This window comes from Chroicocephalus ridibundus, chromosome 5 (assembly GCF_963924245.1).
Source record: "Chroicocephalus ridibundus chromosome 5, bChrRid1.1, whole genome shotgun sequence".
In the NCBI taxonomy this organism is placed as follows: domain Eukaryota; kingdom Metazoa; phylum Chordata; class Aves; order Charadriiformes; family Laridae; genus Chroicocephalus; species Chroicocephalus ridibundus.
In genome coordinates this window covers 13,474,153-13,546,241 of record NC_086288.1, presented here as the reverse complement: position 1 = coordinate 13,546,241, position 72,089 = coordinate 13,474,153, and positions in this window count along the sequence as shown.

Here is a 72,089-nt window from a genome sequence, read left to right as displayed (position 1 = left end):
GTCCGACTTCCTATTTCAATTTCATGAAATTTCCGTTTCACCCTCATGCTCCAGGCTGTACCCCCTCACTGCAACACATCCACCCCATTTCCTCCCTCCTGAAATAGGAGGATGTGTATATCTAATCTTAGCACATTAAATCTTCCAGCTATTTTATCGTCACCAGGACTTGACTCTATTTTCAGTCATTCAAAACACGTTTTTCCTAATGACAACCCAGCCCTCTGGGAAATAAGGCCGAAATTTGCCCATCACAGCTGTCATTCATTCAGGTACTCTAAACATACCACCACCTGAGACAGGTCCAGGTCATGAATGAGAAGTACGGAGAGCAGCCTATGAGTGCCAATTAGTGTTCGGATTCAAGCTGACTCAGCTTCAGTGGCGAGACACTCCAAATTTTTTGTGTACCAGTAATTTTCTGCTTTCTTGTGCCTATCCTCTAGCTATTACCGTGCTTCACCATTAAGATCTTTTTTCTTCCTCAACTCCAAATATAGCTACTGCTTCCTTAGGCTCCAGCCTTTTCTTACTTTTTGTATTACAGGCTAATGATCTGTCAACTAATATTAAATTACTTGCTCTCTTAATTGCCTATTTTCAAGTAATAGATCGTGGAGCAAGGTGGCTACCTTAGCATTTTCCCTGTATATTACAAAAGAAGAAAGAATTGATACATTAGAAATGAAAGGCTCAAACCCCAAGAGAACCCTAGTCCTACTTACTACTCACAAAAATATTTCATACACAGATTTAGAATTATTTTAGAAAATTTCTGTAGTATTTGTTTTTTTCAACCCCATTCAGTATCAGTTACTTTCACTCTGAAGCCTATGAGGTTTTCTCATTGTCAGATCAAATATTCAAAGCATCCTGAAAATTTAATACCTCCATAATGCTGTATTTCAAAACAAACAGAAAAAAGTATGATTGAATCCACTGATATTTTTTCCACCTTGTAAGAATTCTGCCTGTATGCCAATAAAAAAAAAAAATAAAATCCAAACCCCAGACAGCTGACCAGGTTACCAGTTTGAGATCAGTTTTTCTATATGACACAGGGGCTAAACAGATAATATACTCAAGAACTCAAACTTTCCAGAAGTCAGAAAGCCTCGGCTGATAAGGGGCTCTCTTTATAGCAGGGAAAATACAGAAAGCAGAGGTGTCAACGGGACGCACACACATACAGGAAACAAGGTCCCCTACCTGTCTCCTCCAAATCCTGTAATTATTTTTCTTGGATGGATTTTTGCTCATATTTTCTTCAACTCTTCCTGGACTCCACAATAAATCAATTACAACAGTGGAGAACTCTGATTATGCAGAACTTCCGAACAGACTGAAGGTGGAAAAAACATGGAAAAACATAGACTGAAGACCTGCTGGCAACTCAATAGACACATTGGAGGAAGCCAAATAAATCTCCTCTCTTTCAAGACCTTTCAGATTCACAGAACAAATTTTCTCCAATGCTCCACTGAGAGCTTTGTCCTCATTTCATGAACGTGTTGCAGTCTGACAAAAAAGAATGTTGGGGTTGAAGAATAGAAAAATGAGACCTTGCATCATCATAGGGCCCTTGCAGAGGCAACGAGAAAATGATATAACATCAGTTATAGTAAAGTTGTGGCATTAAAACCATTCACAACAGTATTGCTTCCTTTTTGCTCAACCTTTATCTCTGAACTCATGTGTTTTATCAAAGTAAGTTATCTCAACAGAGAAGAAAAATCAAGATTTCACAATGCTGAGTTAAACCTAGTAACATCAAGTATTTACGATTTCCTTAAGGAGATAACAAAACTTTGTAAAAAGTTTTCGCAAATTATTAGTACAGACTAATAGTTCTACAAAAATTATCTTCCTGGTAAAAAATAAAACACACTTTAAAGGCTAATTGACAGATGGATTAATGCAGAACATTGCTTAGCTTTCAACCATTTGTTTTAGTTATTATACTCTAAAAAACTCAGTAAAGAATCAAAGGATCCTCAAAGTCCTTAGCAATGTATGACATTAAATGCAGAAAGCCTAAGAAGTTTTCAGCTATGCCTAATATTTGTTTCTCAAGTTAGGCAGAAAAATAAAATACAAAATAACCAGCTAGACCTTAAGCCAATATAGGTAACCTAAAACCTTTAATAACTAAAAAAAAAGTAATATCCTAAAATAAATTTCAGATTTAAAAAATTACATAACTTTAAGATAACTTTGTTTCCTTTTGAATTACAGTTTATTACTAACAAAAATACCCACATCTGTCAACAATTAACAGTAACTGAATATAATGTCTCAAAAACTTAACAACAAGACACTTTATCTCCAACCTAATGACATAACCAGGAGGTGTTAGAGAAACACTTGCGTAAACCATCTGTTTTGTCCCTGAAGCCGTAAGTGTGACAGATGAAAGTGTGACAGATGACCATCCCTACAGCCCACACAACTGGCCAAAGATACTTTGATAGTACAGGCGCAATGTTACAATGAGAAGCATAGAACAATCTCATTGGTGTGACATCTGATGCCAGGTCGGGGTTTGTCATCTGCAAAGAAAGGGAACGCCTCTGTTGCTCTTTCATAAACATTTAATTTTCACGGTTTTTCTCCCTTTTTTTTTTTTCACTGTTTTTTTTTGTTTTGTGGGTTTTTTTTTTTTTTGTTTTTTTTTTTTTAATCACTTATAATTGAGAACATTAAGATCAGACTGTAGTTCTAACAGCACTGTCTGCCTTTTTGCATCAAGTTTGTGGGAGGACAAGTCACACAAATATCCATCCCTATTACGCATGCATTCCCAGCAGCATATAGTACTTTCCTAATCAAGGACAGTGACCTATGGTCACACCTCATGACTTCAGTCCAACTCATGGACTTATGGCTCTTCCACAGTACCTAGTGTGAGTGAAACTGTAGACAATAATAAGCTCATATTAGACAATGCCTTGCTCACATGTTCAGACTCACATTTTCTAAGTGACTAACAATGAAACCAGATAGACCTTAATGTTAAGATTTAAATGTTGCCTATTAAACTGAGAAAAGCACTTCCCATTTTGCTGGAAACTCCAAGTTTGCTATAGTTACAGGGAGGTCACAAAATCAGAGGTGCCAATGGGAAAATAGGTTCCCTGTCCATCTCCTTCCACAAAAGTATTCCATATTCTACACAGTTTTGGGGGATCACCTTTTAAACCACATTTCCTTTTAAGAAGGAAAGGGCTTAAAAATACAGTTCTTCAAAACACAGTTCTTCAAAACAGAGGCACGTACAGCACAAAGGCAATGGCTAAAAGTGATTTTAAAAATTAATTCCAGTCCAGCCTCAGTAAATGGAGTTAGAATTTCACTAGGAATTAAGTGGCTCTGATACAGAATCGGGTTTTTGTGTTATCTGCAAAACAGGATGTCCATTCCGCTTGTGCGTGTCATTTAAAATAAATAAATAAATAAATAATTTCATTTTCTTTTCCTTCTCAAATATGGGAATAGGGGAGAAAACTTCCCCCGTGGTTCACTATAGGTGACTGCAACTACTAGCCATACCTTCAGGAATTTCAAACAGCTCTGAGAGGTCTGACTACATGCACGACTCCCCTTGCCAAAGGAGACCAGCCATGCTGCGAGGCCACTGGCCACCGGGCAGGGTCAGGATCCGGCCGAGCGGATCAGCTGCCTTCTTACCGAGAGTGCTGGGCAGAGCGTCAGGTAATCATGAAAAGGAGGAAGCCACCACTCTCTGTCCCTGTATTTTTGCAACAGTTTTTCAAATCGCTTCATCCTTTCCCTGCCAGCTAAAGCCAGATGTAATACTGTGTTTTTACTGCCATGGAGAATAATAAAAGAGATGCCATTAGTCTTTAATTTAAGGTTTACGACACAGAAAATTTTAATGGGAGTTAAATTAACTATTGACATTTATCACAATAATTTGTTCTGTAGCCTCTGACCCGCAAGACAATAGCAGGATAATAAAGGCTGCAGGACATGACTGAGCTGGGAGAAGAAACTGTCAGTTATCAGATGCAAGCAAGCAGCCTGTCAAATGTGAGACTTCTTGTTTTACGGAGAAAAAATATCCAGTGGTGACTATTTTACCTTTGAGATATGTTCACACACAAGCAATTGCATCAACTTTCACATCCATTAATTTCACAAGCATATGCAAAATGAGGTCCTGAAAAGTCTTTTTAGAGAAAGAAAGCTAAATTGCTACCGACCATCATGGCATACAAAACAGCCAGCGTGACATCCTCACAAGAGGAACGCTTAAAAACTTTAAAGGTGATTTACAGATGTAAGCTTAGCTTCAAAAATACCTACCATATGAAGCAATTATGTTTTAAACAAATTTTAGGCAGGATAATGCAAAGGAGATCTGAGAGAATAAGAGACAGTCTTTTTGACTTAATGGTTTATTCCAAGAATATTGTGAAAAACTGGAATGTTGCAGCTTTCCTTTCAAAATCGTTTTTAACACTAGCTATTAATAACACATTACAAGCAGGCAGGTCTATATTCATCTGATATAATTTCAGTGGATTTCTCATCATGGGTAGATAATTGTAAATGCATTCTTTTATATTAATAACAGGATATAACCACAGCAAATCACTGCTAAAAAGCCTCCATTTTGGAATTTTCTAATTAAAATGTTGGTATCATATCAACATGACAGAGCTTGTGCAGCCCAGGAGCAAAAATATGCTAATAAATATTCTTCTCTTACCATACAATCCCTGTGGCTTTGCATTCCTGCAGGAAGCCTCATCTATTAGCATGACTCTAGACAGGACTTTATACCCAGATCCTTGCCCAAAACTGTTCTGTAAAAGCATGGCCCTGTCAGAGCTCCTGGCGCAAACTGGCTTTAACATCACAGGGCAGGATAATGACCGAGTATCAAGCCAATCATTAGCTGACTTTTTCACAAGAACATTTTCCCAAAGAATGGAAGCAAGAGAGACAAATCGTAGCACTAAATCCTGTGTTTAGGCACCAAGCGGTGTTTATTTAAATATACTTTTTCCTAATTATACAATCATGTGGAGAGGGCAGAATGATGAAGCCAGTCACACAGGCCTTAATTAGACCAAATTTCACTGAATTTAAGAGAAGTTTTGTCTCTTTAAGAACTCAAGGCTCAGATATTTCTTCCTGCACCCAGCAGTTGATCATTATTTTTCCCTTGAAGCCTGATTAATTGCTCATATAATGTAACTTTTTTCCTGGCTTGTGTAACTGAACTCCTTTTCATGTGTGTCTCGTCATTTTTATTACCTAACCGAGCTATTGGCAACAGCATCATCCTGCCTCAGCAATTTCTATAGATTAAATAAATGTTGCATGAAAGCGTGTTTCTCTTTATCTGTTTTAAACTTGTTGCCTTTTAATTTCAATATCCTTTTGTTCTTTTGTTATGAGAAAGAGTAAAAGCTTAGCATTTGATTGAGCTTCTCCATACCAGTTCATATTTCATACACCGCTAACATTTTTTACTGCGTCCTCCTTCCTTAACTAGGTCAGGCAAGCCTTATAAATATCTCTTGAGTTTGGTAGTCCCTCTGCCTCTAATAATTTCCATTGCCCTCTGAATCTCTTCTATTTCTGCCGTAATGCAACTAGAACTGAATGCAGCACTCAAGGTTAGGAGAAAGAGGTGATTCTGTTTAGATAACGCCAATGAAATACTTCCTGTGTTATTTTGTGTCACGGTCTAATATATCCCACTACTTCACTTACTCCAATTTACATTGCAAACCCTGTCCCCACCCCTACTGAACTGACCCCGGGTGCCTCATAACCCGACGTCACACTTCCATAAGTCAACATATTTCAGGGAATTCGGTGAAGAGATGAAAACTTTGAAACAAAACACTCCAGCTTGGACTGTCTTCTGCACCTTATGTTTTACCACCCCACCCCCAGAGAAGCTATGGCTCTGGCTGCGGTCCCTAGGCATCGCCATGCAAAGAACGGCAATTACTTCGCCCTGGAGGCACTGCAAAGCCAGACCCTGCCCAGGCAAGCGCATATACACATACATGTTCACAAGAATTAAGGTACACCTGTGTCCAGAAGCCTGTTAGGGGTGAGAGTCGTATTTATTTCTGCTTCGCAATTTTGAACTACCTATTGTTATGCTCGGTATGTGACATTAGGTCTATTTGCATTACTTCCTAAAGTATTGGTTATTTCTATTATGTAGTTGCTCATTTCTCTTAACATATAAGTTACCTTTTTTTACACCAACGAGGCAAAAACGTTACCTACATTACAGCTTCTCTGCCATAAATTATTCACCGCTCTCAAGAGCATGTTTGCTTTGGGGGTAGGGAAAAAGGGTTGTTTACCTAATGAGGGAGCAGCCTGTCACCATGTCAGAAGTTTTCAACACAGATTTATATAAAAAAACAATCCAATACTCTTATGCTATTAGAAAATGCAGAAGTATTTATCGTTTTATTTAGGAGTGTTTACTTTTCGATTCCAATACTGGTTTTTCCACAGTGCTTGAATTTTTTATTTGTTTTTGATTCATATCTTGTTTCCCAGTGTGGTATATTAATGCAGAAATACATATAGTATGCTACCTACATTTAATTCCTTTGCTGCCCTCTGCTAAACATATATGATATAGTACTTACATTCAGCACACCACTGCCCTTAAACCTGCTCCAGAGGGTTAGGCTGGTATTTTTGCTCATCAATAACAGAAAAGCAGCTAAGCCACTGGATTTCAGACACACCATCCCACATCTCAGGCATCACACAGCTGGAGATGGTCAGATGTTCATCACCTGATGACAGATCATTTGCAAAAGCAGGACATTAGTTATGGAGCAATCTGCCAAAAGAGATCACACTTGGCTCTATTGCACTTCATTCTCTGAGACCAAAAATCCACACATTGTTTTTGAGGAAACCTTCCCTAGAAATAGCAAGCTGAATATAACAAGGAAAAAAAAAAAAAAAAGAGAAAAGGAAGTGCAAAGTTATTGACCTCGTTCTATTATTACCTCTCATGTCCCTTCCTCACATCTAGCTTTTTAAGGCATTTCAAATGCTTCAGTGAGAAATTCTTTTGAAATATCATGGACTGGATTAGATTTGTAATACATGATGAAAAATGAAAGGTAGATACCTAAAAGAGAAGAAAATCCAATTAGACACAGGTGCCCAGCAGCTGTCTGAGGAGTGAGGGGATATATAATTGGGACAGCAGACAGCAAGGCAACATCAAAACCCCTCCATCAGGATGAGATGTGGATGCCTTGCTGAACCAAACAGATACTTTTCTTCTCTCCTATGCCTTCACTTTGCTCAGGTTTCAGGGACAGGAAATCAAGGCACTTGGATTAGGAATGAGCAGTGGCACTCCCTGGCTGGATCAGCAATGCACACGGTCAAGAAAGAGATTTCAGAGTGCACTGGGGATCCACAATTTATGGGGTTTTTTTCCTCCTCCCTTAGATTACCTCCGATTTTGTTTTAGCCTAAAGGTATTTGGAGGGTACAGTTAGGTACATGTCTAAGGCTATAGGTCTCCAGCAGCAAAAGGATGAACAATTCTTTTCGAAGCAGCTCAGTGAGTAAGCACCAGAGTAAAGAGGAACCTAGAAAACAGCAGGCAGGAGTCTATAGCGCCACTGTCTTTATAGAAAAAGAAGGCATTGAAATGCAGCATTTTTGGCCTTCTCCAAAAATGCAGAAAGAACGAAGCTAAACCATTAATAAAGGAATTGGTGGAATGCTTGAGTTTTTTGTTTGTGTCACTAACTTTTACTGTTTTTATGCAGAACTCTTCCAAAACCTGTTGCAGAAAAATCTTCAGATTATTTTAACAGTTTTTATATCTTAACAATGATTCAAAATACAAGAGAAACTTTTTGAAATCACAGAATCCTTTTTCTTTTGGAAAAAAAGAAATAAGTGCATTGACCAGACATGAATAAAACAGAAATCTTTTTGTGGTTCTCTACCTGCTGACTGTTGCTGGTTTTCTTTCATAAATATTCACAATGCACTAAAGTCCTCTTTGTACATCTAAGAGAGGAATTCCGGGGTTTGTGTATGAAAAAAAATAGATTTGGGTATTACTGAGAACAGACATCCTATCAGAGGTGCTGCCTATGACAGCTGTCATCTTCATTTTTGTTTCTGGAAAAGAGGGGAAAAAAAAAAAAGACATTTGCCTTGTGTGGAAATAAACATACATTTGCCATCCAGAAACAAACAGGTATCAAAGTGATGAAATCTAGCTTTCTGGGGCAAATTCACACTGTATTGCATTACAGACATCCAGGCAAGTACCAAGTAACTTGGTGCACCAAATGCCACAGCAAGAGATGTATAGAGGTTTCCTTAGAATCATATGAGCTAAGTGAAATGGTGTTGATGAGCTGAACTAATTAGCTCTGGTTGAGCACTAGGCATACACGAGGCAGGAACTTCCTAGAAAAGTGTTTGTGGGAGAAGCTGCAGCAGCATGATTTACCAGGCAGCGTTAACTGTTCCCACCGGTGCCACTGTGGGAGCTCCATCGCGGTTCTCAGTGGGAGCCCAGCCCACCCTACAGACACAAACATTTAGGACCAAATACTCTCAGCATGAGCAAATAAAAATATAAAAAGAAATAGAAAATGGAAAAAAGACAGCTCCGACTCAGCCACACAGCAACAACCAGGCAGGACGTTTTTTTGAACAAACAATTGCAGTTATTTGGAAGACGAGATTTCATGTTGGCTGTCAGGAAGGTAATCCCCTCTATACAGCAGGCATGGGAATACCCTCCTCATTGCTTTATTGACCATCAAGAAGAGAATGTTCACAGCCTGTTCCCGGGCTGGTTGCCATGTAAGAGGTGCCGAGCAGGATGACTAGAAACTAGAAGTCAAGATACACAGATGAATAAGAAAGCGAAAGCAAGAGAGAAAGCCAGCCCAGGAACCCAGAAGAGAAAGTCCACTAAATTTTCTCTGATCCTTGAATGCCACAAAAACATGCAACTTAAAGAGATAAGATAATAATATATTTCTTAACACAGCCTTATGGAGGAGGTAAGCCTGATTTGCTGAATGACACAGTGGAAATGTAGAATCTTAGGTCCTCTACCTTTACAAACTCAAATTAGTCAGTCTATTTCATAGCCCAAAGAGAATACGAATAGTAATGGTGCAGTAATCGCTTCTGCACAAACACCCCCATAACAAAATGGATAAATCTATATTATTCATTTGAACTAACAGAAATGAAGAGTATCGCACAACTTCATTGTAAGAAAACACTGTTATACAATCAATCTCTCCCTGCTTTGCAATCAATAACTTTGCTCTGCTTTGGTTTTTCTGAACTGGCAGGAGACCATTACCTTGTGACAACATTCTTCTATTTACATCTCACCTCTTTAGAAACTGTAGAAACACTCCATTGGCCAGATTTAACCAGTAAATATTGATTTAAGATTAAAAAAAAAAAATTCCCAATAGCCATCATCATTTAAGCCATCTAACTTGAGCAGAAGCATACTTCTTGAAAGAGACTTATTTTAATGAAGAACAGTATGACAGAGAAGAAAATCTTTTGTAGAGTTAAAGCATGCTTGCTGCTAAATAGCCTCTTTGTATAATTAGGATTTGCAAAGTGGCAAAGCAAAATCCAATTAAGTGAGTTAGGTTCATGTGATTAACATCAGACTGGCAGCATTGCTCTCGTAGTTCATCAGTAGCTTTACTAATTAGGACATTGCTAAGCAGAGACATCTGACCTTGCCTCAGCCAGTTCAGATTATGGTTTACCCTTCTGAACCTTACATCAGCCTTGCTGCTTGCTTCTTTCCTTTCTTTCCCTACTGATAGACGCTTTCCTGTGATATTCTGTTCCTTTTGAAAGTCATCCTACCAGTTATCAACCATCATCAAATAATTAGTGCCTCTTCGCTCACTGACTGGAGAACAAAAAACAACAACAACAACAACAAAAAGAGATAAAAGAGCTTTCAACAGGGATATTTTTCCACTCATACTCTGAATTTTCTACAATATTAAAATCAGTGCAGGCTGAGTAGAAAAGCAGCCAGGAAGCAATTTTAAGTTTCAAATCACAAAAAAATGAAAATTATCTTTACTTGCCAAATAGTAACCACAAGTGGAAATGGTGTCGAGTGGAAATGGTGTCACAAATGTTGCTCAACAGCAGCTCAGTAATCAGAACAGAAAGGTTACCCGCAGGGGAAACAGGATCTGTGATTCCAGTCTTGGCAGCATCCCTGACCCATGACAAAAGGACAAACCATGGTCACCGATTGCTTTGCTTCATCTTCTGCTGCAGGCAGCTTCCTTTCCTGTGCTGCTATGGGTGTGACCGCAGCACTTGTTATCAAGGACCAATTATTTCTGCTAAGTAGAAAATCAGAAAGGAGATTTTCCAGGCACTGTCTTACACATGACAGCTTTGTGGTTAAGGGCCCTTAAAACGACAGCCAACAGAATAAAAGCGTTTGGAAAGTACACTCACAACTTTGTGACTGTGATGAAGCAGTAACTGATAAACATAATATAGAAGCCCTAAACATCAAGACAAAATATTATAAATCTAAATTCTCTCTAAAGCAATTCAGCACATCACATGGTAGGTATCATAAACAGAATGGCTTCACAATATATTGAACTTACAACTTACAGAGCACAAAGAACTGCTATTTGAATCAATTTTTCTATTTGACATCATAATTCTTCTCTATATACTTCTTAGCAATGACTGCCGTGATACAGAAATAAAAATACTGACAAAAATTAACTGTAGATCTTCAAGGATAAAACCCAGTAGCCCAATGCCAGTTACAACCAAAATGTACCTATGATATTAAAAAGACAGTAATAAATGTGTTAGGGACAAGGAGACAAACAAAGAATTAAGCAAATTAGAGGAAAAATTACATCTCCAAATACAAAAGAAAACTAATTATGGGATTAGAAAGGATTAAGTGACAGAGCCTGTGATGACAGGGAACTTTACTCGATAGTATTTGAGATCTCTTTTTGTCCTGCATTTCCAATCTTTCCAGGAAAGAATCTAGCAAATTTCACTGCTGCGTAGATCTCTCAACAGTATGATTAGTTTCTCATCTAACCAAACTGTTTTACAGCCAACGCAAATAATTTTGCAAAGAAAGCACAAGCAGCATACCATGCTCTCTGCTCCATTCCTTCCTCTGCTTTACCCTGCTTTGTTTCCTCTGCTCCTTAATTTAAATCACTTCATTCATTAGAAACTCAAACGCCAACGATGCTAAACCTTGCACGGAGCTTGCAGCTTAGCTCCTGACCAACTTCATGCCAGTGAGTTAATCTTCACCTGTTTCCTAGACCGAGGCATGTTTTCAGATACTATGGCAGTGCCTCAGTAGCTGCTGCAGTAGCAAAGATTGTTAGAAAGCCTCTGTGTACATCTCCGCAGGAAAAACAGGTATTGAAAAAAAATAGATAAATCCATCACCTCTGCTCCCCAGTAATATCAAAATAGCACCATAAAAGCTAATTCCAATTCTAGTTAATACCTGAATGCAGAATTGAAGTGCAACGAGTTGTTCTTCGTTCACATTTCAGTGATAAACTGCTTAAGCTAAAATGCTTCACTTGCACTCTATCAATTTCTCTAATAAATAAGTCAAAACAAAGCACTCTGCTTTTCAGATGCTTGACTATACATTTTGAAAGTATACAATAGTTTAATTTCCAGTGGGGGAAACATTTTTTTTAAACTGTGTGCCCATATACACAAATATATACCCACAAAAGAAATCTTGGGATGACATTGAAAAAAAAATTAATCTCAGGCTGGAGAACAGATGAAGAGAGACATAGGTAACATGATATACAAAACAACTTACTATGTAATGTGGGGATTTTTTAAACACGCTCAGTGCTGCACATACCAGTTCATGCTTACGGTCCTGAATGCTGGCAGATGATGCTGTTTGAATGAGTGATCCCAGAAGCTTCTCTTTCCACAGAGACCTGTGCACAGGGATTACAGGGTGACTGTTTTACTGTGCACTTCTTGCTTCCAAGTTCTTTAAAGGATCACAGCACTTGCTGTATGACAAGCACATTGTGGCTATTTCTGTTGCCACCAACAGAAATTAAGGCTATGTGAATCCATTTACAGTGTGCTTTAATCTCAAATTTCATTTGAGTTAAATCTTAAGTCAGTTCATTTAACCTTATATCTATATAATTTATAATGGATTGTATTTGGGATAATTAAACCTAAATACACAACTTTGTTTTAAATCATAGAGTTACAGTTAGGAGACAAGCCAATCTAAGAGGTTTTGAACTGATATTTCTAGGATACTGATCCCAAGTCTATTGACCCACATCATTTGCAAGAGGCTTCAGGTCAGGCTTACAGTTGTCAGGATTTCAATAACTTCACCACAGACAACTCAGGAGAGAAGGGATTTGAAGGCTGCCAGGCTGAGGTAACCGCATACACAAATGCAGGACAGCTACTATCACGTGGACCTTCATAAAAGAGAGGGTGGAAACATCAGTAGGAAAAGAGGGACTCACTCTTTGAGCTACCTTTCAAGAAAGACTGCTTGCTTGGGTCTGAAAATATGAATCTAAGTCAACTAGACATAATACAACCAATTCTTACACTATCAAGACAAATCACCCCTTAATTGGTATCCAGATAGATCAGTCCTTCCTGTAGTGTCTCTGTGGTGTTCCTCTGTTTCTGATCTGAGCACAGTGGTGACTCCTAGCCTTCTGCTTCTTTCCCCTGTGTGCACATCATCTGTGATTTTCTGCTTTAGATCACACTCTTGTAACTTTTTCTCCCCCTTCTATAAAGAACAGGATTTTGAAAGTTTGGTGGAAACAGTCTAGCCCCTCTTTGTTCCCTACTGTTCCACTGCCACCTGTGACAATTGCCAAAACTAACCACCTTACACCACCACCTTCCCCCTTTCACCAGATCCCTGGTGAGTTCTGGTAGATGGAGAGCGATGGGTGGCTTGGTATCCAGCACAGCCTGGGAATGCTGGTCAGAATTACGGTTTCCAAGAATGGGTGTATGAAACCCAGCATTGATCCACCTGAGATGGGAAGCTTAAAGAACTGAAGGAACAATACGTAGGGGCTAGGCTTCACAAAGGTAAAAAGAAAAGGTTGGAAAATTGAAACATCACTGTCAGGCTACAACGCACAGTTTACCCAGTCCTCAACATAGGGCGCTCTTACTCCTGCCCTTGTTCCCCACCATGCCTCTCAAACCAGACTTCCCAGGAGTACTTTCTGCCCAGCTCTGTATCGCTGCTCCATGTATACAACAGCAGCCTTCTGCTGACCCTCTCATCCTCCCATTAGCACCACAGCCCCACAAGCCGGGCAGCTTTCTGGCTATCTCCACAGAAGCTGTAGTTTGGCTCCTTCCTTTGACCAGAATTGTAAAACACCCAAATGCACCAAATCTCCCACAAATCTACTTGAACAAAGCTCAAGATAAAAGACGGCATGGCTAGGAGAAAAAAAAAAAAAAGAAAAAAAGAATTGATAGCAGCCCTAACCAGGTACAATGCCCTGTGCAGACACCACTCACCACTGACCTTTCACCTGGATATTAACTTCATGGAGAAATATTCCTTTGACACCACATCTGGAGATAACCAAGAAAATCTCATATTTTCTTGTTATGTTTCCACTTGAAATTTTCTGCCCACAAATGCAACTCATATCTATAGATCTTGTGGGAAATGAACGAATGTGCCTTTATTGCATTGTTGGAAAACAGCCGTATAAAGGTGTGCTAAAAGTTAAGTGGTTTATAAGGATGACAAGAAATAATGTATTGTGTTCCTCAAATTCAGAAGACCTAGCCAAAAGTCTTACCTTAATGAAAACCAGCTCACCGAAAACACTGTAAGAGAAGATGATGGCCTAGAATAAATCTTTACCTTAATTTTATATAGTGGCACTGCATTACTTCATATGTCCTACTGCATGCATGTAAATTTAATCTATGCTACTTGACACTATGTGCACATGATGCACTTCAGAATTATCTTAAGGCATGTTCTGTGTTATTACGGAATTCACATCGCACTGTAATTGATGGTATATAAACCAATAGTTATAGAGTAAGGCTCTAAGAATTTTGGGGAGACATTTGTTTTAACATTTTCCCAGTGAAAAGGATATATAAACAGATTGATTTTACAAACAGCATTTAGTAGCAGAAATCTTCAATATTTTGTAAGTTAAAAATACAGTTCTTCAGAGGAAATATGATTCTGTACAGTGTTTAGAATTAACTACAACGACCAGCGTGTATGATTCGACATCAGTTCATAGCACACAAACCTCACATTCTTCTCTTTTTGGCCCAAATGGGGGCACAATTTTTACCTTTCTATAGGGCTTGATGTCTCAAAAAGCCTAAAACATTTGCAGCAAAAAGGAATTGAAGAGATCAGGGTCTTCTCCTTCCTTCCTTCCCCCTTTCTTTCATCATTTTATAGACAATTCCGATGAAATCTCAAAAAAAGTCAAGACTCACCTAAAACATATTATTTGTAGTGAAGCCCAGGACAGAACACATTCATGTTTTCAGCTTTGTGATAACTATTTCACACAGCATTCATAATAAGTTTAACATGTGTTTGGCTTATACTGATCTTTCTGAAACTACTGCTTGCTTCTTTTCTTTTTTTTTTTTTTTCATTCCACAATAGCAAATAATAATTATGAATGAGGTTAAATACGATGATCATAATGGTCCCTTTTGGCCTGAAATTACGTCCCAGCTATGAATAAAACATTCCTATATTTGATTACAGTTTGAAAGGACATTTTAATATGAGATAAAACAGTCTGCTTTAGATATTCAACTGAAAAGCAAAAATAGTCTCCTCCCTCTACCTATCCAATACAATCTTGAATCCTTCACAAGAAAAAGAAGAAGACATGCAGGAGGGCACCATATCAGCACTATACGAGTCTGTCCTCACAAGTTCTCCATCTTGCCAAGATAATTCATTTGCATCTAGAGCTTCAGCCCTTGTAAAGAACAAGTACAGCAAAAGCCTTCAAAGTGGTTGTGGGGGGGAATCAGTTCTGAGTTACACCCTCATTTTTTCAAAATGAGATAATTAGCTTTACCAAACAGAAATGACATCTCCTCAGGTCACAGTATTCTGTTAAAAAAAAACCATCTTTTTTATTTGAAACATACACATTCAAGCTGGTTTAATAGATGTTCTTCCTGTTCTCTGCTCCTCCAAAGAAGTAGTTAATCCTAGTATATAGAAAATCTAATGTGTACTTACACTACTCCTTAACAAAAATAAAGTCCCAGATTATAAAGAGGACCGAGGAATCTGAAACAGGACTTAAGAACCAGAACACCAAAACTGCAAATTGGCACAATCACAAGTCATCTGGCAGCTATCTGTGAGAGAGTAAACTCCCACCACTGCCTCAAATTCACCTTCTCTGCATGTTTCCGCTAACGCCCGCATCTCAGCACTTTCTCCTGGTCGATGCCAAAGTCCCTTGGAGTAGGGGAATCTCACATTGTGTTTGTACAACACCTAGAAGAATGCCTTCCTAATCTTTATTAGAGGCTCTGCTGTGCAATTAGAAGTGATACACCTATATATATACACACACACCTCCCACTAGATTTTTCTGTGTATCCGTATATATACATATCTCCCACTATATATTATTATGTATATAAAATTAATTCAAGTTAAGCTCCCTGTATTTAAGCAACCGTGATATAAAGTGCATCTTGTGCTTTATTCTTCCACTTGCAGAATAATGCAACATAAGAGAGCGTAATGTAATGGATTAGTGAACCGAATCTCTGAAATGTGCCAGAGGTAGATCACATCTGTTATTAATAGTAGCAATCTGGCTTTTATAATGCCTTTCATAAAGAAGAAACCTAAATGCTAGTCAGTTTTAAACCAATAACAGCAACTATGTCAAATATGTTGGACTCGCTCTGTGCACAGTTGAAATGTGAGAATGCAAAGGCACTAGCAGTGCAAAACGACCTCATACAACCAGAGCATACCTTAACCAACTGGGAGAATGTACACAGTACTGTCCAAGCAGTAAGAACAAATCATTCTTTTGCCTCTGAATAATTTTTCTGCAACAGCAGGGTTAGCTTTAATCAAGGAGGTTTTGCTTACAATGCACTTGAAAAGGCAGGAGCAGCTAATGCAGTGACCCAAACTAAATGCCAGCTCCATCATCACGAGTTGATGTTTAGCCCCTCTATTGGCAAAGTTTTTGTAATAAGTAGGTTTGCTCTCCATAAAAAATGAGACTCTCCACACAAAAGATTCAGGATGCGCCCACGTAGAAGGGTTGAAATACCTCATCCTGAGTACATTTAAGTGAACGATCAATTCTAGAAAACATGCGTGCTACAGATCCCTGTCCTATGTCTGTGAGCAAGTACAAAACCTCAAAGCAGCTCAGCGGGAAAGGAAAAATATTAGCTCTACAGCTGGGACTTCTATTATGGGCACAACCTGGTACGAAGGGTATCCAGTGAGTCTCAGAAGGATGTGCCAGCCAATATGACAGGGTTTTTTTTTCCAGTCTTGCTTGCTCTCATCACTCCATTGAAATTATGTCTGGAACAGTTTCCCCAAGTCAAATACTCAGAAGGCTCCTTCTAATTTCCTAACCTTATCACGGTAAGACTTTGTGCCAAGGAGTCAGTTTTATCCCATATCCAGCATAGCAGATCTCCCACATCTTTAGTAATTACTTCAACTGTTAACCCCCACTGTTCGGGTGAGGCAGTATTCCCACCGCACCCTTGGCCGTGTACTAAAATAGCCACGGCTATCAGGTTTGGGTAGGCGCTGATGCGTTTGATCTGCCTAACAGATCAAACCGAACAGATGAAATATCTCCAAGGAGACAGGTCTTAGACATGAGCTGCCAAAAAGCGATAGGAATAAAGTGCTTTTACGTATATACACAAACAGATTGTAGCCAGATGGGAAATTGTAGCGTGGTCATAAACCGTGTGATCTACAGGGATCCAGCCCAGACAGGCATAGGTTGGAGCTGCACACAGGTTTTTCAGGTTCATAGTTCTGGAGGTATCTGACCTGTAATTAGGATCACCTTAACCAACCCCATCTCCAAGCCCCATCTTTATGAATATCTGCCCATGATACTACAAGCATTCCTATGGACTTTTTCATACCAATTCTGATTCCTGACTTACCCCTTTAGCACCCAGAGTGGGGAGCTTATCTAGACTAGAAGAAAAGTAACGCAAAGTTCAAAAATAGGCATGTGGACTACAGGATTAGCCAGGGGAACTCAAGACAATGTGAATTACCGTTCTGAAATTTTCCCTAATTCCACTGATGGCCAGAGCATCTTCAGGTATCACATCAGCATAATCCTAGCCTTGCAAAGACTGAGCTCAACCAGTTGAAAAATATCATAGGTTTTCTGTGTGCATTCATCACTTTTGTTAAATCATCAGGGATACAATACTAATCCCCCAGAAAATAATAAACTGAGCTGTCCTGTCAAATTTTTATTTAGGTGGCCAGCAGTACCGTGCCATAAGATCTTAATGGGACTTGAAAATGTCCTCTCAGCAGGCTGCCATAAACATTTTGCTTCACTTTGAAAAAGCTGACTAGTATAGTTTATACTAGGTAAGTCACATCAGCCCATTCAAGGACACTTCTTCCGTGGACTGGATGCCAGAGAGGAGTATAGACTCTGGCCATGAGAGCTTTGCCAATTTGAATACTATTTAAAAAAAAAAAAAAAACAAAACCAAAAAACAACCCACAACTTACCACTTTGCCTTCTTCTTTCAAGTGTTGATTTAGTACTTTCAACGATTCTTTTGATCAGTGACCCAAAACATACACTAAAAAGCAAGTGGTAGTTAGAAAGTGTAGTAAAGGGATAGAGGCCTTGGAAGTATTACACAAATATCTTTCCATACAAAACACATTTTTCCATAGAAATGAAGGGCTGTGATCTGAAGAGAAATGCTACAGTCAGCACGACACATCAGTCTATTTGCTAAGTCTCAAAGAACAGCATCAGCACTCCAACCCAAAAGAGTAAAATGAAAACACTGCCATCCAGTTCTACAGAAAAAGATCAAGTTGAGGGGGGTGGGAGGAGAAGGGAAGATACAACATCTTTCACAAATAACAGAAAAGATTAATAGCCATCTTCAGCTTTCCAAGCTCTCTAGCTTCTAAGAACAAGCACCAGATAGGAAAAAAACAATTCCAGTGACACTGTCACCCAGCAATTAAGCAGCAAAATATTTTTCTAATTAACAACAAGAAAAAGAGAGGTTCTTGTAAGGCAACATTCGCATCTTGATATATACGACAAAACAAGAGACATACTTGTTCCCTGAAATAAGGAAACTTGATAATTATTACAACGAGCATGGGAAAGAGAGACTGTCACGCACTGAAGCTTTTTTTGTGAAAGAGTTGACAATACCAACAAACATTTTTTCCTGTGATCTTTCAGCAGCCTAATTTTCACAGCTTGACCCTGAGCAAGCTCCAGTTTCCAAGCATGTTCAATGGAGAAGTGGGATTTTCCTCGGAGAAAGGTTGGGCTGTGTCCCTCAGCACCCAGCACCCTCCTCTGGAGTCTGCCTTTGCACAACACAATAGCCACATCCCTGAACCACTTTGGGTTGGCTCCTAGGCTGGGACCTATGTGACTTGGGGTAATGGGAAACAACCAGCCAAGCACGAGCAGGTTAGCGGGGGTGCCAATGTGCCAGAATGGCCGATATCATCTTAAGCACATGAATTTGGGAATACTAAAGAGTATAGAGGAACGATGATGCATTTCCAGAGAACGTTTGCTCCTGAGTTGGTATGCATGTTGGTAACATCAATCTACAGAGCCAGTTTCCAGACTAAAGAGGATAATAATTTTATCATCTCATAATAAAAGCAAACTTGAACTTACTTTCACTATCAATATTGAAAGTTTCAGATTTTACCACTTTACATTAATGTAACTTTGTTACTCTAACAGTGAAGTGACAGTTTTGTTTAGAAAAAGTATCTGATTTATAAGATAGAAAACAACCTGGTTTTGTTCAAGAAGTGAAGTTTTAATAGTAATACTGGAACAGTATGTAAAATACAATAAGAAGTCCCAGTTTCGATACCTACTATCCTTTCATTGTATTTTCCATCACGCTCCATGTGTATAGGATTCACTTGAATAGGAAAGCAGTACTGAGCAGGAAAGGGTGTAAGTGAAAGGACCCATATCAAAAGCCCCAACTTCTGCCCTTCCCAAGGCCACCGACCTTATGTGATTCTGTGTGCCTGAGCATTTAACCTTTTAACACCTGTGAAAGAATTTACTACCATTAATGGGTTCCTAAACATCTCTCATACATTTTATTCAGTGCACAGGCATTGCCAACAGCCTGGTTTGTAGCTTGTTTTCATTTTTAGCATGAAAAAACATCATGAAGAAATTGAATGTATTGGACGTGATAGCAGCAACAATCACTTAAATTAATAAGGGGGTTTTTAAGTTCCACATTGCATCACTTATATCCTTCAGTTTAGTACTCCACTTACACCCACTAAGGCTTTTCTTCATTCTATTTCATTTATTTTGAGGAGAATAAAGAAGTATTGAATCTTCCAGCAAGCTCTTAATTTTGAGCACCTCTACAAATGTACCTTTTTAAGCAACTTTGTCCCTTGAAGTTTGCTCTTTAAAGTCAGAAAGACCATACAGTCTATTAGAATATAAAGTGGGGAATAAACTGAATAGAGTAACTGCCAGCTAGTGTATTCCAGGAATTAAATAAGATGAAAATGTTTCTTTCTGAATGCCTTTCAAGTTAATTCCACACAGCAGAAAAAATTCAAAATAGAATGCATTTGTTGAAAATTCTGCTAGCTGTCATCTAACAAGTTTGTAAATCTTTATAAATTTGCCAGTTAAAGGAATGTGTAGTTTATATTTGACGTTGGCAGAGTTCCAGGCACTATTAACCAGGCAATCCATAAAACTCGGGGAGGGAAAAAAAAACAACAAAAACAAACAAGAAACAAAAAACCGCAACCAACCCAGAATAAGTTATGCCCAGGTTTGCAGTGTTTAAAAGAAGATTTCACCAGGGCTTTATATGCACAAGTATAATCTGATCTCTTTTTCCCAGTGTAATATAGTATTCATGTAAAATACAATCTAAATAACAGTTACTATACAAAACCTACTAAATCTGTTCCCTTCCCCTACATTTCAGCCTCTACATCGGAACCAGTGTTTTCTAAGCCTTACTCTAAAAGATATAAATTGTAGTAAACAATACATATGGAAAAATTTTGGAGTAGCCAGTTTGGTTGCTCTCAGTGGATTTGGTAATAATCGGTATTCTGCTCGCCCAGGTCAGCCACCAACACATATCTGCCAGGCAGATCCCACATAATTAGCGTCCAGCCTTTCCTTTGGTGCTTACGCTGTTCCCAAGACAACCCAAAGAAGGCACTCATCATGTAGCGTGGCTGGCAGCACCCACCACGCAAAATACTAAAGACGACGACAACCAGATACATCTCTGGATTGCAGAAGTTTCTAAACATGTTCCCAGCGTGCTGCAAAAATGCTCCATGTAGAAGTCTGATACAGTGTCAAATGCCGTCAAACAGCTGTTTCAGATGCTGCTGTCAAGCTGATAGGAAGCTGCCGTTGTCAAGCTATGCTAGAGGAGCATCCAAACCCCCAGAAACAGGGGCTGGTTAGCTTCACAACATCCCCGTTCTTAGCATCCTTCTTTTTTGCTGATATGGCAGCTTCAAAAATGCACCAAAAGATCAAATAGGAATTTTCAAAAACTTCTGTCATCAAAAAGAGTTAATCTACCCTTTGAAGATTTACCCTTCCAAAAGAACCGCAGGATATGTTTATGGCAAGATCCTTCTCCTTCGTCTTTCCTTCTCTTTCTAAAACACCCATGACTCTGAATCACTGTGCATTTTGTAAATTCCTCATGATTCCACACCGTTACTGTACAACCATGTGAATTACCAAGCGTGTTTGTACATATTTCAGGCAGAACCCTGAGTTATTACACCACACTAAAGAGAACCTTGACCTGGGAGGCAGAAACGATTTGGCAGGAGGCAGAGGAGGGAGGGTTGTGAACATTTTCTCCCACTGCCCCTCACTGCATATTAAGACTGTGTCTGACCCTGTGATGTGTATGAAAATATGGCATCTACTCACAAACTGGTTTTGCCTTATGATTTTACTCTATCTGGTCTGAAAACAGAAGTTTCTTTTTTATAGTCTGTAATATATATATTCTGGAATAAACAACCACTGTCTTCAAGATGACAAAAATATTTCAGGTATTTGTGGGGTGGAGGGGAGAATCTTAGGAAAACCCAGCTAAATTTTAAGGGAAGACATTTAAAAGGAAAGTGACTGCATACTACTAATCATGGCTGTTAGCTTTAATAATCATTTCCCTACTAATTTACATGGGGGGGTGATGTCTGTGCACATGTGCGTGTGTGGTCATAATTCTTCATTAAAAAGTGATAATAGTCTAGAAAAACTTTATGTTCTTTTTTAGTGCATGGCTTTTTCCATCATTAACTCTGAATGTCAGTGGGGCACGTTTCCAATATTTTTCCCCTTCAAAATACTGTAATTACAACAGATCTCAAATGTTTCTGAATTTAAGGCAAGTGGATGATTGAAACCCATCTCAGCTTTTGGGTTTCTCCCGCTGAATAACAGTTTGGGGAACACACAGCCTTTTCTTACGTGCTCCCAGCAATAAAAAAATGAAATAAGTGACTGTTATTTGCTACAGACAAGTTGCGTTTCTTGAAAGCGATACTAAGCTCAGGGAGCTGAAAGTGCATTTACAGGAGTCAGTGGAGCTCTCAAGCGATGGATCTCAAGGTCATTTGGCCCTGTGCCTCAGAAGGCGACCCAAGAAAGGCTGCGAAGATTGCCTTAGAAGTATATAATTAAGTGATAACATCAGTGCCCCTGTGTTCTGCAAAGCGGTAGTCCAATTCACTTGTGATAAACTACTTGTTCTCCAGCCTCATAACTCAGCCACCAAACTTCCAATTATTCTATCGTAAAACAAACGGGCAATGATATTATTGTTATAATTCCTAGACCCCAAAAAATAAAGTTAAACTTGCTAAGTGAAAACAATGCATTACCCCTAAATTCATGTTAAAACGGTAGCAGGTAAGCAGATGAATATTTCAGTCAAGTACCTTGGAAAGATATGGCAGTGGTAGTGATATATACTTCGATACAGTCTTGTGTAAATCACAGAAGATAATAAAAATCGACACTTTTCAAAGCTTTCTTGACCTTTCTTCCAACAGAAATTGGTCCATTCGAACGACAACACTCCCACACCAACTTTCCTGCATCCCTAGGAGCACCTCATTTAACTGGGCCTGAGCAAAACCGCAGAGCTGGTGCTTGAGACTGTGGCTATATGGCCTCAACTTTGCCCTTCTAGATAAAATACAACATATCCTGACAGAACTTACAGCGGGGTCACCACAACAAGATTTTAATTGGAACAGAGGGAAAAGGCAAATCTCCTTCAAGACAGCACCATCTGATCTTTGTCCCCATATTGTCTTCCTAAGGTCCTCCTTTTGTAAGGAGGACACGCACGCTTCCCATGCATACGTGGGATGTCATTTCTTTACTACTTCCGGATATTTATCTGGCAGTCTGGTGGTACTGAAATTCTCAACATATGAAACATAGAATGATGCACAAACTAGTGACGCTGGTGGTTCAGCAGTCTCATTTCAGTGTCCCAAGCTGTGTGACATGCATAAATTACATGTGACCTGAGAGAAGGAGGGATCGCATTTGGGTGGTCTCCTACGAGAGCTAAGAAAAAGGATGGTAATCCACGGTCAAGTTTCATTCTCAGCCCCTACTTGTGAGATTGGGTTATTCAGTGAGTAAGAGGTGAAAGCAGAGCACAGAGAAATCCCCAGTCCCACCCCAAACACCACACTGGATATTACTGCTGAAGCTTTTATAGTCTCATTGTGCCACCTGCTAGTACCATAGCTTGCTTTCTGTAACAGAACCATGAAAAAGCACCCCCAGAGTCCTAGAAGAGCTGATCTCATCGCCTCGAGTTCAACATGTGAGCCAACCTAAGTTACCACAGGTCCAAAATGATATGCAGATATTGAATTTTCTCTCATAAGTCCAAAATTGCTCTGACCAATAGCAATATGAGTCTGTGGTATGAAATTTTCCTTACATGAGGCAACATAGTTTGCAGCCTATAAAATCCCACAGGAATCTTAATGACAAAACCTGATGTGGTCCTCTATTCCCTATGTAAAGCAAGGAGAACAATTTCCACAGTAGGTTCGCCCAAGAATTGTGTGAGGACGATATTCAACACTGTAAAAACGTACAACGGCATCCACTGAACTGTCAGGGTACAGTTTGCCTTCCCCTGCAGCAATGTGAGCTCTGAAGAAGTCCTGACCCCCAGCCTGCATTCCTGCTGCTCACTCCCATGCCAAGACTCTGCCCTCAGTTGTGCCACCCCTCACCGCTCTTTGGTGGACCACACAGTCACCTGAATCCCTAATCTCAGCCTTTTTAAGTAGCATTATCTTGGGTCTTAGGCTGTTTTCCGGTCTGGATCTCCACAGGTGGTCACACAAACTATTATGTTTTTGCACAAGTGGTGAGGGGCCCCAGATGGGAAAAGTAAAAAATGTGGCTGAGAAAAAGGTATATAAATCGCCACCACAGTTACCTCTCTTTCGAGAAGCTGGGCATTACATGCTGGCTTTTCAGCACAACTCTGATCTCATCAGAACTGAGGCAATCTCAGTGAAAGCTAGGTAAATATTTAGCACAATGCTCGTCAAGTTCTAAACGTTTAAAACAAAGTTCCAAATTTGGAGTCCTAACGGCTGGCAATATTCCTCAGAGTAAAATTTGATATATTCGCAAAAGTGCCTAGGAGGCTAGGCACTAGAATCCGACACTGAAAAGTAGCTACTGGCCCTTTATTGTGCTGTTTATTCTAAAATTTCTTTAAGTGGATAATTATTTGGATGAGAAAATCCTACCCAAATGAGACAACATAGCTTTCAAAAGTATTGTCTCCTGTTAGTTTGGACATTTTGTTGTAAAGTTTGAATGCAAAGCAGTAACACAGAGGGGGGAAAAAAGCACCCCACACTTTTCTGTGTAACGCCGCACAAACTTTGTGGAACAATATAAACACCACCCTAATCTTACATTCTTGTTGCAGGCAGAGATCTAAAAATAGCTAACGCCTCCATGTGTTTTACAAACCCGGAAATATTTATGTGAAGTATGGGCTGTGAAAGAAGATGAAATAAGAGCACATTAGTATAAAAGTGTTTGGACAAATTTTTATCTTGTTGGCTGGAAACAGAACAAGAATTGCCATATGTACTTTATGAACATACGTGGAAAAGCATACTAAGCTCCTAAGCTCAGCCCTTCATTGGATGATATTTAAAAAATGATTTATTGTCACAATTGATAAAGGTCACAGCATACCCATTTCTAGCATTTCAGCCCTCACTTAGGCTGCGAAGATTTGTCGCCATAACGCAGGTTTTATCACCAGAGATTTATGTGTGGACGCTCACAAATTCAGAGCAAGCCAGCAAAACTACATTCTTTTCTTTTTCTTTTAGTCAGCAATATCATCTCTTTAAAAGCCACAAGCCCTCAGCTAACAGGTAACTATCACCTAAACCCCATTGCAGTCACAACTGCTTGTCTGTACCGTGTAGCGGATGAACTCTGCACTACAGCAACTGGACTCCCTGGGTACGACTGGAGTGTGCCATGACCCCTTGCCCATCCACTGGCCCACATTTCATTCCCAAGGAAACCATGGCACAGGGATGGGGACACATAGATTGGGTGTAGGTGTTTGAAAACAACACTCTTGCCCCACACTTCAGCTATAGGCTCTATTTTTCGTATTGAAAGCAAGCTACGCTCCAGGTTTCACCCCACAACACCCACACTTTCACAGTGTCATGATTTCAAACTCCACTGCCCAGGTCTTCTGCACTAGGGGTGAGGTGGGAGACAGCGCAGGGCTCCTTCTGGATTTAAGCAAGAAAGTCCAGCAACAAATGGCTTAATAAAATAGCTAGTTTGATAAGATTGAACAAAAAGAGGAATATAGATAGCAAGTAAAGCCTGTGACCCTTCAGATGCTGGGTCCCCCACATTTGTGCGGCACCAGACAGACCCTGTATGAATTCTCCCATGGCACAGATGCCATCCTTGGAGAAAGGTTCCTCCTTTTTGGTCATTTGACCTACTATATAATTTTCTTACAAGAAAACAAACCTCTTCATCATTCTTGCTGTCAAACAGAAAGGATGTTAGCTTGAGAACTTGTTGCTGCACAGTCAGATAAAGGCAAGGCCAGGCTGGTGGCTCCACGCGGGAGCTGCCCGCAGGCTCCTCTGCTGCCACGGGTGGGCTGAGGTGATCCTGCAGCCAAGGGGTCCGTGCAGCACCACGCAGCCTGAAGGCCAGGCTGGACAGGCAGCGTAACGCAGCACAGCACGGGCCTACGCCTGCCCAGGGTACCTGTTCCATGGGTCACTGACTCCTGGGCGTACAATGGTCCCTCAGTGAGGATCACTACTCCAGGTCAGCCTGACCAGCAGCCTCGTGCCACTGCCCTGCCTGCCTACCACCCTCTGCAGCTCCTGCAGAGCACCAAACACTCAGGGTGGTTTTAAAAAAACAGAGGTAATAGTATCATGGAATTATTTAGGTTGGAAAAGACCCTTAAGATCATTGAGTCCAACTATAAACCTAACACTGCCAAGTCCACCGATGCTCCATCCAAAGAAAAAATACCACCTACATTTTACCCTCCTACCTGGAGGAGAGAAAGAAAAGAGACCCAAGGGGGTCTCAGCGTGAGAAGGGGATTAGAGACAAGCAAGGACACCTCAAGCCCAGCTGCGGGGAAGAAAGGGATGGGAACACTTTTGGAGACATCCCAGGGAGGGCTGTGAGCCATGGACTTCAACAGGGACAATGAGCAGCTTCCAAGAGGAGGTCTCTGAAGTAGGGTACCACAAGAGAAGGTCACACAACAAAACATCAGGAGCCAGTCCAGAAATTTTCCCTTTCATACTCAGGGGGAAACCACCCACACTCTGCTCCGTACTGCTGATGCTTCATGTGAACTGGACAACGTGCGCTTTCAAGTACACAGCAAGGGAGTGGAAGGGGATGCCAAGGGTGATGTCAACCCATCTGAGAGTGCCCAGAGCTCTTAGAAGCACAACAGGACTGCAACCACGCAAGTCACAAGGAACAGTCAGATGAAAAACTGATTTTGGAGATGTCCGTTTTGTTTTTTTTTCACTTCAGTGCCCCTTCTTATTTGAAAAGGGCAATTCCCCCTGATTTCTGATGTTTTTCTTTTGCATTTCACAAACATGACATTACTAGTATTAGATAAATCCAGAGCCACTAGGAATTATTTTAATTCTAAGATATTAGAAAGTCATTTCAATGCAAACCATTTTACCAGAAAAAGAGGAGGGGGAAAAAAAGAAAAAAAAGTTACTTACTATACTTAAAAAAAAAAGGGGAGAGAGAGAGAAGAAACAAATATCTCTTTGCAAGGTTTGGGTGCCTGCTGATCAGAGAGAACAAAGCACACGAGGGGTTGTGAGATCTATCCTTTGCAAAAATTCTGGGCTGCAAAAACACTGAGGACTGGAAAAGGCAAAAACATGTCCTGGTTTCCCTTAGTATTCCTACTTCTTTCATGTTAATCCAGTATTGGACAACACACTTTGAGTGTCCCATGATGTATTGCACCAAAGAACGGAAACGAGGTCCCTACTCTTTCTATCCAGAGAATACATTAGCTTCAGCTGATATGTAATTAACATTAGCATCCTGATGTCACTGTGTTCCAGAGAATGTGTGCACTACCTGTTAACTTGACAGCAAAACTTAAAGCACCACAATTTTGCAGTACAGATCTACATCTTAATGACTTCCGCAGGACTTAAAGAGGAATGTGCTCAGCACAAGTGAGCATGCAGCATAAGATATAAAAAAAAAAATAAGAACTGGAAGTCACAGAATGTAGCAGATAAAGCCAAAGTATTGCGCAATGACTATTTATCATAGAAAATACAAAGTACAGTGTTAAAAACCAGCATGGTTTGCCTCTTGACAAAAGTCTACAGGAAACCTGTACCTTTGCAGGAAAACATTAATAGTACCTGAAAACTGAATCCCATCCACTTTTTTGCTTGTGGGTGTAAGTGCTGCATCCTCATTTTCTACTGAAGAAAAGAACAACAAAATTCAAATCACGCAGTCACTTAGAAGTATGCTGGCTCCTATGTCCTTCCTCCTTTGAAGCTTCCGTCTGCAGGGGCATCAAAGGATGCAACTTTTTTGTTGTTGTTGTGGCAGATCTAACAAACTCTGTTCTTCTGAAAGAATTTAACAGGCTCACAAAAGGTTATAAAAGTATGCAAAAGCTGGATGGGAGCAGAAGAACATCAGCCTATATTGCTGCAACATCTGCTGGTGAGGCAGGATGGGCCTGTGGAGGGGACACGGCGTTGGTAATTTAGCACTGTAAAGACAGGGATGGTCTTAAATGTGGTTGCAGGATGAAGAAGTCTGTAGATATTTACAGGCTCTTCAGAAGACACAAGTTTGATAGAGACTGTACCACAGGGCTTGAAACTGAATTTCTGACACGTTTAGGGGAGCTTCAGAGATATGGGGCTGGTTTATTTCTCTGATGAAGCAAGAGCCATTTGCCAGCTTTGGCTCCAGTTCACAGTGCCGCCACAGGGACTGGAATATTAATATTCATGGAAAGGCCAGAATCTGAATTTTTTTGTTCTTATCTTTTGGAGGGGAAAAAAAAAAGGCAGCATTGATTTTACACTGGTTTCTTGAGAGCTTTTATAAACTCAGAGTTAACATTCAGCTTAAGTGGATAATTTTTTTGCCAGCTAGAACTGTCAGTTTTGGTGGTCATGTCTGAGAACGTATTAATGACAACATATGTCAAAGATACAGCCTAAGTTTTTACAGATTTTTTTTTTCCTCTGGATTTTTCAAAATAAAACAATGCAATAAAAAGCTGCCTGCATACCTCTGTGCTAGACTCACTCTGTTAGGCTCGTAACTATACTGTCTGATGGCAGGACTCTAAAAAGAAATCTCTTAATAAATCTAAATACATCTATATGCCTGATCATGACCTGCTTATTTCAGCTTGTTAACAGAGCCTGAATCATCAAGTTGATAGTGGTTTAAATGAGTCATTTTTGCTCATATAAGTGAAGCCTGTTAAATATCATGACAAGTTTTCTCCAAGGATTTGAAACTGACCCACAACTTACACAGCTGGAAGGAAAAGTCCAATGATCCGTGCTGCACCCAGCCTGATAAAGTCACCATGCCCCACTTTTAATGAGAGTCACTCTAATTCCCTGTGCAGGGCAAAACAAACAGGGATTTTTTAAAAAAATAAAATACAAAGAAAGAAAGGCAGACTACAGGCTCAGACTTGAGGTGGAATCCAAGCTCTTGCTCTGACAATACTAAGTATTACACCTCCAGGGCTAAGTAAAACCACAAATAGCAATCACCCTGACATCAGATATTAAAAACACCTTTAAAAGGCACCTTACTTGAAAATATATTTATAGGCCCAGCACAAGAGAATGGTTTCCCTGCAATTTTTGTAAGAAAAATGAAGCTGATGTCCATTAAGTTCTGCTAAAAAAAAAAATCATTAAAATTTTTTTAAAAAATAATAATCAAACCACCCGATACCGAGGGATCTGTTTCTTCCAAAATATTAATTTCTTCAATCTATTGAATACGTGGCTTTTGCAGTAGTGGAAAGCACCAGGTGCCCTCGCGTTGCGGAATTATAGAGATTTGGGAGGTTGCTGTGCAACGAAATAAAGCTCAGCCAGCAAATGTGGGGTAGTCCCATTCCCCTAACTCATGGGAGCCTTGCCAAATTAAGTGAGCTAGGGGCTTCATCAGGAAAACCTGCACTGCATTAAACCCCCAAGTGGAAGTCTGCCACTCCTCTGAAGCCAAAGGTAGAAAGAAACTACTGAAAATCCAGAATTCCTCGCATGTGATAGAGCCAGGTAGAAAAACCGTGCTAACTCCTGAGTTGGAACAACAGTCCTGTTTAAATGGCTGTCTGTTATAGATATATTAAACCAGAAAGTTGGTTTCCCTCCAAACATCTCTTTCCTGCCTACCATATTTCAAATATCCGACAATTTTCTTGCTATTTCCAGCAGGTTCAGATCACCCTAAATCCGTACAGCACCTTGCAACTCCTCGTGGAGCTGCCCATGGACAAAGAGGGAGGGGAAAGCAAACAGCAGGGGCAATAACAGGACTTCTTCAAATTCTCTCCTTGACCTGTGATGCTGAGGTTATGTCTCTCCCTGTGCCATGGGAGTTATCTCCACAATGCTGTCCCAGAGACAACTGCAGCCTCCGAGTCCCCAAAAAACAGGTTCTGAAAGTTACTGAGAAGTCACGGGGCCACAAGCTGCACGTTACACAAGACTTTTTCCCACAAGTGACAATTAACTTTAAAACAAATCTCAGGAGGATCTCCCAGCTTCTTCAAGGGAGGGAAAATCCCAGCCAGTGCTGGAGTGAGTTACACTTCAACAACATCTAGCCCGGTTATTTCCGTAGACGACAATGTTTTGACTGAATTCCTGTCACACTGGTAGCTGATGGGGCCATTTCCCAGCTGGATGTACTCACCTTCAGCCAGGTTTTAACATTTTGACCTGCAAGTCCCTTTCCTGAGTTGCTACACAGGCCAGCAACAAACAGGAAAACAAGCAGCATTACACCAGCACAGCTAGGAAAGGAACAAAACGTTTATGGCAGGGAACAGAAGTGTCCCTGATGGAATGAAGTAGATTTACAAGGATGTAGATTTTGTCTCCTGTGCTTTTACTTCTTCTACCCACTTCTGTATTTGTGGGGAAGGAAGAGGCTTGCCCCCTTGACTTCGGCATACTCCAGCTCTCTTCATTTGCCCTCATTTCACTTCAAGCCTCCAGCCCCCTCCGTGAGTTATCCCTGCCCCCAAGAGAACACAGCAGTCAGCGCACACCAGTGCCACTGAAGGTGGTGGCCAGCAGATAGACATTGTGCTGGTCACACATGTCCTCACTGGTCACAATACCCACTTTCCTACTGCTTTGCAGGCGACAGGCTTCTTTGAGACCATGATTAAAACCACTAGAAGGTGCAGCCGCTTTTTGGTGCGTAAAACTGATCCCGCTGCTTGCAAGCCAAACAATTGATTACTAAAGAAACTTTCTTTGGAGGTGCATCTATACTGGGGAAACGGTCACTGGAATCAGGGGTGGAACTCTATGCTTTTAATGTGCTACATGAAAGCTGTGTTACTTGGATGGCCCCACAAAAACCCCCATACCTTTCGTTTGCAGCTGGAGAGATTAAAGGTAAAGGATGCACTTTGAAGAGCCTGATGCTAAAGGAAGGGGCAGAAAAGAAAAAAAAAAAAAAAGAAGGGAAAATGCTGGGTAGCTAGGCTAAAAGAGGGTCCTCAAATGCAGTACCATCAAAAGAGTAGAATCTGAAGCCTATTCTATATTTGTGCCACACGAACAAACTTCCTGCCTTGGTATAGGTAGGGTGTGATATTACTCCACTTCCTGCATTGTAGTATCTTCTGTTCAGGAGGTGAGACAAGTAGACTGGACTTGGAGAGTGTTAAAAGCGTAACAGTCTGTAACCCACACTGATGAATTGTTCGCTCTCCGATTCACAGCACAGCATGGCTGTTTTCCTCAAACAGAGATTACAAGAGAAAAGTAAAGACAACTTTTTTGCCCTTTGAATTTCAAACAACACACAGTGGGGTGGCAGAAGTTACTAATACATATTTTACAGCATGCTGCATCAGAAGTGCTTCAATGTCGTTTCAGTTTTGTTTCCCCCCCCCTCACATCTAAACCTCTTTCCTTGCCCTCACGCTCATCAGCGTTTCTTCCAGATTTTTCTTCTTTTTCATATTTTTTAAATTAATCTCCCCTCTTTTCCCTCCTTATCTCTCCTGTTGCTAATCCCTGGTTTCAGTTATCCATCCATACAGCCCGTCAGTTGGATTTTGTTTCTCCTCTCTGAGGCAAAGAAAAACCTTGTTTTCTTTGCTTTTCTTCTATTCTTTCTCTGCCAGTACAGACAACATTGAATGCCAAAGCCATCGCACAGCCTGAAGTAGAGACCTTGTATGAACAGCTCTCAAATATATTTTCATGGGTATTTCTTCTATTATTGCCTTAAAATCATGTTACACTTGATATATAGAACTTGATATAACTCCAGCGTTCCATCAGTTATTTTATCTGATTTTCCCCTTTGAGTCAGAGCAGATTTGCAGGCCACACACAAGCACTAAGCTGGGGGAAGAGGAGGAGGTGTTCAGATTGGGTTTTCCTGCCTGAAGTCAGACCCAGCAAAACTAAGTTTAGAAGCCAATGTTCCTCAAGCTGCGGGATGTTCAAGGTCTATCTTTAGTGTTTGTGTTTAAACCCGTTTTGGTGTGGCATTGCAAGAGGAAACACTACTGTGAATCCAGATTCTTCACACAAACAATATCCTAATCCAATTCTCTATCAGCTTCCAGGCAGCAGCATGGTTGACCATAGAAGTTCACTCACCCACACATACACTCAATTATCTGCTGTGGGTGAGCACTCACAATTTAAGCTATTTTTTCACTACAACAGCACATGACAGCGATACACAAATATATGCTGTTTCATGATAAGAAGGAGACCAATATCATTATTAATAGAAGCTTTCTTTTGTTCCAGTAGTGTTTTAATCACTGCAAATACCGCCTCAGTCTTCTCTCTTTTATAAGACTGCTGATAGTCTGGAGCTACACTGGATTTAGCAATTACAATGAGAAAGTAACTCTTTCAAAAAAGATGTAGTCTGGGTTCCTGCTATAAAACCACAAAATCACCCAGTCATTCTCTGAATCATCACACACAACAGTGGAATTTGGCCTTTGATTTTTCAAACTGAAGAAATAGCCAAAGATCCTCAACATCAATTTTCAGAAATGGTCACATGTTCCTGTTGTGAACGAGGTACCTCCACACGGTCACGGATGTTTCAGTGAAAGCAGGATGTGGATAAATTAACTGCACGACCTGATGTACTGAAGCAAGTCATAAGACTAAAACTTGAAATGGGGAAGTGGTGAAAAACAAAGAACGTTCCTGTCCCTCTTAGGCAAATTTGCACGGATTCATGACTGAGTTTCGGAGGCTTTAATCATGACTAATTTCAGAAGAAGAGGCAAAGGGGGCTGTGACACCTCAACAAAAGCCATGAGACATGCTCCACAGCACCCACACTCTCACCAGACAACCCATTTCTCAACCAAATGTACTCTGCAGCTTTACCCAGCACCGATGCGCAATACTGCACCAACCTGACAAGAGGGGCATGTGCTAATTCTGGACCTTAATTTTCCGCAAGCAGAAAAAGTACACTTAAATACTGCAGAAGAAACTGTGACTACCATACCATATTTTAAGACGAGAAGGGAAAGAGTTACCAACAGAAAATATTATGGCATAATACTTCATGTAGCCACAATGCAGTTATCCAAAGTGGACTTTGCCCAAACATCAGAGTTAATAAACTTCCTTCTGTGAAAAGTACCAAGAAATATTTAGTGACAACAGGTGATTAGGACCATGGGTTAAGTCTCACACTACAGTAGCTCAGAGGTCTTTGCTTCAAGAATGCTGCCAGCACACTGACGAAAACAGTTTTTAGAAACAAGCTCAAACAACGTTTTACTGACATGCATTTTAATGCTCACACAGAGCAGACAAGGTATTTTAGTACTGACTACCGGTACTATTGTAGGATTAGGAGTTTACATCTGTGTAACATATCTACTAAAAGCATAAAATTCACAAGCACCATCTTGACATAACCTTATGCTAGAATTTTCGCACATAACCCAATCTTCAGGACAATAAACTGCTTTTTCTCCAAACAGCTCTGCAGAGCAAGACTCGTGCAGTTTCAGGTGAGTTGTCCTGTTGACTCCAAGTTTAAAATTGCATTCAAGCTGGAAATTGCATTAGGTTTAGGGCCTAAAAAACTACTTCAGACTAGCCTCTGTACTTTGTTCATTTCATGATTTATTTTGCCACTATGGAGGGATGCAAGAAATCCCCATGCTGCCTTCCATTTTTATGTATTACAGAAATCACTATCTAAATTGTATGGAATATTCTAGAGATTTTAAAATGAAGGCAGAAGTGTTCATGGAACTGCAAGGAATTCATGAGAGGATATTTAAAAATCACATCTGCATCCTCCCGTGGAGAGCTGCAAAGCCAGGCACGCACCTCTTGGCCGCACAGCTCAGCAGCAGCCCTCCCACTCTCCTCACCCCAGCAACACTTGGGGAAAGAGATAAATGCCGATAGCCCGGGCCTGCTCTGCCTTCCTAGTCAGCTGTGCAAACTGTGCAGAAATCCTACTAAGAAGGAGGTTTTAATCTTGTTCCAATACCCTTTTCTCCCAACCCCATGCAGGCAGGCGAGCCAACCCATCTCCTGCGTGCCTCTGCTAAGCCTCACAAGTCCTTTGTTGTGCTTCCGACTGCGTTGCCTATAGCCCAGTGTTTTTCCTTTGAAGACTTGCATCATAATCCCTTTCTCTATGGTTTTAGTGCTTTGGTAAAGGGTTTTCTTTGTCTTAAGTAAGTGTTTTTACAAACCCCAAACTATGTTTTTAAAAAGCACCTTCCCTGTTAGTAGCAAGTGCACTGTGACACGACACTCCATCCGTGAGATCTAGTGTAACTGCAGGAGAGAAAAGATCTCCACACATTATCAGAATACTCTTCTCACAACTTTTATTTGTTTTAAAATCCATATACTGAAAAAAAACCTTTTAATTTTACGGTTGTTCATGATACACCACTGAAAATAATAATTGAACTGAAATAATGCTTGCCACAAAATGCAGATGTTTATATCCAGAAACATAAGTACTTGCAACAACTAAACTATAGCTGGAAGTTAGAAAGAATAACAAGAAAACTTGTATTTTAAATATTGAGTTTTTGTCTTACTGTAGTTTTATCTTTCAGCAGCTGGTCTTAACAGAAATGGCTTTGCACCACTTTGTGGCCTAAAGCTGCCCAAACACAATGGAAACAAAGCAGCTCAAAAGCAAGTTCTGAATACCTCTCTCCCTCTCCTGCCCTTTGCTGTTGGCATTTACTTTTTTTGCACCAAAAGGGAAAAAAGGTGTACATGCAAAATGGGGTCAAATGCATTCACAATTCAGAAAACTGAGGCTGAACATCGTCTAGGTCACTGAACACAAAAACGAGTTTCAGCCGTATAATCTACGTGATAAACACACCTCACCGAAGCTCGGCCATGACAAAGGTGGTTCTCTCATGGCTATATTTCAGCACTTTTTGGCAACAGGATAAAGGAAAAATGTCACAGAGCTACCAGAACAGCATGGGGTTCATCTACATGATGGGATACCCCCCAGAGTAACAAGTGGTTATTCGCTGAAGTAGTTAATTCATAAATGGTGACCTTACACCCAGGCTCTCGTGGCAGGCTGACAGGGAAGAAGACATCCAGCTGTAAACACCAAGGGAGAAGTGTTTACTAGCACAGTGAGGGACTGGCAGAGCCCTGTTCCCCCCTCAGGCAAAATGTGACCCTGCCCTAGAAGACTCCTACATTTGAAACTCAGTTTATAAATCAACTGGGAAGGTACTGAACCTCCCTCGCAGCATCAGTGCTGGCCTGCACACAGCCTTTGGCTGTTACGACCGAGTAGAAGAATGTGGGGGGGCAGGGAGGAAACGTTGGTAATTTGTGCTTTTAAATACAGTGCCTACTTCTGCCGCAGGTAATACAGGTAAAGCAGCTCACAGAGAATGCATGAACTGATTTGGGATTAATACTTAAAAGCCTTTGAGAATCACGTTTCTGCTAAAGCCTCTTTTAGATTACGAAATATACTTTTATGTAGAAGCCATTTATGAAAATGACTGGGATTTACCGATACACAAATTAGTGCAAGACCTTGGAGAGCAGCCTCACCAAACTTGGCAGATACCCCATCCCTGGAAACATTCAAGGTCAGGTTGGGGCCCTGAGCAACCCAATCTAGTTGAAGGTGTCTCTGCTCATTGCAGGGGGAGTTGGACTAGATGGCCTTTAAAGGTCCCTTCCAACCCAAACTGTTCTATGATTCTATGAAACTTGTGCCAATTAATATCCCTCTCTGTGATGCAGCAGGTGCTTTGGACTCCTCACACAAAGTTTCCTGCTCAGTAAAAGACACATTTGTTAAAGAAACCTTCTCCTGAGCCTAAATGGTTGGGATGCCAGCTAATAAAGTCGGATGGAGAAGCGGGACAGAGATGCAAAGGGAAATGGTCGCAAGATAGCACTTAAGAGTCCAGAAACAAAATAGGATGGGGGAAGAGATGCAAAAGCTGAGATTTTAAGCATGCATTTGAGTAGGCTGTTACGTGGAGGAAATTGTGCTGAGTCGAAACTCTCTTTGTTCACGTTTGCCCAAGATTATGACAACCAATGCCAGCAACAAAACCATGCATTATCTCTAAGCATCCCCTAACAGCCAACACAAGCAGGAGCATGCTTACTGCTTGCCCTACAGGGCTGTTGGTAGCTTCACCATGAAGGTCTAAGGCTCCAGGGCTGCCAACCACAGCACAGCTCCAGGCAATAAGGCACATCCCCAGTCAGAGAGTCATCTTTCCTGCCCATGTTACATTTTTCCAAGCTATCTTCCTGGTGTTCCAGACATGAAGCTCGTTGCAGAGCTTCACACCAAAATCCTGTCCTCCTCCCTCTGCAATTCTAGAGCAGTGCTGGAGGTGTCATTTCGGTCTTTGATCTACTACTCCCACCTGCTGTCTCGCTGCAGCCCTGCAGGCTACCTCGAGACCCAGCACAAGGGAGATTAATTTCTGGGTCCTTATATCTGTTACTCATGCTTACAGGATAAGCACAGATGGAAATACAAGGCATCAGCATGCCAAAAGGTTTGCTAGTCAAAAATACATACACTCTTGAGGTATCATGAAACCATCCATTTAATGAAAGCAGGGTGTAGGCTGCCTGGATATGAGGTGAAGACTCCACAAAAAGCAAGTTGCAAAGAGAAGCTTCTTTGTGTGAGACACAAGGCAAGCATCATGTTGGCCCCACACTCTTCCTTTCCTCCTGGCCAATTTTCCAGGCATACGCCACAGGCTAAGAGCCTCAGACCAGAAAATCCTTTCTAGAACAAGCGAAAACCAGACGAAGTCCTAACAAGCTGACATTTTGCACAGAATGAGAATGCAGGAGCAGACCATAGGAGGCTTGAGACAATCCAAAAAGGTATTTTTGACTCCTACCCAAACAGGTAGAAGTCCTAGCCACATGTAGTTCAAAGGCTAAAGCAGATCTGGGCAAGCTAACCATGCTGGTACCTCACAGATGTCTTACTTCTGGTCACAGGAGATACAAGAAGCATGATTGCAAAGCACTCCCATAGCAGAGGTCTGGTCCCTCTCCTGAAAGTCACACTAGCACATCATTAGACCAAATTACTTCAGTACAAAGGGACATACAAGTAAACACAGCTACGATTTGAGGCAAAATTATACCCACTTCAGAGAGGAGCAAAATTTCCAAGTATACTCCTGACTATGCCACAGCAATAAGCTGCATTCTGCAGGCTTATGCTTTTCCAAATCAAAGCAAGGTGGTTTAAAAAGATACTTGAATAAATAACCCTATAATTTTTGATACACGGGGCAAGAGGAAGATACAGCAACAAACGAAAGCCCAGCCCATCCTGAGCCACCCAAGAGACAAGAACAAAGATCTTCAATGCAGAATGTGTCGGTGTGTCTAGCCGTTCAAAATGAGACACATCCAGGACACATGAACACAGGAGGGTAGTTTTTTTTCATGTCCAGCAGAAAAATCTATATACAGCAATAAGCAATAAAGCAGATGAGAAAACATGGTCTCAGAGTAGGAGATTGTCCCAGGGACTCTCCACTCTCACTTCCCATGGTCTTCCAGGCTTCATTTGAACCATATGTTTTACTACAGCTCTGAGTGCTCAACGCTCTGGAAAATAGCACCAGTAAATTAGAGGACTGTTTATGTCTTCTTGTACAGAAATCCTTCCTGTGCCGGCTACAGTAATGAACGAGTAAAGCTTTCATTTGCAGCAGTGTTGCTAACTATTTCTCTAATGCATCGCTGCTTAGAATTTGTGGAAAGATCAGTCCTTGGCGAGACAGGAACTTTGCTAAACAAGTACTTACAGGCCCATTTGGAAAAGGTTTTGTCTAACTGCATAACCCTCGATTTAAGCTCAGGAAGAATTGCAAACCGCAAATCTGCCAATACGCCTCTATTAATATTTGGAGAATTAGCTGTTTTATTAGACAAAAAGGCCAGGCAGTCAGGAAGAGATTTTGTGAGCTCAGACTAAAAATAGTAGTGAGCATTTATTCATCTGTAAGTCTGTTTATCTTGGATAGTTTTTCATTGATTTTACTGGGGCTCTTCCAGGTCTATAAGCTTGAAAAGCTTTAACAAATAAAGGTACTACTTTGTCAGATGGGCTGTTTCCAAGCTTTCAAAGCAAGAAGCTCCCTTTAACCTTTGTGGCAAGCCCATCAATAAAAGGGATGATCAAAGAGGGCAAAATTCTACCCTTACCAGTACAGATCTGTATAATCACACATCCCCAAAGAGTGCAGGCTCCTTTTCCTCAGCACACATGCAATAGCCAAATAATCAAAAAGAAAGCAGAACCCAGACATATGCCATGTGCACATCTAACTGTGTCCCAATCTAGGTAAGCAGCACCATGTTGGGTTACTGTAGGAAGAGAGGTGATTTAGAAGATGGTAAGTCATACAGAAGTGGGTAGTAGGCTGCTGGAACTGTACCTCCTTTTATATTAGGGCTAATACTTGTCTAAAAACTGTAGAAAAGCATTAATTTAATTTGTGCTATAAAACACTTGAAGAAGCTTTTTTATAAAAAAGGTTGAAGGATTCATAACTGAAATGCAAACTCTTCTGATGTGAAAGGTAGCAAGAATCATAAATCAAACAGTAACAGAAAAGCTGGGGAGAAGGGTAGGCGTGCTGCTGCCCTGAGTGGAAATTGAGCAGATGGGGAATTCTGCCAGAGGAAGAAGAGCACTGACCACCCCTAGGTATCAAAGCTCCCATGGCACTTTCTGAAGTCTTGAAGCTAATACTGTGTCTTAGTCGAAGACAAGTGGTTAGGCTTTCCTTTCTTCAGTTCCCTTCCAGCATCAGTTACAGAAGTTATCCTCTTGCTTTTGCATCACACAAGTTTCTGCTAGAAGCTGATGATTTCCCCAGGATGGGTCAGTAACCACCTGTGGGTGTGTTCAGTCTCTATATCCTGTATACACAACCGTTAGTGTCCCAGTTGGATCCTTTGGGGTAGAGGATATTATCTTAAGTGTCCTGTACACCATACGTCATAAAAGTAGCTTAACATAGAGCTTAATACCCAAGCTAAACCACTTTCAAAGCTTAAGAGGCTACCTCTGCTTGTGATTTAAAGCAGCTTAGTGTGTCTAATCACAAAATCTATGTCCCACAAAAGAGATCTTGTCATCCCTATTAAACAAAGGATTAGCCACTGACTGTCAATGGAAATAAACTGACTGTTTGAAGAAAATCCATTTAAACACACTTCTCAATTACCCATTTCCAAAACTAATTGGAATGTACTGTATTACACAAGCGAAGGATGTTGCCGATTAACGTCCCCATGGAATCTTAACCTACTTTATGTGAAAGTTTCAAGGCCAGAGTTTTGAAGTACAACGGGCAATATAAGCGTTGTCATTTCTGGATACAAAACCTGAGGGGTTTGAAAGAGAATTGTTTTTCAGAGAGCACCAAACCTGACCAAAAGCAATGACATTTAGAACTTATTGCTAGTAAACGTTTAAAATTGAAACTCAGGGCCAGACTATCTGCTTCAGCCATACCATCCATCCACCGCGCATGAGCACCTGCAAAGCAGCTGCTTTTTACCCACCAAATTCCTGACTTGGCAAAGTTGCAACACACACACTTGGAGGAACCCACCAGAAACTCTACTAGAAACTTGTACCTTCACCATATTTTAGCAGATCTCATCCACAGTTTGAGGAGCTCCTTCCTACCTCAATTCCAGATTTATCAGCCCAAGCATTCAAAGTCAAAATTTAGGACATTGAAGGAAAGATGATGTGTAAACTCTCAGAGTTTAGAAGTTAATATGGTTGGGGCGTTCTTCATCTCGCTGAGGACTTGGAGTCAGGGCCCTGAGAGCACTAACAGGGTCAAAGCACTTAACAGCCCCAAACAGACTCACTGGGAACCCCACTGGGAACCCCACCGATGCCAAAGTGCTTAAGCTACAGTCTCCTATTGTCTTTTAACACCACAGGTTGCAAACACACAAATGCAAGCACATGAATACTCATATATGCGTATGTTTCTTGAAGATCTTGTATTCCAGTGCAAAATCTCATTATTTCAATTATTACGAGCACTGCCATAAGACAATTTCTGTAAATACTTTCAATAGTCTAGGAGGATTTATCCGAAGTACTGAGAATACCGATACATGTTCTCACTTTTTTAAGATTTGTGACTATGAAAGAGAGAATTTCATTTTTAAAAATTCCATAATTAACTCTAAGCTGATGTCTGTCAAGAATAATAACTATTATTCTTTTAAGAAATCCAAACACCCAGATCTTGTCTTCACTAGGAAAATGGAATGCTCTCAAACAGGTTAGCGCTAGGTGGTGATGAGTTACTTTAAACTAAAAGTAGTGGACCAGATTAAACCTTCTGATTCTCAGCACGAGGTAGGACAGGCCTGACAGCCCTGCAAAACTGTAGACCCTTCATCTCCTGGTGTTCCAGTCTCTCTGTATCCCCTAACCCACAAGCCTGTCTTTAAGAAAGGCTTTGACTACCCTGATCCACCCGGGATGTCAGACCTGCTTGGAGCAATAGGTTGGACAAGATGACCTCTAGAGGTCCCTTCCAACCTTTTTTTCCCCCTTTCCTCAGTCTTGTCTTAGACTCTGCAGAATAACAATGTCTCAACAACAGCTACACCCATTCACCTTTTCACTACAAGCACCACTATAATTCCATATGACTAGCATTAAAAAAATACCTTTTGAGTATACAGAGATAGTGGCATAAGTCTTAAGCCCAGCAAGCTTCAGGGTATGTTACAAAATATACTGTCACTTTGAGAAGGACTGGTTAGGGTTAAAAGGGGAAGAATAAACTGGAAGTAATGCATAAGCAATTAAAGCCATTGTTTGGACTGGGAAGGTATGAATGCAGGTGAACATTTCACTCAGGTGGGTCTCAGCTATTTCAGAGTGTGGCAGAGACGTGCTGTGTTGACTTCTGTATTTCTGCAGAACCAATATCCCCAAAGTGCCATATGAGACTTATAAATGTGCTAGAACCATGTCTAGCTCCTATACTACCATTGCAACCTGGCGTGTGGACAAAGTTCAAATGACCACTCTTTTCAGAATAAAGCCTTTTTCTTCCCTCCCCCCACCTCTCAGAAGACACAGCCAACCATTTCCTTCAACTAATCATGGCTTAATCCTCAAGTTCAGTGCCAAGAAAGTAGAAAAAAAGAGTTACCCTGCAGAAAGCTGCCAGTGATTCTTAAATATTTCCTGCCATCTTCCTTTTGTCTGTCCCTTTAGAAATGTTTCCAAGACTATCCACTCCTCCTATTTTATGATTTCTCTGATCACAAAACTGGCATAAGGAGATCCTGGGAAAGGGATTGGAGTTCACCACTCACAGTTGTCCCAAAATTACAGTGTAAAGCTCCCTCAGTTGTTCCTATATAATTATTTGTGATTCATAGCCCAAAACACAAATCCCTACCCCACCTCCTTTTCTTTGGAGGATTAGACCTTTAATCTGATGATTCCACTGATCTGGTACATCTCTCCATCAATCAAGTGAAGACAATTTCATTCTGATGTAGGGCATTTATGCATAGGTTTAAATAGTTCATGTTAAAGAGGTCTGTCTTTCAGGCACACCATGTTTCAGTTCTTTTTTTATTCTGAGTAGGTATAAACTAGTTTAAGGAAAAAGTTCATCCAAGACTACTGAGGGAGAGCCTTGTATTAAATTTGATAGAAAGAAAACATGGCCTAGTCATAAAAATATGACTGGAAACCCAGAGACTTGAATTATAGACTTCATTTCTCATCTGACTGGGCAAGTTGTGTTAAATCCTATGAGTTCCAAGTGAAAACATTTTCTTGTACCACTGTTATAAGCATTGCTCATCAACACTTACAGTCCTCTGAGATTCCCAGATAAAAGACATCATGCAATCTACAAAGGTCATCCAGTCATATGTTTTTCTATTTGACTTTGCGGGCTTAACTTTTGATAAATGCTCGTTGATTCTTCTGTATGACATAACTGCAGGCATTAAACCTCCTGTACCACTGTGACACGTGTTACAGTTCACTGCTCTGAACCTCTCGCCTTTAAATTGTAGGCGAGTTTATTTTTCCATTATATAACGCACCAGGTTTTATCTGAAACGTGCTCAGGATCAGTTCTGACTTGTTAAGCTTTCTTATTTCCTAAGTAGACTAAACACATCCGTTTTCTTGATTCTGCAGCATATTGAACTCAGATGCAATCAAAGTCATGCAACAGGCTGGCAGAAGTAGTATATACACGGCCCGGGTCTCCTAATTACTGACAGTAAAATCCGCATAATACGGATACCGAGATCCAGAATATCAGAAAGATTTTTTCTACAAAAAAAGCATGAAACAAAAGCTGCTCAAAAAGATCATTTTTCCCTATTTTAAAATGTTGCTCTGAGAGTTGACAAAAGCTCCCAAAGGAAGCAGTCCGCAAATCCACAGAGATGGCACTGAAAAGATTCAACTAACAAAACAACTGAAAAGTTTTAACAGGTCTCCAAGGCTGAACAATTTGCTCCCACCAGGAGATTTCTCTGTGGAAGTCCGTCTTATATTCCAAGTGACAAAACACCAACAGAGCAAGTAATAAGTGTCTCTGAAATCAATCAAATGCAATTATTTTACTGCAGCTATATCTTTTATTGTCATTTCTAAAGATTACAATATTTTATTAGTGCTGCCACCACCATAAACTTATTTTACACCACAATTTCAGCTTTACAAAGAGACTTGGCAATTTTATTTTTTTGGCCTTCTATTCTATTGTTATTTTGTATTTTACACTTTTACTGTGTTACAGAATCACAGCAGCGGGCCCTGGAGGAAGCCGCTTGGTTAATCCATTTTAGCCTTCTGTATCACAGAAGATATGTCACTGAATTCTCCTCACTCATCTCAACTAATCTTTTCAAGTTACTTTAATTTTAGATTTATGCAGAGGAGTAAAAGGAGAAGAGTACTTTGTTGCATGAAGCAGCAGGAAAACCACCTCTCAAAATCTCCGTTCTTACAAAACCGAATCTGAGGTCCAACATACCCTATGTGTGAGAAGTTCCCATACGGGGGACAAATCATGCATACAGAATGAGTAAACCTAATAAGAATTGAATATTTCTCCATTGGCTTAGGCTTGCTCCCATTCTCATTATTCCTCATACAGAAGAAGCAAGTGTTTTCAAGAAGTTTATGGATTGTAAGGGAATAGTTGATTTTCTTCCGTGTACACCAGTATCACCTCCTGGGACACTAGTGAAATTTCTATTTTCTTTCCATACCTGTTTACTTTTAGGCAACACTTATTTCTCAACCTCATCAATATTCATCTGCTATTTCATGAATGAAAAAAACAAAAAAGGAAGGAAGGAAAGTAATATTTCTGAGAAGTTTGAAGCGACTTGTTAATAAACTTGTGAAAATTGGCAGGAATGCATCTACCAGTGGCCTCACAGAAGACCTTTCCCAAAAGCTAACAAGCTAAGCAAAAAAAGCTGCTGGCTTTCCACACGTGGCTATGTGGCCAGTAACCCATGTTCCTTTAGTTTCTCTAGTGATACAGAAAACCTGAGCTGCTGGTGAAAGCCCTGGGGGTCTCTAGAGCCCAGTACTTGATTCGGTACCCATCTACTCAGCCATAAATCAAGAATACCCCAAGTATAACAGAAGTAGTGAAAATCAGGTCCAGGTACATCAAAAGAGGCCTGAAAAGTTTGTCTTCTGCATGGAGCTGTTTTCAGCTGGAGGTCAACTGCTACAGGCTAATTGCAGTTTTATTTCATGAGCATTAACTACCTACCAATCACTGTACAGCAGCACCAATGAACTATAAGTATTTTGGGTTGCCCTTTTAATCACTTCTCATCACTCATCGTTAGTTGCTGGTTTCACTGCAAATTTCATCATTCACCCTGGATGATAAGCACACACTTCTGTGCTACCAGCGCAGGATACCAAAGAAGTGACCAGCTTTGTTTTCTCAAATCAAGAAAAAAAAGAAAGCATCACAACTGTCTTCATTTTTTCCCCTCAGAAACCCTTTCACTCACCACCCTGCAAGTTTTTCTTGCACATTCATTTATGCTAAATTGAGCACTGCAAGTGACTTTGCTAAGCTTTACTCAACTGATCACGAAGAAAGATACAGACATCAGAAAATACCTCAGCACATATCTAAACCCAGACAAACTTTAGGTCTAATAAAAATATGCAACCATACTTCATCAAATGTGTCTCATTTATTCTTCTATAATTTCTACATAATGCTTCAGAGAGGAGAAAATGCCCCAGGGCTTCCATCTTCAAGGACAAAAAGGTAAACCGGTTTGATTACTTTCAATAATTATTCAGGGCCATGACCTCAAACAAAGTGAAGAATTCTTACTTGTGTCTATCCCCAGAACTATTCACTCTTACACCTACCACCTGGTTCAGTTTTGTCCAAAAAACACTATTTTTTCTGTTGGAGTCAATTCTAATTTAAGTTTGAAAAATAAACTTTCGTATATAGACTGGGAAGCAGATAAAGATAATTGCTGCTTTAGTCGTGTGTGATTAGAACCATTCAAATCGTTTATAGCTAACTCATTCTCTTGACTTCCACTCTGTTTCACTAGTCTTCTCAGTGTGCCACACCATGCATAGAAAAGACCATCGTGGAGTCCTAGATGCTAAGCTAAAATCAAAATGTAATAACAAATACTTAAATGCAACATCTTAATTTTATAAGCCCTTACCCTTTATGTCAGTTACGTCCCTACAGATGGTTTTTTCACAGCCCTCTAAAATTCCATAATCCCTTTCCTCATACATAAATCCTTCCACTTTGTTTGTCATGTAGATGCTCTAGGACACATGCTCTACAATTTTAGTACATCTTTCTTCAAAATAGAGCAAACTAAGTTGGGCAATAAATGTCAGATGAAGACAAAATGAGTTCTACAAAGTGACAGCACAACACTCCCAGAATTACAACCCACTTTATGCAAGCCAGCATCTTATTAAACTTTATTACTGCTGCTCACTGGTCAAGGAATTTAACTAACGTGCGCATTAATACACCTCAATCAATTTCTTCTTAGGTATTTGAAATTCTGTGAATTGAAGCCACAGATCATCCGTCATATTCTCCTTTTAAGAGCTGGCTGCATCATCATACAACTGTACACTGCAGCAACAAAAGATCAACCTTTGTACGAATACAGAACTATTTCAAACAACAACAAAAGGAGCACAGTTAACTACTGATTGATTCCCTTCTGCTACATATAATTGTTCCCTCTCCTTACTAGCTTGCCTCAGTGAAAAAGCTGCTTATTTTATGCTTTTGAACACGTTTTCAGAAGGGTAAGGAAAGGACAACTTTGGGAAATTACAAGATCTTTGTTCTGCATGACAGAATTATGACAGAGTGTGAATTTGCATAAAGTTCACTTTCCTTCAGAGAAATTTAATTTCTCTGCAGAGGTTTATATGCCTTAGGAATTCAGAGGCTGGATTTGTTTGGCTTTGTGCAACACTCACCATCTGGCTTCTTGTGTCCCTTCCATAGAAAAGTTTACTTTCCTGTCAATTCTGTGTATTTGAGATGTTTTTAATCTTTCTTTTGAGATCTTAGAAATGGCTCCACAGAGTCTGGCACGTAGCAGCATTTAGAGAGCTTTGCTGAGTGAAAATTAGTCATTTATTGTGCCGTGTGCCAGCTGTACTTTTGCCTGTTGTGTCTGTTTTCCTAACTGCAGAGAGGCCATTGAATAAAAGAACACAAGCATGAAGAACCCCTCTGTTCTTCATACACTGTGGACTGCGAGTGGGCTTGGAGACCCACCAGGATCTCGCAGTTGCTTGCTTTTTACTATCTATTGAAAGGGTAAGGTGACTCTTCATTACACAGAGTTGCCAAGGTGTCATTTGCTTTTTTGCCAGTATATGTACAAAACAAAACAAAAAAAAAAAATCCCCAAATTTGAAATGTTTAAAATGTCTGCCTCCCTGTGATGGCAACGACTTATCCAGCTTGTAGTTTATTCCGCCGTAGTGGGGAGGAAATACTTCTCCTCCATCTAACTGTTCATTCATTCCATACTGAAATCCACAGTTTCCACCCCTTTGGGGACATTTTCTGTTCCCTTTTTCTAACCAAATCTCTCTTCCCATTTTCTCAGCCTTTCCTTGCACATCCCCCCTGTTACCAATCTTATTCTTCACTTCCTCCAAGTCCATTTGAAATGGGAACAACTTTTCCCTTTATTTCACTCTGAAAATAAAGCAGGAAAAGGAGAGGAAAAGGAAGAAAGAAGATGAAATGTGAAAAACCAGAGTGGATTGTTAGAAATACATCCATCTAAGGACAATGAAGAGGTAGAGGCAAAGCTGGCAGCAGCATGGCACAGCAATCAATGGGGCAGCGCTATCGGTAGGGGAAGGAAAGCGCAATACTGCTGGACAGGATGGAGGTGCTTATGCATGCGCTACATTCGGCCCACGCAGGTCTCAGTTTTCCTTCACTGCCTTGAAAGTTATCCCTTCTCTTCCACTGATAAATGAAAAACATCCTGCATGGAAAAAAAGAAATCCTACAAAAGGCTGACACTATACACTGTTCTTGGAGTATACGGCTGTGGAGCTCAGGAGGAGCATTATGCTTACTTGCAAACAGCTCTGCAGGCTCTCCCTGTGCAGCCGACCCACAGGAGAGAGTGGCAGCAGGAGACAAAGCCCTGGCAGAGTCACACATCTGACAGAAATCTCTAAACAAGTTGTTTAACTGACCTGGAGAAGTAGACAACCTGCTTAAGGCTCCTGACCCCAAGTGACTCAAGTCTGTTGGCTGTATATGCCTCTACAAGCACTTGTATATGAAACTCTCCCTTTGCGTGGGCAGAAAGAAAAGATTAGCAAACGCTAGCTGGGTAGCGGCCTCTGACTCACACAGAGGGAACACAGAGGTGCATTTGTGTGAAGCAGGTTACTGCAGTATCTGAAGTCTGAAGCCGCACTTCTGTTTTTTGTTTACCGACTGACCTTAAGTTTGAGTTCATCCTCATTTTCATGCAAACACGAGCTGCCGCAGTGGTGTGAATCAGCACTGAACATCCTCCCTCCTGCAAGTCTGCATGGCACTCCGTGTCATAGAATCATAGGGTTTGAAGGGACCTCTGGAGACCATCTAGTCCAACCCCCCTGCCAGAGCAGGGTCCCCTAGAGCAGGTTGCACAGGAACGCGTCCAGGCGGGTTTTGAATGTCTCCAGAGTTGGAGACTCCACCACCTCTCGGGGCAGCCTGTTCCAGGGCTCTGCCACCCTCAAAGTAAAGAAGTTCCTCCTCATGTTTAGGTGGAACTTCCTATGCTCAAGTTTGTGCCCACTACCTCTTGTCCTGTCCCCGGGCACCACTGAAAAGAGCCTGGCCCCATCCTCCTGACACCCACCCTTTAAGTATTCATAAGTGTTGATAAGATCCCCCCTCAGCTGTCTTTTTTCCAGACTGAAGAGACCCAAATCCCTCAGTCTTTCTTCATAAGAGAGGTGTTCCAGTCCCCTAATCATCTCGGTAGCTCTCTGCTGCACCCTCTCCAGCAGTTCCCTGTCCCTCTTGAACCGGGGAGCCCAGAACTGGACACAGTACTCCAGGTGCGGCCTCACCAAGGCAGAGTAGAGGGGGAGGATGACCTCCCTCGACCTGCTGGCCACACTCTTCTTGATGCACCCCAGGATGCCATTGGCCTTTTTGGCCACAAGGGCACATTGCTGGCTCATGGTCGTCCTGTTGTCCACCGGGACTCCCACATCTCTTTCAGATGAGCTGCTCTCCAGCAGGTCAGCCCCCAACCTGTACTGGTGCAGGGGGTTGTTCCTCCCCAGGTGCAGCACCCTACACTTGCCCTTATTGAATTTCATAAGGTTCCTCTTTTCCCAACTCTCCAGCCTGTCCAGGTCTCTCTGTATGGTGGCACAGCCTTCTGCTGTGTCAGCCACCCCCCCAGCTTTGTGTCATCAGCAAACTTGCTGAGGGTGCACTCTATCCCCTCGTCCAGGTCACTGACGAATATATTGAAGAGGACTGGACCCAGTACCGACCCCTGGGGAACACCACTCGTCACTGACCTCCAACTAGACTCTGTGCCCTAATCACAACCCTCTGAGCTCCGTCTTTCAACCATTTATCTATCCACCCTACTGTCCATTCATCTAACCCACTCTTCCTAAGCCTCCCTATGAGGATGCTGTGGGAGACCGTGTCGAATGCCTTGCTTAAGTCAAGGTAGGCCGCATCTACTGCCCTCCCCTCATCTATCCATCCAGCCATGCCATCATAGAAGGCTATCAGATTAGTCAGACATGATTTCCCCTTGGTGAATCCATGTTGAGTACTTCTGATAGCTTTCTTTTCCTCCACATGCCTTGAGAACAAGCTGCTCCATCATCTTTCCAGGGATGGAGGTGAGGCTGACCGGCCTGTAGTTCCCCAGCTCCTCCTTCTTGCCCCTTTTGAAGACTGGAGTGACATTGGCTTTCCTCCAGCCCTCAGGCACCTCGCCTGTTCTCCAGGACCTTTCAAAGATGATGGAGAGCGGCCCAGCAATGACTTCTGCCAGCTCCCTCAGCACTCTCGGATGCATCCCATCGGGGCCCATGGATTTGTGAATATCTAATTGATCTCTCACTCGATCCTCCTTAACCCAAGGGAAGTCGTCTTCTTTCCCCGTTACTTCCCCCAAACCCATTCCTGTCTTCACTACAGGACATTTTTTTTTTTCTCCATAAGCACAGCGAGACAGATGAGATGCAATGAAAATAAGGGACATTTGACATTGGTGGTTATGTGTAGTCCAACACCATACAGCCTGGGACACTGATACGGGATTAAGCTGAGCCATGTAAGCTGCCAGGTGTTCTCATTACAAACAATGCAGCAAATGACCATCAACTAAAATGCTGAGGAACAATCAAGAAATACACAGTGCAATACTCTACACATAGTATAAAAAATTCTGGGTGCAAAGAAGGGCTTAAATTTGAAGTGCTTTATACCCTTCTACGCAATCTCAGTTGCGTCAGCAGATGCCAGTTTGTCAGTCAGTAGTTACCACCCAAGGAGGGCTTTGGCCCAAGAACCCGAATCCAGCAAGTTTCTTGAGTGTCCTCAGGAGAGCCTATGTGAGTGTTACCTGTAACACGCTTGCATCTATTCTGGTGTTTTCCTGTGTCAGCTCTTCCAAGCCAATTCACAAATGTAAGAATAATTCAGCAAATAACCTATGTGGGGAAAAAAAACAGCACAGAGGCCAGCTTGACAAAGCCAAAAATATTAACATTGATGCCCACCACGAGAAAGTTCCCAAGGGGAAAAAAAAAAAAAAAAAAAAAAACCAAAAACAAACAACAAACAGAGATTCAGAGAGAAGTCTGCAGAGGTTTAAGAGAAGTGTTCAAAGCAAGACAACATTTGGCAGCTTACCCTGATGGCTCTCTGATTTTAATAACATTATGACACCAATTTTTTAGGTAAAGGCTTGCCTTCTGAATGACATTTTTTCACAGGTTCCTCAACTGTCACCACCAGTACTGACTCCACTGCAGCAAGGCGCCCAAGAAAGCGTGATATAAGTGACACGGTCTACACAGCATAGGATAGAAAAACATGGAGCCTTTCAGGCTTCAGTGAAAACTTTTTCAACCACTACCTAATTTTGTACTTGTTTTATAGTAATTTTATGTTTGTATTTATCACCTGCAAACCAGCACGCTTTCTTTGCTCAAAACACCATATTGTCATTATTATTCCATAGCTGTTTTCACAAGGTTAATCCACATAACAGGATATCACAGTAATCATCAGAAGCACCACTTTGGAATATTAATATTTGTAACGAAATCTGGTGCATACCTCAAATTGGGACTATTTCCATCACTGAGAGACAAGTTTTCAGGAGGCCAGTCCAAATACAGGTTCCCCACATGTAAGATCCTTCTCATACAGAACAAGAAGTTCCACAAACTTGGAAAATCAAATGCCCTTTCTACACGTGCAATACACAGAAGGAATTTCCTTGCTCACATATATGCCAAAGTTCCACACCAATAATGAGATATAGATACATTTTAAGAAAAAAAAAAACAAACATCACCACAGTAAAAAAAAAAGTTATGCTGACAGTGTGAAGTCCTGCTATCCTCCTTGCAGTACCTTTGGCCACCTGACTCACTTCCAATGCAGCAGCGAGAGTGTTCCTTCCATAACTGTTGCACAATTACATCGTTTACCGGTCTACCAAAACCTGTTCGTGTTGGTCTCCAGTCCTAAAAGCATTTCTACCTAAGTCAGTTTGGTGAGCTAGATATCACAAAAGTTTTCTGCTGTCCCCCGTGCACTCTTTCATGAAAATACCTAATACAATTTTCATCCTCCTCTTCACCTTGCTCCTACGGAGGAATAAAGATCAAGGCACTTTTCTCTCTATGACAGTACTCTGCACTGTTCTGGCAACTGGCCAACCATGGACAAAGTATTCGTGTTAAATAGCATATTTAAAACAAGCACCCTAGGGTTAGACCTGCCATTTTCACCAGCAGATGGAGCAGAGAGCTCCTGCATCTAGAAGTACAGGACACACGTTTCTGGCTTTGTTTCCCCACTCACATGCTTTCCAATTTTCCTACCTGCTTTTTGTAAATTCTGCTAGAATGAAAGACTGTGCAAAAAGCAACCGATTTTTCCTCGTGGAGGAGAAATGTGAGTCACCTTTTGGCTCCAGCTGGACTGCATGGGGTTTTGCAGATTCCAAGTCCATCAGGCTAACGTCTTCTTCAGGCCCACTAGCCATCAAGCCCCTTCTGAAGTCTGCATAAACTCTAAGTTTTATTCTAAAACTTATGATTCATATGCTGGACTGTATGTCATTTACGTTCATCTCATTCTTCCAAATTCAAAGCGGCTCCCAATATAGTATGTGCCCATGTTGAAGCATAGAAAGTGGAGTTCATGCAAATGTTTTCCGGCTCCTCTGCTGTCTCAGAGGGGATTTAATCACCACGCGTAGGCAGAAGTGATCTTAAAGAGCTCGCATAGCAGCTTGTGGCAAGAAGTGGTATAGCTGACTTCACCTTCGTGTTGTCTTTCTCTAAATATAGAACTATTCCATTAAAACAGCTCCTTTCAAGAATACTGACTTTAAACAATATTGCATTCATATATGCAGGAGTATATATACATGCACATATGCATATGCAGCTAAGATCATACCAGAGGAAGTGGCCTGAAGCTGCAGCAGGGGAGGTTTAGATTAGATATTAGGAAGAATTACTTCACTGAAAGAGTGGTCAGGCACTGGAACAGCCTGCCCGGGGAGGTGGTTGAGTCACCATCCCTAGAGGTATTTAAGAAATGTCTAGAAGTGGCACTTCAGGGCATGCTCTAGTGGCAGAGATTGTAGGGGGTTGGGGTTTTTTTGTGTGTATGGTTGGACTCGATGATCTCAAAGGTCCTTTCCAACCATGAAGATTCTATGATTTCATGTGTGTCATACATGGTACATTCGATACACACACACACAGAGCTTAAGCCATCTCTGGAGCTGGTTTTCCAAAGCTCCTTTGTGCAGGGTCTTTTAGTTCTGCATTCAAAGACCACAGAAGCCAGCAGGGAGGGCAGGGTTTCAGAGGCTCCCTTGGTGATGGCTGTTAGCTGTGGCAGGTATGCAGCCACCCACAGATATAAATTGCCAGTGGAAGCAGCCAGGTGCCCAGCACTTCTCAAAAGTCATGTATTTAAATAGGAGCTAGGGCAGTATTCACAACACCTAACTTTAGGTACCTAATTTCTGTTTCCAAGTTCGACAGCTTTTTTTCCTGTGTTACCACTGAATAGAAACAGCTCCTAAATAGGGAGCTTTAGACATTAGAAACATTTAAAATCATCTAGTGTGAATACACCCCTGCTTCTTTCCATCTTCCAGCTCTCCCCTTTTCCCAGAAAGTGTAACTTGAAGGTCCTATTAAAAACACAGCGTCAGATGGATGTATTTCATATATAGACATACAATTGCTATATGTATATATGTGTATGCAGTTATATAAGGCAGGGAGATTGTTGTCTGTAATTCCCCAGTGCTTTGTTTAGTGTTGGGCACCAAAGCAACAAATAAAATTACCCTGACACTCCCCAGGTACCCTTGATCAGAAAAACTTAAAGTATATCCCCACTGGGCTGTGCGATTTCTGCATTTTTGATGTCTCTTCAGTCTGTTCTTTCCTACATGTCAAGCAAGGAGAATATAAGTGTCAACAAGTTCCTGCATATTACCTGCTCCCTTTTCACTTAATCCCTTTTTGGGTTTGTGAGCTTCAAGTAACTGGAAAAAGATGGTGGTGCTTTTGTGGGAAGGAGTGAGCATTATGTAGACCTACACTTCTTTAAGAAGGTCCTTGTTTAACTTCCACTCCCAACGCAGACTCCAACAGCATCTCGGGGACACACGGGGATGCTTCATATTTAAATTATGAGGAGATAGTATCAGATATCACAGCTCTTTTTGGTATAATCCAGTTGCAGTTTCATTTTCTTGCAGTTATGTTAAGCCTTACACAAATCAGCAAAATTACTTAATAGTTATTGCTTACCTTTTCCCCTCAAACAGTTCCTTCTGCCCTATTTCTCTCCATGGAAAAATCCTACAGAAAATAAACTCTGTTGACCTTCCTATGCCATTTGGTAGAATTTAATTGAAAACTGTATTCCTCTTACAAAAAAATCCGTAGAATTGCTTTCAGTTGAGACAGCACAGGTTGCCGTTTCCTTTAGATTTTTAGACCTGGGTTAATGGAATAACAGTATGTTTCTGTATAAATAATACTGGTTTTGTCTTTATTAAACTCATGGAAATCTGGCTCTGAACTTTTGTGGGTTTATTTTTCTATTTAACTTGATAGTTGTCAAAATTTGCCCAAAAAAGCCAGACAGTAAGACAATTCAAGTGCTGTAACCCTGAGCTGAAGATAACATGCTCAAGTAGACACTTGTATTCCTGCACCAAATTTTCCCTGTGCCAAAGCAACCAACAGCATTAAACCCTTCCGGGGGCTGACACATGTGTCTGTGGGAACCTGGACTGCACTGAACTCAGACAGCTATTTTATGTATCAAAGAGCTATATTTTGATCAGGAATTGAAACTACATGTTGGGGACAACCGAATCTATTGACTAATGAGTTGGCTACTGAAATGGGAGGGAAAATGGAAAAAAACACACAACCTACACTGTTTAAATGAATCCTGTCCATTTTTCAAACTAGATTTCCAAGCTTCTGAGGTTAAATCCACAAATACAGCAAGAAACAAGTCTCCAGAGCCAACAGCTTGCTTTTCCCCAGTTCAGCCAGTCCCCTCACTCCTAATTCCAGCCAGGGATGTGATACTCAAAAGAGAAGTGAGAAAAAATTATCCTCACATAACCACATATCCATGCAGTTGGACTAGATGATCACTGTAGGTCCTTTCCAACTGGAACTATTCTATTCTATATCTGGATTTCCAGATAAAATAACATTTTCTTCATAGACTACAGATCTTGGAAGAATAATTGTGTGAATTGCGATTGTCTGTGAACACCTTACATTCCAGCACAACTGTAGGCAACAAATAACTATCCAAGTATGATTTAAAATCTTGGACCAATCTAGGTTCCCAAACAGAGTTTGACAAGTGAGTCTGTGAACAGAAAACATAAATGCCAATGGCTGGGCATCTGGCGTAAGTGCCAAATGTCTCCTCCTCCTTTCTTTGAGCTGTACAATAAAGGCAGACTAGCACAGTCCTTTAATGCCTCTAGCAATATGCAACGACATTTTAAGTTGAGTAACACCTTTCTATCCATCTGTTCGTTACATAGGTGAGTCCTACAGCAACTGTGCTAACTTCACAAACGCCCAGAAAGCTCCCAGCTTAGAGAGATTTTTGTCTTTAACTAACCTTCATCAATACAGGCTTTAGGGATAGGCATGCTCTTTGATGTAAGCTTACCTTTCCACCCTAATTAAAAGGAAGGGAGAGACAGTTGGGCATTACTGGTTCCCCACGGCTCCGAGGGTTAGTCCTTACCTGCCTATAGCTCAGAGACCTTCTGAACAGCTGATGGTTTTCTGAACATAGCAGATCGAGCAGATAAGCCAAAAGAGAGGAGAATTTGCCTGCAATCACCTCTCTACTTGAACCTTGATATTTTAAACAATGCCTGATGTTACTATAACTCTACACACATGCTTGTTCTATAAGCAGAGCAATTATCTTTGATCTTTATACACGGCCACATAGGAAAAATAATAAAAATGGAACTATGTCTTGTTTCCTGTTTTCATATCTTTGAAACATAACGCAACAATATGAATGATGTTTTAGTCTGATAATAAAAAGCACATGAAAAGCCTAAGGAAAGATTACTTCAAATGTTACTATTTCACATTATAAAAGCTTTTTTTTCTGATAAATAGTAACGTTAAATCCCATCATAAAAATCTTCTTAAAGATTCTTCAGGAACATCAAATGTTTCCTAATAGTTAGGTTTGTACTTAAAAACCTGTAAGAAGTAGGAACACCATACCATTGCAGTATTCACCAAGATACACAATTTGTTCCAGAACTAGTATAGAAACAGAAGAGCTTGATGGAATGAAGCCAAACTCCAGTATGCCACGTCTACCTTACCCACTTAGGATACAACTCTATCCACGGACTGCACAAACAAATTCACATTGTATTAAAGACTTTGTCACAGAATAAATATAAGCGTTCTTTGTAAATATATAGTATGTTTCACAGGAGGGAAACTAGTGTAACAAACTCACCAAAAGATACTATTTACATAAATTCTTTCAGGTATAAAATCTCTATTTCTAAGGTCTACAGGATTCCACATTTAATAAATGGACTTTCAAAACCAGATGCAGTCACACCACAAAGCTCTTCTAAGAAAGCTATTAAAATCTGCTGATGATGTGTGGTTGTTAATAAAAATTTGTTATCTTGATTTACTGTATGCAGTATTACCATGCAGCCTGCGGGGTCTGCCATGCCACCTACCTACCTATCTACTCTGGGAGGCAGGACGAAAGTGTAGGATTCACGTGCGGAGGTCCATCCCATCAGGGAAACTATTCCCTTGATATCTGTGGCCAAGTTAAAGGAATGGCCACCCATACTGTAAGGCCGTACACTTATTTCACTGTAGTGCGGGCTGTAGTAGCACAGGCTGTATTTCAAGTGCAGCTGAAATCTGTGGCCAACTATTTTTAAAATGAAAGGCAACTCATGCAAACTCAAACTTCTGTACTAGCAACCACATTTCTGAACGCAAGTTCCATTTCTGTTGGGCTTGAGGCTCCAAGCAATGGACTCGCTACTGAATTTGCCACAACTTCTTTCCTAATTGCAACAACCCATTTTGGTGTCACAACCTCAGGTCTGAACTAATCTGGATAAAGAAGCAGCTCAACTTCCCTATGGGGGCAAAAAAAAACCCAAGCCAAACAAACAAACAAACCCAAACCAAACAAAAAACACAAGAAAAAAAATAATTTCTACTTCATTTTACATAAGCTATCATCATTTACTTCATCACTTGTTCAATGAGACACCAAGAAAGCCGCCAGTTTAGCAGAAATGGCCCCCATATGCAGCATAAAGGCATCTTTACCTCACAAAGGACAAAAAAAAAAAAAACCCTCTGTAGTTCTACTATCATCGCCTCTGAAACAAACTAGCAGATGGAAAGTGTAGCCGTCTCGCCTTCGCTGAGCCAGTCACTGCTGCACTATTGGAAGTCCTCTAATCAGATTTTGTTCATATTCTTTCCAGGACTGCTGAGTTGTGTCAGCAAAAAGTGTTCAGAAAATGCTACTATGCAGCATTTTGTGGTCAATTTGTTGTTTTCATTTGAACCTTTTGCAAACCATGTACCTCCTTCCAGAACGCAAAAATAAACCCCATTATCACTAACCTTGAAAATAAATTTGGTAAGTTTTAAAAACACATGAGAAGTCCTAAGGCTGGGAACCAGCAAACAAGCTCTTAAATATTTTGGCCTTACGTATTCTTTGAGGCAGATAGAGACAGACATCTGCTTTATATGTTAAGGAACAACAAAGAAAGCAAAGGCCGGACAGTTTGGCAGAGATGCACAGGAGTCATCAAGCACCTTGCACAGGGGGACCAGGTTCCTCAGGGGCATCACATGGACACATCGGCCACAAGGCCACAACACCTAGCCAAATTTCTATATGAAAATAAAGCCGGGGCCGGGGGAGTGTTGGAATAAACATACAAGGGAAAGAGATAGTTATTCAGGGTGTTTTGTAAACATGCAATGTGAAGCAAAACAAAAGAGGTAAAAATGTCTTGTGGGTCTCTCTTTCCTCCCCTGGGTTCTTTATCATCAACCTTTTAAGGTAACAATCATGAAGAGACAAAATACTGTAGGAGCAAACCTGTAGCAGCTAGTTAGAGATGCTTGTTTCCTTGTCAGGATATACAGAAATGCATACATGGAGACCAATTTTTATGAAAAGGTACATTACATACTCATTTAGTAGAATTATAAATGCCAATGTCCTAATAATCCCCCCACCTTACTTTTATATACAAAATAGTTGCCTAATCTCTGTTACTGTATTTTTTCAGATAGCTACATAAAAAAGAAAAGCACCATTTCTCCCTTTTTCTCTACTTAATACTGAAAAATAAGAAAAATAATTTTTACAGTGTATAATGTGAGAAAACTAGGATTTTTTTTTTTCCATTTATTCTTATATTCTTCACGGGTGTGCTATTCCTCTCTTGATACAATATGCTATCGATGTTGCATGCAGTTCACAACATCTGAAAGGTGCTGCAGGGTTTAAATGTTCTTATCAATATATGTTTTTGTGGGATCAGTCTCTAATCCTTGGCGTTTTTACTACCTCCAGAATAATACTTTTACAAGCAAAGGCACGATTATCTAAATCACAGCATTATCAATAAAGAAAAGGATACGCCACTAAAAGACCTAAAAACATTTCAGTTAAGTAAAATATCTCATTTTATTCAACCCAGAAGAAGCCTTGCAATAAATAAAAGACAGGTTTCATTTACAAAAACAAGTTCCTGGTACATAACTTTCAGAATCTCTTAAATATGATGGCATAAATACATAGAGCCTGTGGGTTCTTTTCCCCTACTTTCTGCTATTTCCTAGACTGTTGACACCGTATGTGCTGGAGCACAGACTTTTCAGCTGCTACCTACCATTTGGATGAAATATACGGCAGGAAGAATTCCCATACCATTCTCTCTTTTCCCACTCCCCACCTGGCACAGGCTTCTTCTTACACTCAAAGTATCATTAATACCTAGGATGGTTGATAATCTCCTGTCAAGAAACTTCTGGGAATTGCTTGATAGTTATAAGGAGGAGGAGTTGTAAAGAGCTGCTTGTCTTCCACATTCCTTTTGATCCAGGCTGATTCCCCATAGGAAATTACACCTACTGGACCATCTAAGTGGAAAGTCTCTCCAAATATAATATAGCATAACATAATATAATACAATTTAATGTGGTAATAGTAACTGGCAGCAAGTGAAGTTAGCTGCTGCCCATTTGGCAGAGTCCCTGCCTGCCCCATGAGCAGCCCAACACAGAGGAAGACTTCAGGCTGCTTTGACAGTGTTGCTGCCCCATGAGATGTGGTCCAAGAGGTCTTGTAACATTTAGAAGTGCTTGGAGCTATAGCCCAGGGCCCATTCCCTACAGGGAGCAGGGAAACAGTCCCGAAGATCAGGCAAGACAGGTTAAACAAAACGCTATGAAATCAAAGCCTTTGAACTTGGTTGTGTTGCGGGGCAACTTTTACAAGCTGATCACGGCTGTGCACAGTATCATTTGCCAAAGACCAAGAACAGGAAAGGCTTCAGTCACTTTCTGGTAAAAGAAAATCTACTGAAAAAAAAAAAGTAAAACAAATAATATTAGGAAATTAACCTAGACTCACTTGAAAGCATAGAGGGAGCCTAATCTGTTTTGCATAAAAGTTGCATGAAAAAGCTCCTCATCCATCCCCAGGAAAAGAATGGGTGGGTCTGATTGATTTATTCATATTCCATGCATCATTTTAAAAAGGACTTGTAAAACCACAGTCAAGCCAATGCCACTGGTTAACTATGTCTACGCAGACGTTAGGAGACAAAATGATTCCAACATCAATCTCTTTTTCCAGTTTCTTGCTGCAAAACACAGCAATAAATTGCAGACGGTTCACCGCAAGGCTGAGATGTAATGCTGTAAAAACTTGTATACAGCTTCAGTACCAAATTTAACTCCAGTGATAGCCTGTATCACAAGGTCCTCGTGCTGTGGCAGGAGATGGCTTTGCTAAACAGTAGCAGCAAATCAATTAAAAGTTGCAGTAAATAGCACAATCTCTTAAAAGTATTCACAGTACGAACATGTTACTGCTCAATGCTATGTTTAGGAATAGGATATAAATAAATTACAATTGCATTTACAATGCTTCAAACTTTGCTTAAAGATAAAACATAACTGTAATTACAGCTGAGGAGGTTTAAGGAAGTTCACAGAGGCTTTGTTATAAGTGCGTTTAAAAGACATACTAACTGCACTACTGCAATATTAAAATTCTCTGCTAATTCTGTGTGGAACCCCTAAACATTAACAACACCTCATACTTTGGTTTATACTGAGATATTGCTTGTCTGTTTGGTAGGCCAGGTCCCTTGTGAATGAGGGGTTGCGTTCAGTGGAAGGAGCTTCACGGGGATGTCTGCCAAGCCAGAGCCTCTGAGGGGGCAGATATGAGTTGGGGAGCACCAGTGGGAGGCACACACACACACACGGGGCAAGGGCCAGCGCCTGCCTCCAGCACACCAGCGATTAGCCACACCACCGTTTCCTTGAGCAACCAACATTGCTTCAGCGACCCTGGGTTATGAGTCCAGAAATGCCAGTACTGACCTATGTGTGAAATATTAACATGGATAATGGGGAATTATATATGGTTTTTATATATTTATGATATTTTCCAATTGAACACAGAAGCATGGGTAATATTTGGGATGTTAAAGAACTACTGTCTTATTAACGAAGATGCTTTATAAACCTTGGTAAACAAAGAAAAATCAATGATACAAAGATATCTCAGCATGTTCAGAGAGAGGTTTTTGAGTTGCCGTTAGTTACATACAGCTCAGCACTTACAAAACCCACACTAAACCCCTATGAACATTCCAAATAAACAACCCCCACCTTACAACCCGTGCTAACACAGGAATCCAGCTCGTAGCTAATGAACACATGCCATTTGCCCTACAGTCTACCACAAAGGAGCCTGAATGAAAAGATGAAAGGAACTCAGGATAAAGTTTCATCATCTCTCATCTAGATTTAGAAAATTATGGCCAGCTAATAAGTATAGAATTAATCATATTCCTCTTTAGTAGAGGGCCTCTTCTACAAATAAAGAAGAAACAATAACTAATATTGGCAGGGTTGCCTGCCCAGCACAGAACCCCATACAGTGTCCACCTGCGTCTTCATTTTTACAAACAGAAAGAATGTTCTTGTGCATACCAAAGGTATCTTACATGCAGGACCAGGTGCAGATACATTAAAAGCTGTGGCAGCCTGCCTGCTGATTTCTCTCTTACTGAAAAGCTTAACAAAACAATAAAATTTATTTCTCCTTTTCTCATGAGCATCAGCCCTGCTGGAGTTTAATGCATTTTTCTTCTCATGCATTAGAAAGTGCTTCAGGAGAACAGATGTGGACAACACAGAATTGAACGGAGAGGGGAAAAATAGAGAGAAAAATGACCGCAAGCTAACAACACGCATGCGAGCATGAACAAGTATATATTTTATAACCTCAGTACGCCACACTTTGCCAATTACTTATTTAAGGATTTGGCAGCATAACTGACAGTTACAGTGACCATTATTTTCCAATTGCATAAATTTTTAAATTGAATATATCTTTTGTACAGGGGTGTGGGCAATTTGAAGAGATACAAAGTTCCAGCCCAATGGAATGGAAACCATTTTTGTCTACATCCATGCAGCACCAAGACCAACAGAACCTCAAGACCAACTGGAGCCTTTGCATACAGCTATAGTAGACCTAAATATATATTTATGCTTTTTTAGGCCATTTTTCTGTGACAGAAAATTAGATCAGAGGCTTACCCATTTTAGATTAATAGCTTCTCTTCAGCTCCTTACCTAACTACCAAGGATATTCTCTAAGGGCACCATGTTGAAGATTATGTCACTTTAAAAGGATTTTAGTGGAGAGGCTAATTCATTAAAATTGAGAGCGCCTACCTGTGCTTCTAAAAGGCCATCTCATGTAACGTCTATATATTAAAAATATGCTCTGGCATTAACAAGCAGAGAATTAATAGTAGCAAAATTAGTAGACAAGCAAGATTGAGGTGGGACAGTAAGCCATTAGTTTTTTTTTTTTTTAAAGAAAGAAGCAAGGCAAGAAATAGAGCCGATACATTCGTGAAGATTTGGGTTTTTGAGCCAAAGTCTATACAACAGTGGGACATACTGTAGCAATGACATCATCTTTCTCATCCTACAAAAATACATGATAGATACGCTCAACTCGCATGATAACTGTTATGTCTGCCACTGTAGATTGCCCTGTTACTCACATGCTTGCCTCCTGTTCCTCAGCACAACACTAATTGTGGCTGCTGTTCCTTTCTTTGTTGCTCAGACTCACATTTTGCACCACCTCTTCAGTAATGAAATAAACCCACCACCACCAGCTTCCTCCTTCCCTTGACAACTTTGTCCCGTGGGTTTCCAAAGCACCCGTAAGGCTCCCCCAAAGGTCACCCCGTCACCTCTCACATCAGGGGCAACAAAGGACTCATAATGAGCCATAGAGAGAAGAAAAGGACATCTGCATGAACAGCTCTAGTGTAAACTCCTAATGTTATAAAAAATGCCAAAATATTTTACAGCAAATAAAATGATTTTTTTTCTTTATGGAAAGGCATTCCACAAACAGGAGAGTAAACAGAAAAAAGTTGAATGCATTGCATTCTCCTTTGAACTTTGTGCATGTTTCTTGCAGAAACAGAAACTCTACACAATTCCAAAACCTTATAAAATGTTAATTGAGCAAAAATTAATTAAATACATCAACCGAGGACATGAATGGCCACGTACAAACTAGAATGAGCACATACAAATTATGTCAAATCCTATGTACCTTAGGCATCCGTATAATTTCTATACATAATTATCAAATTCGTCATGCTAGATATGTTATAATTCCCATTTTATCTAAATTTTATCAAAAAGCCACATTTCTGTGCCACAATGTAAAATTATACAGGCTACTTTTTGTTTTCGTTTTTTGCATTTCATTCTGGAAATAAATTGAAATTATACAGTTAGGTGATTTAAAGCAGTAGACTTTTTTACATCTTTAAGGTGGCATATAGTTTAAAGAGATCAGAGTTCTAGCAATAAACCTTTTATAGGCATTTACAATTATTAGCTTATCACTTTTTAGGACCTCCAAATTCATACCTGTCACAAATATACTTTGAAACAAAAGCAATACCCTCTTCCTTCCATTTCAAATACTGAAGTGATGTTTCGAAAAAACCCTTTTGTTCTGCTCAAAAAGAAATCAAAGTAAATATGGAGAAATGCGTAGGTTTTGCACTGTACTGTTATCAGGACTGAATTTGTTAATTTGATGAATTGTCACAGTTAGGCTATGAAGTATGGAAAATGTCTGTAGTGTACAGTAAAAGGAGTTCTGGAGTTTCCAGCTTCCCACTACCACTTTGAAACTCCACGGTCAGCAGGAACTTTCATGCCAGAAAGCTAAAATTCACTTTTTTGTTTTTTTTTTTTTTATAGCCAAAGGAGGACATAATACAAATGCTATTAGGCAAGGTTACTTTTCTTTCCATCCACGCTTCCTAAAAAAATCCAAGACAAATTATATTTTCCATATTATCCTAAAAGGTCAAGACCCCAACCCCTTTTGTAACCATATAATTCCAGACAACTGTACTATTTGATGTCCTACACATACCTCTGTTTTCAGGATCAGGATCCCACAAGTATAAAACTTGACATTTATTCTGGTATACTAACACTTTTAAGACTGCAAGAAATGGGCGATTACTTTGAGCTAATATGTCATGTTGACAAGTCTACATATTTTGAGTCATTTACCTAAATAACTCTAAGAAGGTCACACACTTCACATCAGTCAAGAGTTTACTCCCAAAATATCCAGGGACCTCAAATCCTGTCAGTCTCCATTTTTCCCCCCTGCAACGGAACATTTTCTAAAGAATTCTAATTGATTCACTTCTGCATTGAGAACAAATATTTGACCACTTATCTATAGACAGGTAACTGGTAATAAAAATGAAGCTCATTTCTTTCCTTTATTTTCTTTGGTTATCACCATGACCCATACAGCTTTGAATTGATCTTCTTGAAAAGACGACCTTGGGAAAAAAGCTCCTAGAAACTTCTTTCCTTTGAGGGTGGCAGAGCCCTGGCACAGGCTGCCCAGAGAGGTGGTGGAGTCTCCAACTCTGGAGACATTCAAAACCCACCTGGACGCGTTCCTGTGCAACCTGCTCTAGGGGACCCTGCTCTGGCAGGGGGTTGGACTAGATGGTCTCCAGAGGTCCCTTCCAACCCCTGCCATTCTGTGAAATCACATATACATTCCGGAGTAACCAAAGTGGGTCTGCTTTTACTTTGGCTCTTTTCCCCTGCCAGCTGTCTAGTGCAGTAGTACTTATTACCTGTTGCTACCATCAGCAATGCTCAAAAACCGTGAGCACCAATTGTTCTTCATGTGGATGCACTTTAGGCACCCTATCTCATTAGTAATCTACAAACAGCCAAAATTGCAGAATTATTTGCATTGCCTAAAGGTGAAATTCCCCATTAGCGTCTCCATGAACCAAATAGAGATTCAGAGATTAAGTATTACAAAATTCAGCTCCTGGAGGGAGACTTGGGTGCACTTATCGCACACCAGCTGCATGGCACAGCTATACAGCACCTACACAGCTATACATTCAAATCAACTATGCCAACGGTGCATGCCTGACTCCCCCAAGAAAGAACAGAGCTGGGATTCAGTGCTTCTCCTGAGCTCCGGAGAGCATCCTGGCATTTGCTGTCAACGATAACAAGTAACGGGCATCTGAAAATAGGAGAAAAAGAGGAAGTATAAATTTGTCTTTGGAAAAAATTAAGGTCATGAGACTTAAATATTTTTTCCAACAAGTGACAATTTGCACATTAGTATTACAATGGTGCAGGTATTGAATCCCATTAAGAATGGGCCTTCAGGGCACCTCTTTTCTGCCTGTCTTCTGATGGAAATCAATGTGATATATACACATTGCACAAGTTGAATTGCATCCTCCATTTTGTGAGGTAAATGGTCAGTAGCAAACACTTTCCTCATCGATTGCATCTCGTCTTCACTTTTTCATTTGTTAGAAAACAAGGGCAGTTGCATGTTCCAGCTCCGGAGAACATTATGCTGTGACAAAGATTTAAGAACTGAGGATAAGCAGCCTGAAGCTTTAGACATCTAGAGCCCTCTTTCTGGTCAAATAAAGAGAAACAAGCAAAATAAGATTGAAATGCGTCATCTGCCGCGTGGCACTTACAGTGATGCAAGATTATCGCTTCAGAACCCTATTTCTGTCAGCTTTATCTGAACTCTTGTATTATTTGTTTATACATTGAATGCTATGTACAGTGCTTGAGAATGACTGCATGAAAAATTATTTAATGTGTAAGTATTATTAATAGTATCTGGAGGAGGTTGTTTTTGCCTTAAAGAGTAGTTAAATGTGTGTTGGACTCTTTGGGAATTCTGATCTTAATCCAGCAAAGCGTCTTAAGAGGCTGAAGCCTCTCATATGCTTAAAACTGAGAGTATACGAAAATGTTTTGCCAGGCTGCAGCTTTTAATAGCTCCACATATGCTTATAATTAATGCTTCGTGGCTATTTTTCATTATTGGATTTTTGCGAAAACTGCAGGAGACTTGACAGACCTGTCATAGTCTGCAGTCACTCAACAAAAATGAAGGCAGCCCACAGTAGTGATATTTAAGACCATTTGAGCCTGGTAACAGCAGAAATCCAAGAAGTAAAGGAGACAATTTTACAGTGCCTGCTTAACAAAACAACATATAGTCCTGGTGGTGATCAGAATTGCTAACTAGAGCAGGAGAGTCACCTTGCTAAAAAGCTGGATGCTACCCAGTACTAAAACTGCCAGGGCTTTCACTTAGCTGGCGATCATTGAAGGGATTTGTCCTTTAAAGTTTTCTGCAAGTTTGACTTGAAGTGCTACTAACAGGTGTCCTGAAATAGAAGCCCAGAGAGGACAAGCAGTACAGGCCCTTGCTTCCCTGAACGAGGGCGAGATGCCCAGGGCAGACAAGAGACTGGTTCCCACCCATCAGAATAATTTCTGCCTTTCTCTTTTGAAAAATTTTTCAATTAACTAAATGTTAGGCTGACTGCTTTTCCTTCAAGAGCAAGAGCAGTATGTGCCATGCCACCGTGCTCAGAGAAGATGCAATTCGCAGTGGCTGTATCATAGAATAGTTTAGATTGGAAGGGACCTTAAAAATCATCTGGTTCCAACCCCCCTGCCATGGGCAGGGACACCTCCCACTAGACCAGGCTGCTCAAAGCCCCGTTCAGCCTGGCCTTGGACACATCCAGGGATGGGGCATCCACTTCCGGGCAACCTGTTCCAGCGCCTCACCACCCTCACAGTGAAGAATTTCTTCCTTATATCTAATCTAAATCTACCCTTTTCCAGTTTGAAGCCATTACCCTTTGCTCTATCACAACATTCCCTTGTAAAAGTACATATACTCTGCAGCTGGAAACGGGACTGCAACACCATAGGAATACCTGCCCTCCACTCAACCTAGCCAACCAAGGCAGGAACCAGAGAGATACAAAGCAAAGGACTTTGGAACAACTTTACAGAAGCCCTAGATATCAGTTGCTGGCATCCAGGCCAGCACACCTTTGCTGCAGCAGTTAGCCATCCTGAATGTGGTAAAACCAGCATCTGTCGCTGCTGCAGTATTTCCTCCAGATTCACAGCAGCTGCCTGTTTGCAGCCCTGAGGCACAGCCACCTTCTGAATCCCTTTAAGGTCTCGGGAAAAACCTTCTGCCAAATGAGACTCCTGCTTTACCACTGCTCCATGGTCACCTTCCAGTGGCAGCACCAGCAGCTGGGCCAGGGCCGCGACAAAGGGCACATACACGGGGCCACACACGCCAAGACTGAGTTTACCACCTTCGCTGCAAGCAATAGCCATGAAAACACGTTCGCACCTTCTGTTTTACACTGTACGCTGGGAACATCTATCCATATCTTATATTTGTATGTGTATGTGTCTGCTTTCAGTGCAGGCATATTGCTTAAAAATAAGCAATTCTATTCAAACCAGTTCCCTATACCAAAATCATTCCAGTTTTGTTCAGCTGCACTCCTGCCTCCCATTTGTTCAGATGGGTCACCAGAGATGGAACACCAGTGGAAGCACATGGTAAGGTAAGGCTGGGAAGGGAAGGATTTTAAGGGAAAAGAGCTCTCTACCCCTATTCTCTTGATCAGCATGGAGAGAGACATGACAAAGGCATGCAGCAAGAATTTTGTTACCTGCTTTCATTACTAACCCTCTAATGAGAAGGAAATATTAACTTCTAGTTCCTTCCAGGGGTAATTGAATCTTATCTTAATTGAATATCAAAAGATCCACACAAAGTTGTGCATCAGGAGCCACCATGCTACAACTGAATAGGTAGGACAGTGGAACCAGGATTGCGTTAAAATCAGAGGGGAAAGGGGGACGCACGGCCAGGACAGAGGCACCAGGTCTGCTGGAGCCTTCTGTGCCTGCTGAGTTCCTTCCACAATGTGATCACAGAATCAATGAGATATTCTGTTTCCCTATAATTTAGGAGCAGGAATGGAAAGAAGTCTTATTTCAGATCTCTGAAGAGGAGCTCCTAGAAGCTAATAGCAACATCCTTAGATAGGATTGCATAAACGCAGATTCCCCCCCGAAATTGCCACATCATTGAGATCAAATTATGTGATTTTATTACCTGTGTAGCAACCTTAGTGAAGTCAGGTGTGAATCAGTTTCCGCTGTTGCATTTACCTGTAGGACAGCATTCCCAACTCAGGAACTCTGATCCTCCGCAAACACCACTGAAAAAAGACGCCAACCCCAACAGTACAACCCATCCCAAGAAACTATTTCATTGGCCTAGTGCTTTGATTCCAGGCCATTACTCATGATAACTTACAGTGAGGGACAAGATTCTGGAAAATAACGAGTGTGTATACTTCTACCTTACACATCTGAGCAGAAATTAGCGTTTTACTGGCCACAATACCCAGGGAATGTCCAAATGCAATAAAAGGTGCACGTCTCATTTTATGCCTCGCTCCCCAAAGTCCACTCAAAAACATAGACAAATGCTGAGGTGCAGTACCCCCCAGGGAAAACAGATACCTACTCAGGCTGTGGGGCTTAGTTCTCACAAGCACAAAAAGAGCCTTTCAGTTTGTAGAGCCAAGACAGAAGAAGAAACAGTACCAGGGTGGGCTGCTAGTCATCTTCCAGTGAAGCTAGTTTATTTTCAAGTGCTGTAGCATATATAGACACTCCGGAATCAAAGAAAGGAGTCAGAATACAATCTCACTGAAAAACTAAACCAAAAACTTTGGACACGTGGGAAAAATATATTTAACAGATAGAGAAACACTTCAGTTCTGTGGTCACGCATAAACCCCTCCAAGGCTCTGTTTCATCTTTCAGTCCTCATAGGCCTTTTAGCAGGGCTCCAATCTCACATTAATATCAAATTTAACAACTTTGTTGTTTTAAAAACAGCTTCTTGGTGCCAACCAGCTAGAGCTGTCCAGTTCTCCAAGGAAAAAGACATCTCAATAATCATTCAACTCTGATCTCCCTCTTATTGACATGCAGAAAAAGAAACCCTTGCTTTTAATAATAGGACTTCCTTTCATGCAAAGATAGGGGAAGCTTTCAAAGGATAAATAATTCATCGTCTTCCAAGCTCTGAGAATAAATTTGTTCCTTTTCTGTTTTACTTTCCTTCAAGATATGACATCTTAGGAAAGCAGGGGGAAGGAGACTGCTCTTTGCTTCTAAGGATATAAACACTCTCGATGTTTCATTCCCCACTGCAACAAAACTATAAGATCAATAGACAAGTGCTGAAAAGCTTTTCCCACCAGGCAGAGACTCTGCCATCTAAACAGTCTCTCAAAAGATATAATCTCACAAGCAGCAACAACAAAGAAACATCCAACGCATAGCTAGGGAGCATGCTCAGAATAATCTCACACGGGGACAACTCCACAATAAGACATCAAATTAATTAAGCTTGATCATATCACTGACTGGTGACCTATAGTTCTGTCTCCATTCTTTTAAGTTTTATCTGAACTCCAAGGGGATACAGGAAAGTTGTTTTACTTATTGTGCCATTTTTTTGTAAACAACAACAACAAAAAAACATATCTGTAGACCAGTTTGAACAAAAAAATGCAACATGCGCTATCTGGCAAGCAGGGCTGTGTTTATATATGTCTAAAGCAGCAAAAAAAACCTGAACAGAGCAATCACCATTTTTCACCACTGAGCAATAACAGCAGCAGGCTCAGCGTTTGTGCCCAAAACTCAGGGGGGCTGTTCTCATGCATGGGGAGTCACTCAGCTCTCGGCCCAATTGCATTTGGCAAAGGATCCAAAAATCAGCTTGGAGATGATTCTCATGGCTCCTGTTTGTACCATGGCAGGAATCACCTTGTATTAGGTTTATTCATGAATCAAAAAAAGTAGATGCAAAAAACATAAAAGCTGCCATCTGGTCAGTTCAAAGCCAAATCCATCCCAGGAAAGCATTTCTCACAAGGAAGGAGACAATCCCCGAGGATGGTGTGTGAGCAGAAACACCAGAACAAGTATTCCCATCCATCCTGCAGGATTATTCCCTAATACACACTTACTAATCTTTATCTGGTCACAGTTTACGTTTATTAAAGAATGGAGCTTTCAGTACTTATTTTTAAAAGCTCCCCCAGCATTATGGAGACAGGTCGTTGCCAGCAGCCACGGGATACCAAATGTAAACACTGTTCTGCAGATGACAGGCTAATATTTTCTAATGATAATTTTAAACAATGCATCCCTCTTCAGGAGGCTGAAAGTGCATTAATATGAATGATTTGCTGACCAAAGAGGGAGTAGCACCATTTGAAACTTATAGCTGCCTAGTACAAGGTAATGTTGGGGAGGGTGGAGGATAGAATCACTATACAAGTGATAAGTCATTAATTTATACCTCAGCACTATGGATTAATTATTTCCAGCAATACTGACAAGAGAAGCCATGCAAAAAAAAAAAAATCACTGCCAGACAATTTTTTTAATGTCTGTTATTGTCAGCACTACAATTGTAGTCAGTTAGGACTCTACTAAAATGATTAAGGAAATGCAAGATAAGGCTTCCAGAAATAGTCCACCCTATGAACCAGTTTGTTGCTTCGAGCCCAGCTCCATCTCACAGTGTGCCGGTATCCATGAAACCGCAGCTTTTACAAACAAGGTGTTATGAAAGAGGAAAAAGAAACAAAAAGAAATAAAATGGTTGACGGCAAATATTTTGCACAGCAGCTACTACCCTGCTGCTGAAAGGCATTGAAAGTTGAGGAGAGAAAGGAGGAGAGATCATTTACAGTGACAACATTTATTGCTGTGGATGTTATTTTATCTGTAAACTCTGGGAGCAGAGATTCAAAGCCATTATTGAAATAGTCTTGAAAACGCACCCAATGCTTCTCTTCACAAAAACTGCAGTTCCAAAATACAGAGGGTATGCTAGTTCTAAGGACTTATTTTCACCATTTGTGTGGACTCGGGTGGAGGAGGAAGAGGTGGATGTCTTCCCTTACTATACCCTGTTTATTCCTTGTCTCTGTTGATTTTGCTCCCACCGGAGCAGCAACGGTGAGGCGAGAACCCAGCCACACCGAATTGAGCTCTTTAGCTTAGCACACTGTACACATCATTGATCTAGTGTCATGGTGGGCATTCAGCACCGCCCACTTCAATAACCTCTACATATAGATATGAAAGACAGAGAAACAAAGTTTCCGGTATTCCTATTTACGTTTCCTCTTTATGCCCTGATACAAAAATAAACACTATCACTTGTCACATGTAAGGCAAATTTATCCGGGGGGGGGGAGGGACACGGGAGGGAGGACCACACACAAAAAAACGCCCCACATTTGGCCCATTTCAACATCAGCCATAAAGGAGAACTTGAAGAGCTGCTACACACCATGCTGGGAGGAAGAAGAACTGGTGCAAACAGCACTACCCCAGCAGAGATTTTTCTGCTTCAGCCCTGTTATACCCCAAGGAGAAAAGAGGCTGCCAGGGACACAAACAGGCTGCGCACTCAGCACACAGTTACTCCAGGGAGGGAGGGAAGGAGCCTGGGCTTTGCTCCTCTTAACCAGAAATGCAGCTGGTAAAAATCTCATCTCTGCCAACTGCGCGCCTAAAGGACTAGAATACAACTAGGACCCAAAATGACTGCATTAAAATTAGTTCAGGTCATTCTATCCCTACATTATCCATTAAAACATAAGTGTACTCCCTGCCTAAAAGATCCTGGGTTTTCAATGCCTCACTGATATAATCACATGGCCTAAGCCTATATGTTTTACATATATACATGTATATATTTCTTTGCTAGTATGTGTTTCAAAGCAATTTGGCACATACATTTAATTAAAATCCAAAGGGATTACTTCAAAGAAATTTAACCCCATTAGCTTTCCTACCTCAAGGCAAGCTGTCATAATCCCCCTGGAATGCAGGTTCCCCAGCGCAGTGCTGACCCTGTGGCCTTTAGGCTTCACTTTCCCCAGCGCGGTTTTAACGTACGTACTAACATACGAGGGCACAGGGGATCAAGTGCTTTTCTCAGGCTGAAACTGGAACCTGTTCCTTAAGACTGAGCTACACTATAAAGCGAGCCATGCTGCTGTGCCTAGTTTTCCAGCATGTTTTTCCAGGCCAAGCCTCCTCTCCACACTTTTGCCTGCGTATCTGTGTCAGTCAGAGATTCGTAGACAGAAGATCGGTGTCGGGAAAAGCTGCCAGAGGTGATACAAGCTACAGGCAAAACTCCACCAAAGTTTATTCATTTCAGAGAAGAGGAATAAGAGAGGCTGACAGAAGCACAGTTTTACCATACCCTTACCATGTAGAAGACGTGCCATTATAAGCTGAAAGCTGTTACAGATCTGACCTGAGCAGAGAAGTGGAGCAATTCATGAGAAACTAATTTCACCAGATGACTGAAAAGACCTTTCATTTCCCAAAGTGAGCATGCTTTGTTAGGTCACTAGGGTTCGGTTAATTAGAGCCTTTTCCTGCCCTTCCAGAATTGAATGTATCAAAACTGGTTAGAAGAAAGAAGTTTTCACGCAGATACTAGTTTCAGTCTCTCAATATAAATTTGTCCCACATTGAAATAGCTCTCAAAAAAACTGGGAGAACTTGGAACCTGGAACTTTGGTAATAAACTCTGCAGTGGTCAGTCCTAGATACTATTTGCACACAGGGGCTTTAGCAGCTTCTAGTTCAGTGCATTTTTCAAGATTTTGGATGTCCAACAGCTCTGTTAGCATCCCAGACAAATGGCCATTGTCATTTGTGCAGTGAGTGTGACACAGCCCAGACTGCATGCACCACAGGGTCTGGCTACACGGCCACCAAAAGACCTGCAGTTCCTATAGACTCACCACTTCAGCTCCTTCCACAAGTGCAAGACGTGCAGGGTGCTTCTGGCCTACTGACACACTGATTTCATTGCACGTGAACCCAAGTTTTTGCCCAGGATTTCTCAAAAGAAAATACGGAAACTTCCTGTGCAGCTCACAGCTCATATAGCTGTACAGCCCCTCGCATCTCCCGAACAACTGCCCCTCTCCAGTTTGGATCATCCCAGCTCAGCTCACACTGTTAGCACACAGCCATGTTTTCACTATCCCTAAAAGAGGTTTTTCTTATCATGGGGTTCCTTCAGTTCCCCAAAGGAGGAAAGTCTTTGTCCTCTTTCACTCTGTTGAGGGCTTTATTAATGTAGTTTTGGCCAAGCAAGACAGGGTGCTTTCTATCAAAAAGTGCAGCAGAAATGTCTGTAGTATATCAGATTCCATAGTCTCAGTTTCAAAATCAATAATGCCATTGCCCTCACATCTTACTCAGGCTTTTTCCAACATTGAACAGTTCTGCTCTTATATTACCCACTGATGACTCTTTCTCCTGTTTGACACCGTGCTGCTTTTGAGACCTCACAGTTTCTCTCCTAAGCTGCTTTTGCCTCAGCCTCCAGCACAAGACTATCGGAGCAAACTGGCTACAACAGCACTGGGTATCTGGGTTCTGGCACTGCATCAGCACTCCTCAGACCCCTCCCCATGTAGAAATCTTTTCAAGTTGTTGTCTGAAGAAGAAGAAGTCTCTTCAGGTCAAGTGTTTTAGTGTTTTACTCTCAAAAGGCACTCAGCGAAAGAGCACGTCCGCTTCTGTTTGTTGTTGTACCACGGAACAAGTCAGTCCACTTCTCACCCACATCTCTAAATAAGTGACCCTGTTGTCTTTGATTAATATAGTAGGTTTGAATTCCTCATTCACACGCTTACATTTTTTTAGTGGAAATGACAATCTAGAGCAAGTTTTAAGACAACAGGTTTCGCTACGCAGGATTAAACAAGCAAACACATACAAAGAAGGGATTTCTCCACAGAGTTGCAGCCAGGGATAATGGGACTCCAGAAAGTATTTACACACTATGGGTTTTCTAGATGTGAATCTGGGCTATATCTAAATCCATCCGAAGCCGGCCTGTCCTGCCAACAGACCCTGGGCAGTCTTACACTGATAACTGTTTCCAAGATCAAGTCAGCTCTGGAAAATAATTGATTCCTTGTGCACTACAGTAATTAAGTAAGAAGAATCAAGGTCTTTCTGAACAGCCTGGAGGGACTTGGAGCCCTTTCCCTGAAACTACATTAAAAATAGTTCTGAAAATACTCAGACAAAAAAGTCTAGAGCTTTTCTCACAAACAATCTATAGTGATTGTTAGCCTTCAATCTAACCAGTTGGACAATAAATAGCAAGAGTTTGGACTAAGTTTA